The 72,089-nt window shown below is 35.8% G+C and overlaps 2 protein-coding genes across 2 annotated transcripts; one reads left to right on the top strand and one right to left on the bottom strand.

The window, feature by feature from the left end:
• Positions 1 to 19,749: 19,749 nt before the first annotated feature.
• LOC107818438 (CDT1-like protein a, chloroplastic) lies at positions 19,750 to 26,399 on the bottom strand. The gene is made up of 7 exons (XM_016644453.2): positions 26,042 to 26,399; positions 22,811 to 22,930; positions 22,488 to 22,722; positions 20,959 to 21,615; positions 20,502 to 20,703; positions 20,317 to 20,407; positions 19,750 to 20,146 (listed from the first exon to the last, which is right to left on the bottom strand). Exons 1-7 carry the CDS (start codon positions 26,389 to 26,391, stop codon positions 20,044 to 20,046), a joined length of 1,758 nt encoding a protein of 585 aa, XP_016499939.2. The 5' UTR covers positions 26,392 to 26,399; the 3' UTR covers positions 19,750 to 20,043.
• Positions 26,400 to 56,740: 30,341 nt separating this feature from the next.
• LOC142172853 (uncharacterized) lies at positions 56,741 to 61,263 on the top strand. Its single transcript, XM_075236517.1, has 4 exons — positions 56,741 to 57,042; positions 57,536 to 57,633; positions 59,879 to 60,382; positions 60,455 to 61,263. Exons 3-4 carry the CDS (start codon positions 59,881 to 59,883, stop codon positions 61,000 to 61,002), a joined length of 1,050 nt encoding a protein of 349 aa, XP_075092618.1. The 5' UTR covers positions 56,741 to 57,042; positions 57,536 to 57,633; positions 59,879 to 59,880; the 3' UTR covers positions 61,003 to 61,263.
• The last annotated feature ends 10,826 nt before the right edge of the window (positions 61,264 to 72,089 follow it).

Below are 72,089 nucleotides of genomic sequence, written 5' to 3'. Positions count from 1 at the left end.
AAAGCGTTTGAGCAAAAAAAAAACTTTTATTAAAAAAAACTATCTATAGCTTAACTCGAAAATTACCTATATATTTTCAAATTTTACAAATGAAGAACTCGACTCTCAAACGCGGCCTTTCAGCACTTTGGGAACAAAGATTTTAAGGCTGCGGAAGTCAACCGGTCACACATAAAAAAAATTGACCCGGTATTGCAACACGGCCTTTCAACGCCTCGGGGACGAAAACTTAAGGCTTTGAGGGTAGAAAAAAATGAAAACATCACCAAAGGTGGTTATCTATGCAAGGTCAGCCTTCCGGTGTTCCGTTTGGGAACATTTGGCTATTTTTGACAAAACAGCATCACCCAATTTGTTATAACGAAAAATAAAAATTCTGACATTTTTTGGCTATTTTTGCAAAGGAAAGGTTGGACCCGTTGAGGGTTGCCTGCGTATCCCACACCCTGTGAGAATCAAACCGGCGTAGTTCGGGCAAATTAACCGAACTATTTTAAAACATGACTCTTTTCCATTTTTATTTTTGGCATTTCATAAGCGAATAAAAACTATTTTTAGAAACAAGACTCTCTTTTTTCTTTTTCTTTTCAACAAATAAAGCAGCCTATTTTTCCAAACTAAAAAAAATGAAAGACTCTTTTTCTTTTTTTCATTTTCCACAGACAATAAAACAACCTATTTTCCAAACTAAAATAAAAGACTCTTTTTCCCTTTCCTTTTCTACAAATAATGAAATAACTTATGTTTTTCAAACTAAAACAAAAACTTTTCTTATCCTTTTCTTTTCAACAACCAACTTTCCAAAAATAAAAGACTCTTTTTTCTATTCTTTTCTTTGCTTTTTTTTAGTAAAACAAAATAAAACATTTTCTTTTTTTTTCCCCAACATTCGGCAGAGTTTCGCCAGTAATTGGTCATTAACAATCAATTAACTCCCTAACTGATATTTTTTTTTCTTTTTTTCTTTTCTCATTTTTTTTCTTCAATTTTCCAACATTCCCGAGATTCAGAAACCGGTCAACATGCAAGTTCGAAACAAATATATGTACAGAGCAAGTAGGATGCATCAGAATGGTCTTTTCATTTCAGGTTGCTAGTCCTAGACGGACCCAACCTCTGTGTTGAGTCCCCTAAGTCAAATGCAACGTGATGCAAATAAGCGTTCCTACTAGGGATCCGGCATGAAGTCACGTTATTCTATGTTCAAAACTTGAGTCGGTGTTCTAGACTGTGTACCCAAGCGGACAACTCGAGTCAAGGAGGGGGCAACTTACCGGGAACCAAAAGGCCATCCAGCTTCGTAACTTGTCCGGCCTCTTTCTTATTTCAAGGTATGACACTAACAGAATAGGGAGTCTCAACCAGTAAGCACATCCCCGGAGGTGAAAAGAGAAGGGTGTCGGCACAGTTTATATACAGTTCAGATAATATCAAAGCGGTAACATTTAGCACATTCAGCACAAAACATGTAGGAAAATCAGATACAATCAAATACAACAATTTATCTAAGCTCGAATTCTGAACCCTGAACCAGAGATTCTGGGTTCTGTGTCCCCAGCAGAGTCGCCAGAGCTGTCACACCTCCTTTTTTACCTACACCCCGCAAGGGGCGTAAAGGAGTTTTTCCAATTAAAGGACAATCGGAACGGGATTTAGTTATTAATTATTCGGAGTCGCCACTTGGGAGATTAATGGTGTCCCAAGTCACCAGTTGAATCCCGAACTGAGGAAAAATATGACTCTGTTACAGTCTGCGAACCAGAAATCTGAGTAAGGAATTCTGTTAACCCGGGAGAAGGTGTTAGGCATTTCCGGGTTCCGTGGTTCTAGCACGGTCGCTTAACTGTTCTATTTGATTTCATCTGAATTTAATACATGCTAGCTTATGTGCCTTTTATTTGTAAACCGCTTTTTTATCATTATTTATTTTAAAAGAATTACGACGTCGTGAAAACGCATTTCGAACCACGTCACAATCAATGCACCCGTGGTTGTCCACACATTTCGACTTCGTCGAGATTTGGATTTGGGTCGCATCAATGCACACCCGAGTTTAAGAAGATAATTTTATTAAAATCGTGCCTAAAGAGTCTAACGCAATATTATTTTGGGGAAGGTGGTGGAATTTACTAAACAACCTTTCCAAACCTAATCAGTTAAATAATTCTGATGTTATCTACTTAATTTGTCTCTAAGGATCCTGATTGATTAGGGCCAATACTTTGTCAAATCGGAGTTTGAATATCCAGAAAAATGCAGAGAAAATGGGTCTTGAGCCCATAAGGCCCAAATCATGTAATTGCACATGCTGTGGGCTCAAACTCCTATAGCTCCAAGCATTGGGCCTAACGCAGGCCAAAATTTTAACTCAATGACAGGCATTTGTAAAGCCCAGGGATCGAGCCCTTGGGGCACCCTTTGATTTAACTAATTGCTTCATGCTCGTAATGCCCCTAGGCCCAATTCAAAGCACTACTTGACTAAGACAGACCTGGGCTGCCTGTTAATACGTCTAAACTCAAATGAAAGCTGGCCCAGTACGAGCTATTGAACATGCAATTCAGATGAAAACCAAAATTGAAACCGATCACGCGTATTGAACTCAAAGTCAGTTGTAACTTTGCAAATTTAACTTTAACAGACTACCAAACTGAAATGAACTGAAAGCTACAGCTATATGAATATGGAATGCAACAGTCTAAACAGTCTGGAAATGATTTGAATCAACCATCCCTATTACAGTTCAATCCAAATGAATCAGATATATGTAATCATTTATTAGTCAACTGATTACAGCTACATACATCCAACGAGCACAGATTGACCAAGGTGATTGCATTTCATCCAAAATTGTGATTACATCAAGGTGATTTTGAAAGTGTACCTGGAAATTGGAATGTAAATAGAGAAGGGGGAGTTAGCAGCAGTAACAACTCAGCAGCAGCTCAGAAATTAGGATAATAATCCAGTCACAATCAGTGGAGGAGTTACAGTCCACCCAGGTTCAAAAATTCAGAAGAAATGAGTTGAAATGCAGAGCAAACTCAATGAATCAATCCCAAAACACACTCAGGAATACCAACAATTAAAAATCCTCGATGAATGATTCCAAATTTTACTTGTTTGATTTTAGAAACCATTCGAAATTAAACCAGGAAAAGTGTTGTGATTCAGCTAATAGAACTTCAGATCTGGAGACTGCAGAATATGTTTGGTGAAATTTTTAGGCTGAAAATTCTCTCTCTTCCTCAAGGCACTTCACGCCCTTTTATAGATGATCTCAGAGGGTTAATCAGATTTTTGGTTTTCTTTTTAGTCCTTCCCCTATTTTCAGTTTAGTCCCTCATTTCTTGACTTGTTTCCCAAGCTAATATCCTAAGTTGGCTGAAATCTACACTAAAATACCCTTCTAGAAGGCCCTAGGATGCTCTTTTACCCCTAAAACACCTATACTACCCTTACCCCTATTTTGAAATTACTATTCTCAAAGAAACTGCCCTTTTCTATCCCTAAAATGTCCTTCTACTAGTCTGGGATTTACAGCCCAATGCTAACTGATCCCAATCCTTTTAACCCCAGCTAAAATCTAACTAAAGTTAACTAAAACAAAAGATTTGCTCAGCTATAACCAACCAGGTCCAACTCTAAGGCAGAATATCAAAATTGAATCAAAATACAACTTATCCTACTGCATATTCTAACAATCCATTAATCAAACGAGAGTAATCGTCAACATTAAACTAACATCTAAACTCAGAATCATTAAACAACCAGAAAGAGACAAACAGGGTAATCAAAATAGTGTATCAGCATGAACTAACGTTAATACTAGCTAATTAAACTAACAACTATTATTATCTATGAACGACATTAAAATATGATCGATAAACAAACAATCCAGCTAACCAAATAAGGGAGTATGAGACTATTAAAAACGACTCAGAGAGTTAAAGAAAACTTACCCACAGAGCTAAATCTCCGACTAAGCACTGCCTTTCGAATCTCTCCAGATTTTTGACACGCAACATCCCTAACCATGTGTTCTTACAAGAGAACACATGGTTAAGGATATTATGGTTCGAAATCATAAAGATTTTGGTTTAGGGTTTTGGCCAGAAATTTTTAGATCTGAAATTCGAGCCACTTCTCAGAGATTTGAAGGAAGATGGTCATGGATTTGGGTTGAGGGAAGTCTGGGGATTGTGTGGTATGATTTTGGGCTGGTTTGGATAAACTTGCGACCTGGCCGGAAACTTCAATCGGAGATTCGATGAGCTCCGGCAACATTCGAGGGAAACCAATAACAAGAATGGAAGGAGGGATTCATGGGGGATCTATGGTGTAAATTTGGGGGTGATTAGCATTGGCGCCGCCACTGGTGATCTAGGGGTTTCAGGGCGGCGCAGCTAGGGTTTGTGGGAAGTGAGGAAGACGATGGGGAATGGGGTGGGGGATACCTTCAGACACTTTTATTGTACGCCTACCCCGCCTCTGAGCCGTTGATCTTGTTAACCTCGACGGCTTGGATTAATCGATGCCAAACGACGTCGTTTTGATCTTGTCGAATTGGACCGGATGGGAAGAGGGTTCTGGGCCTGGGTCGGAGGCCGATTTGGGCTGGAATTCGTTTGGGCTGGAGGGGGTTAAGAACAGGATTGGCCCAACTTTTGGATCTTTTTAAGACCACCTCCTTTTTAATTGTTTTTCCTTTATTTTTTCTAATTTTCCTCTTTCTTTTTCTTTGTTTTCATTTGTATTTTATTGATTTTATAAAATTGCAAAAATAAAGTCCTAATATATATTTCAAAATTAAAACTAATTAATGCCTAAAATTGTTTAAAAACTATTTCATGACAAATTCATAATAAAATCATTAAAATGTAAAAGTGAACTAATTTTTTGTGATTTTCATGTTTTGTTCTAAACAAATTAACCCTTAATTGATACTAAAATATAAAACTAAAACCTAAATGCAAAATGCATATTTTTGTATTTTATATAAATTAACATGCGCAAATAAAATGCGACAATTATCAAGAAAATAACACCAAAATGCACAAAAATTGTAAAAATAAAGAAAAATTATTTTGTTGGAATTTTTGGGAATTATTCATATATAGGGCAAAAATCACGTGCTCACATCCATGATGATAAAATCTTGAATTCTCTTCCCATTTGAAGCATAGGTTGAGGGGCTTGCGTTGAGCACGATGGAAAGCACATCTTGCGTTTAAAAAGAACGACGATAAGCTAATAGGCAATAAAAATTAATATAGACAATAATCGTAATAATAATAATAATAATAATAATAATAATAATAATAATAATAACAATACTAATAAATGTTAATCTTAGGCGAACAAACAACATAAATAGTTAAATATTCAATCTGAATTCAGATCCCTCGGGTTGATATTCGAAGTTGCCAAATGGTGTAAGATTTAGGCGCGTTGGTGGAGGTAGTGGCTCTTCTGGAGGATTAACAGTTTCTATTGGCTCAACAATGGTACACCTATAAATTGTCCATGTAAATTTATTAAGTGAATTTCCATACATATAGTTTGATTCTTTGACCTGTGCGACTGGCACCAAGTAAGTATGGAAAGGGCGAAACAGATCTTCAAAATGCATTATCTCCGCATTAAATATAATGCATTCCACTTGATTTTTCTGTAACAAAATAAGGCACAATTAGGATAATATTAACCTTATTACTATTGGAAAACTTATGAATCCTCTAAAAATCACCTCTTCATCTTGAAAAATCATCAGTTGATGCTTTTTCGTTTTCTCTCTGTTGTCTCTAGGTCTGCCTTTATCAACTACTCGAACCTTACAAGTCCATTCTTCTATTTCTGGAGTAATCTCATTAATGTTGAACCTTTCTGCCATCTAGATGTAATCTGCAATTATAATACATCACAATATAATAATGAGCAAACGTAAGATTGTCAGAATGATTATAATACAAAATCAAAGAATCCAAAGAGTGAACAAGTTGTACGTCACACTTACTATTAGGAATGATGATCTAAGTTACAGAAAAAGCTTTTTTGATAATTTCATCATAAACTACATTATATGTGGAGCGATCATCATCATCGTCAGCTATAGTCGGTCTAATTAATACTTTGACACAGTTAGAACTTTTAGCTCTTGATAAAGCAACGTATAACTGACCATGAGAAAATACAGGTTCTCGCAAATAAATGCCAACAAAATCTAATGTTTGGCCTTGAGCTTTATTTATAGTCATGGCGAAACATAATCATATTGGAAACTGTGTTCTTTTAAATTGAAGGGATAGTTTTTCGTCTTCTGATGTTAATAGTGGTATTCGCGGGATGAATACATGTGTATTTTTAAAATCACCACTGGATATTGTAGCACTAATAATATGAGATTTGAAGTCATTACATATTAATTGTGTCTCATTGCACAAACCTTCGGAGGGATTCAAATTTCTTAATTATATAATCAGACAATTATTCCTTAGACACAATCTATAAGGAGGTAAACCAGGAGGATTTAAAGCGTGCAAAAAATCTTCATATTCACTTTGATCTTTTGGATCAATTGTTTCATCGGTAGCTAAATAGACTTTTTCATCAGCTGAAAATTGAGCAATTAGCATGTCATTTATTTCATCAACGAAGTCGTTCTTTGTAGTAAGAATTGCGCAATAAGTAATAAAAGAAATATTTGAATGAGTTAAATATAAATTAGGATAAGTAACTTTAAATAGATGATTCAAGGAATCTTTTTCAGTGGTAAAAGATATGATTAGAGGATGGGGAATTTCTATTTTGCTCTTATCATTTTTTCTTTCTTTTCCATTACCAATTCTCATCAAATATTCACAAAAAGCTGGGTCTATTTTCGCACGCATATTTTCCGACAGTTATAATTTTTCAAGTTGATGCCAAATTTCAGACCATAGTAAGCTTTCATGAACAAAATATTCCCTTTGTCCACCAGGGACAACGGGAAGAGTTTGTTTAAAATCGTCACTGAATACAACAACCTTTCCACCAAACAACATAGTTGTTTCCATTAAATCTCTAAGGAGCAAATCTTGTGCTTCAATCATTTCTTTTTTCGCCATTGAAATTTCGTCCCATACTATTAGTTTTGCATCTTGAATCAATAATGCCAGTGAACTTTGTTTACTAATATTGCAACTAAAATTTCCATCAACATCAATAGGTATTTTAAATCGGGAATGAGCAGTTCGGCCTCCAGGAAGAAGTGAAGCAGCAACACCTGAACTTGCAGTCGCTAATGCTATAAATCCTCTATGCTTGCACGATATAAAAAGCTTTTTTCAGTTCCGCCTGGACAATAATGAAGAATGCTCTGGGTTTATTTGAGAATATTGTATCAAGGATTATACTGTAAGCTCTTCATTGTTCAATGTTTAGTTTATATGGCAATAGTAAATCTTGTTCATTAACGATAATATTCCTTTCAAAATGTACATCTTTAGCTTCTTTGGCTATTGTAGATGGTTGAATTTTACTCTGAGTTAGTTCAAATTCATTGATATCACGACCCATTGAATGAAGAATATCATTAATATGATTTAGTACTTTGTGACGAATTTCTCTTGTATGCATGTTTGGGTATTTTTTGAAATCTTCAGACATCGGGCTTTCAAATTTTTCCCACAACTCTCTTGGATTAGCGGGATTGCAATAAACTAATAGTACAACAAATAAGTATCTTAAACTGTGTGGCATTTGGTAACTTACTGCTTCTGACATGCATTCTATTAAATTATTATCGCAAAGTAATAATCCTCTTTTTTCCGCAGCTTCTCTAAACGTGTCACAAGTAATTCCGTTTACAGTTCGCAAATCTTTATACGATTTTAGCCCTCTTACGTTCATTAAGAGCAATCTAAGATAGTATCTTTCTCCTTCGGTTGGATGACATGTCACAACTTTATCAATAGCATATCCTTGTTGGCGACACAACCACATCTTGTATGTTGCGTACCATACAAAATATTCTGGAAATTCCCGGTATAATAAATTCAAAGTCATAGCATTTTCGTTTTCGCTATTCATTCTAAAAAATTCAGTTAACATTATTTTTTTAATCATAGGATTATTTACAACTCTACTAATATTTTTGTATTTTTGAAGGAAATAATTTGTTGTCCATCAAGATGGAGTTGAAGATGGTATACATTTGGAATCATTTCACTGATAGGAAAAACAAATATGCGCCACGCAGCCTCAGCACCACCCACCTAGCAGATTGATATTCTTTTATTTCATCTACTTCTATATTCGTATCATTAGGATGTATATGAAATGCAATTTTATCATGTCCTTTGCAAATATACTTGTAAATGTACTTAACAACTTTAATATCAAAAGCAAATCTCCACATTTATATGACAATTAAATTTACTAAGTAAGTATGGATTGTAAGAAATAACCCATGAATTATCAAAAAGTTGTCATCTAATTTTCACAGATTTTCCTGTATTTCGTCTTCTATAAATAGGGTATGAATTTTTTCCTTTAGTTGTCTGTTCAACAAATTCTTTTGGAAACCTAAATTTACAATGACCATTTTTTCTTCATACAGGGGCTAGTTAGATTTAATTGACCACATATAGCATATGTTGTGTAACAAGCTTAAATAAATCAAAGTTTCTTTTAGGATCCGATAAATCAGCACAAACAAATTTATCATATGCCTTAGGAGTCAGTAGTTTGTATTTTTCATCGAGTATAACAAGAAAATGAGCATGCGAAAGTCCCCGTTTTTGGAATTCTACAGTGTACATAAATGCTGCAACTTTACCAAATATTTATCTTTTTAGTATTTCCTTTTTAAGCTATTCTAGTTTTGCTCGAAATATTCGGCTAACTGAGTCGGGTCTATTCTGGGCCTCATCTATCGACAACAAGTTTTTTTGACTTTCAGGCCAAGAAGGGTTGCATGTCATAGTTAGAAATATATCGGGTATTCCAAAATGCTGCACTAATGCAATAACATCCATATACCGGTGACTCATATCTCTTAGTCCTCCTGTGAAGCTAAGTGGAAGTATTCTATTCTTACCTACTTGTGAGCCTTCTCTCTCACTGCGACGTAAAAGATCTAAAAATCCCGCTAACACGTCCATCCCGAATAAATCTTGATTGAAAAAAGCGAAATCTAATCTTTGAGTTTCAACTTTTATCCATTCGTCTACAGCATATTGTTGAAATAATCGTCCTGAATGTAAGTTTATATTTTCATCATCTCTAATTTGGAGTTAGTAACAATAGTATTCACGACAAGAAACTGTTTCTCTTTTTCGTTTGCCTTTTTGCATCACTTCAGCTTCCATCAATTGAAGTCATATTGGTTACACATGGCAATTGTTCGTATTCACAACACGGATGTGTTCTAGAAGGGGTAGCTGAAGGTTTAAGTTTTTTAATACCACAATGCCAACCATTTTGACCGTAAGGAAACAATAATGGATATTGTAATGGGTCATAACATCCGTAATAATGGTTTACCAGCTAGCTTCTATCACTTTTTGTATATATTCGGATTGTGGTGTAGGGATACAACCATTGGTATCTTGTTCTACCCATATTCCTACCACTTCTGACGTAGTTGGTAGGTTGTATATACGTTGATCTAGACCAGCATCACACTTAAGCGCAATGTAGAAATCTGATAATTGTGAGACATTTATTAAGGATTTTAAAAACGTAGAATAAAGATTGGTTTTTAATATTTTCATTAAATTTTTCACAGCATCCTCGTTCAATTTATTGGAACATGCCATTCGATTGCTCACTTCATTTTCATTATCATAGAAATATAATTGTAGATTTTTTTCCTTTTTCATTACTTGGTATCAAGTCATTTATGAAATGATACACTTGTCCCTGAACTCGAAATGTATAAATACCTTTATTCCTTTGTGCCAGCTATTTGTCATAGCCTACTTCCAGGGATGTGAACGCAAATATATTACTGTATGTTCTTATGTAGGTTCGAGACAAGAGGGGTTGCTCTGATGGTAAGCAACCTCCACTTCCAACCAAAAGGTTGTGAGTTCGAGTCTCCCCAAGAGCAAGGTGGAAAGTTCTTGGAGGGAAGGATGTCGGGGATCTATTTGGAAACAGACTCTCTACCCCAGGGTAGGGGTAAGGTCTGCGTACACACTACCCTCCCCAGACCCCACTAAATGGGATTATACTGGGTTGTTGTTGTTGTTGTTGTTCTTATGTAGATTCGAAAATGCTTTGATTCTTCAGTATTTCCTAGATACAGATTTCTTAATTCTTGTGGTATTTGATGTGAAATCAACTTAACAGTGCCTTTGCGACAACAGAATGCGAGTGGTTCGTATTCAAATTTTTTGGCTCCGCAAAATTTGCATTTGGGAACAGTCTTTAACATAACATAATCAGTTGATGGTTGAATTGTTATTGACTCTTCAGTATATTGTTCATGATTTGTGTTAGATGTAGATCCTGGGATACAACAATAACAAGTGTACGCATATTATTTTGATAGTTATAAATGCATATACGTATTTATAATTGCGTATACCATCAAGAAATGACAGTCTAACTCTCTAACCGAGGTAGAAAACAACCGCAACGGATCGCAAGAACTGCAATAATAAAGAAGATAAATTGAAAATCTGCATGCCTCCACAAAATAGAATTAAGAATATGAGTATGATTATCTCCATACGAAACTTGATACGAAATAGACAATCAATTGACGGGTTACTTTCTAGGACTCAAAACAATGTTCACATAATAATCGTTATCTTGCAATCACCTAGAATTCTCGTTTAAACTTAGTACTATGTAATCACTTCAACAACCAACATAATCAAACTATATGAGTAGGTCATTTGCATAATGATAGTCTTCAATCACAAGTTTCACCAGGTTTCAATGGATCCTTCTTAGCCATCCCTTTCAAAGCAGTAAGTTACCAAGAATAAAAAATATGCTAGAAATAGAATTTAGCCCCAACATAAATGAATTCATGTGACAATCAAAAGCTAACCAAGCAAGCATGTTATTTTCACATAACCATTAAGCCTGTAAAAGGAATCAAACTGAAGTAATGCAATAAAAATATCATCTCTGTATAAAATAAATGGAGTTTTCTCACTGGCATGTACATATCTGAGTTGTTAGTTTTGCTACTCTCAATTCAATTAGGTGCTCCAGGAAAAAACAGACAATCTAGAGCTTTCAGATAAACAGATAATGGTACAGTAAAATTAGAGATTGTTTACTATTTATATCCAAACACGCACCCAATGGAGAATGAATACCGAAACGCTCAAGTTTTTCTTTCTCAAATGATAGGAAGTCCAAGAGCTATGTAGCACAAAACATTCTTTTGCCCTCAGTTACAGCAATCATACTTGCTATTTGGTATACATGTATATATGGAGATAAAATTGGTATTAAGATAAGAAGTCTCTCATTATCAATGGCCAAAGGAAAATTCTTATTTTTGGTTCGCCCACATAAAAAAAAATCAAGGAAGTTATCATGTACAAATTTCTAACCTAAGGATGGTATGTCACTCAGGTCTGCTAATAAATCCTTTAGGTATGATTGTTGCATAGAAGAATGGAACTTACTCTGTTGAAGATTTAGTCTTCTGTTTCTAGGTAATTGGAGTTATGTGCATTTATGTCAACAGAAGAATCAAGAGTTAGCTGAAAGTAGTATGCAACTGCTATCCATGGACATATAAAGTCGTAGTTCTCTGTAGATTGCTGTTATTGTATTTACGAGCTCTGCAGGGGATGGTCTATTATATAATGCAGATGTGGGAGGGGATTATATAAAAGGCAAAAGATGGAGGATTGGATATTATAGAAACCTATGTGTTTTGGAATCTTCATGAACCTTCACCTGGCAATGTATTTTGCTCTTCACTCCCTTTTTTTAATGCATTGAAAATGGCCTCTTTGTTTGAGAACTAAAGGTTTCAGAAGGCAATTTCACAAACACATAGCAGGCTAACTTAATCTAGCCAACAATTGGTGATTCATTACACTTATTAAACCTAGAAGCAACACATGAACATAGCAGAATGGGGAAGAGTAAGAAAAAACATTTCAAGGACTGGCATGTTTATGTTATCAATCTGTATTGCAGTAAATATATTAAGTAATAATCTTTCTGAAAACAAGAAACAGAAAGTTAGTAGAAATTAAATTCCGAAAACAGAAAACTTCTTCAAAATAAATTCTGGAAAAACGTTGTAGGAACAAATCGAGCCCACTGAATACACAGTGTGTCCTTAAGAAAATTATTCCCCTCAAGTACCCGAGGTTTTGGAATATATCCTCCCAGGATAGAACGATTTAACTCACCAGTGTATCGGTACCTAAAACTCTGGTGATCGGCGAACCACTCAATGGTCGTAAAACACACTGGAATATTTTGTGCAGAAGAAGAAGAAGACTCAGAAAATTTCGTAAGTTAATATTCTGGGATTTGAAGGTCTATTTATAGCCAACTTGGTGATGTTTCTGAAGAGGTTTGCAACCTTTCAGAACAGTCATGACTGTTGGAACAAGTGTGACACTCTGAAGAGGTTTGCAACCTTTCAGAACAGTCATGACTGTTGGAAATTTTTTGCGAGAAATTTAAAACGAATTTAAATTAATCCAGGAAAGAAAAGCGGGCCGGACCGGACTGGGTCGCGGGTCATTGGTTATTTCGGATTGAATTTTCTTTAATTAATTTAATTAAATATTTGAAAAGAATTTTGTCCAAAAAGATTAATCAATCAATCGATCTTTGACAAATCCAAAGCCGAAGCCGAAGCCGAAGCCGAAGCCGAAGCCGAAGCCGAGCGAGCGACGACGACGACGGCGCGAGGCTTGCCTTCTTACTAGCTCTTTAAGAGCTAAAAGATGAGCTTCTCTATATAAACACCAAGACTTTCTTTCTTTCTACCAATGAGGGACAAAGTGCATTAGTGAACTCATTCAAAATTTCACTTCCCTCCATTTTCCGTTCACCCTTCTTTTGTTATTAAACAAAATCCAACAATCCCCCGCATGAATGGGGAATGGCTATAAACTTAAAGGAATGCACGGACGTGTGTGTGTTTTACAAGCAAGAAAGAATTGATTGCCTCTAGATAAGTAGGTTTCCCTTTGAACTTTCCGTAGTGAACTTATATCGGATATACTCGGTCAATCGGTAGATTTGATATCCTTGAACTGTCGAGCTTTGTTGTATACCTAGACAACATAAGTCACACAATCAATCCTTAACCATCTATGGTTCTCACGGTTGTGTTCGTTTCAGCCATGAACACCGCCTGGTTTCATGAGTGCTTAGAGAATGGGCCTTTACTTTCATTCTCCTTGAAGCGGCTTACACTTCACACTCACATAGGTGATTCCTAAACGTGTAATCCTAAAGACACACTATCTGGTCATATCCTGCCAGACTTAGCAAATCATTAAAAGCTTTAAGCTTTATTGACTCATCAAAAAGCCTTAATGCTTTACCTCGTTTTTGAACATTGTCTTCATCACGAGAATGGGTCAATCTTTTCCAAATCTGAATCCGAATCCGAAGCCGAAGCCGAACCTAGCTCTTGGGATCTCCAGTCTGCTAGGTAGAGTTACCGCCATGATGACTTGTCCTGGGCCTTTAACCCCATTCCCTTTGATGATCTTTCAATTGCCTCTCTAGATAGGCCTTTTGTAAGTGGATCCGACACGTTATCTCTTGACTTTACGTAGTCAATTGTGATAACACCACTAGAGAGTAGTTGTCTAACGGTATTGTGTCTCCGTCGAATATGACGAGACTTTTCGTTATACATAACGGTCCCTGCCCTACCTATTGCCGCTTGACTGTCACAATGTATACAAATAGGTGCCAAAGGTTTGGGCCAAAATGGAATATCTTCCAAAAAATTTCGGAGCCATTCAAATTCTTCACCGGCTTTATCTAAAGCTATGAATTCAGATTCCATTGTAGAACGGGCGATGCACGTTTGTTTGGATGATTTCCAAGACACTGCTCCACCCCCAATTGTGAAAACATATCCACTCGTGGATTTAACTTCAGATGATCCGGTGATCCAATTTGCATCACTATATCCCTCGATCACGGAAGGATATTTGTTATAATGCAAAGCATAATTTTGGGTATGTTTCAGATATCCCAAAACTCGTTTAATTGCCATCCAATGTATTTGATTGGGATTACTTGTAAACCGACTCAGTTTGCTAATAGCACATGCTATATCTGGTCGCGTACAATTCATGATATACATCAAACTTCTCAATACTCTTGCATAGTCCAGTTGTGAGTCACTTTCACCTTCATTCTTTTGAAGTGCATAACTCATGTCAATTGGAGTCTTGGCAATTTTGAAATCTAAATACTTGAACTTGTCAAGTACCTTTTCAATGTAGTGAGACTGTGATAATGCTAGACCTTGTGGAGTCTTGCGAATTCTGATTCCTAAGATCACATCAGCAACTCCTAGGTCTTTCATGTCGAATTTGCTAGACAACATGCGTTTTGTAGCATTTATATCTGTCATATTTTTGCTCATTATCAACATGTCATCAACATATAAACAAACAATGACTTCATGACTTGGAGTGTTTTTAATGTAAACACATTTGTCACACTCGTTGATTTTAAATCCATTTGCCAACATTGTTTGGTCAAATTTTGCATGCCATTGTTTGGGTGCTTGTTTAAGTCCATAAAGCGACTTAACAAGTTTGCAAACTTTCTTTTTTTTACCAGGAACCACAAAACCCTCAGGTTGTTCCATGTAAATCTCTTCCTCCAATTCTCCATTTAAGAAAGCTGTTTTAACATCCATTTGATGGATTTCAAGACCATACACGACCGCTAGTGCCACTAACACCCTAATAGATTTTATCCTTGTTACTGGCGAGTAAGTGTCAAAGTAATCAAGGCCTTCCTTTTGTCTATAACCTTTGACAACAAGTCTTGCTTTATATTTGTCAATAGTGCCATCAGCTTTAATTTTTCGTTTAAAGATCCATTTCGAACCTAAAGGCTTATTTCCAGGAGGAAGATCAACCAATTCCCATGTATGGTTATCCAAAATTGATTGAATCTCACTATTGACTGCCTCTTTCCAAAATGCTGAATCAGAAGACGACATAGCTGCTTTAAAAGTTTGAGGCTCATTTTCAAGCAAGAATGTCACAAAATCTGGTCCAAAGGAAGTAGATGTTCTTTGACGTTTGCTACCCCTTGGATCTTCTATACTTGGAGTATTTTCCTTTGGTTCTTCCCGAGGTCGTTTAGGTCTTTCACTTAACGACTCGCTTTCAGTTTTATACGGATAGATGCTTTCACAGAATTCAGCATTATCTGATTCCATTACCGTATTAACATGAATCTCGGGATTATCAGATTTATGAACCAAAAACCGACATGCTTTACTGTTTGTAGCATATCCAATAAAAACGCAATTTACTGTTTTTGGTCCAATTTTAACCCTTTTAGGTAAAGGAACATGTACCTTTGCTAGACATCCCCACACTTTGAAATATTTTAAGTTGGGTTTTCTTCCTTTCCATTTTTCATATGGAATAGATTGCGTTTTGCTGTGGGGTACTCTGTTGAGTATCCGGTTAGCTGTAAGGATAGCTTCCCCCCACAAACTCTGCGGTAATCCGGAACTTATTAATAAAGAATTCATCATTTCTTTTAAAGTCCGATTTTTCCTTTCCGCAATTCCATTGGATTGAGGTGTGTAAGGTGCAGTAGTTTGATGGATAATTCCATATTCCGAACATATTTTCTGCAAACGGAGATTCATATTCTCCACCTCTATCACTTCTAATCATTTTGATATTTTTATTCAATTGATTTTCTACCTCATTCTTGTATTGCTTGAATGCTTCAATTGCTTCATCCTTACTATTAAGCAAATAAACATAACAATATCTAGTGCAATCGTCAATAAAAGTAATAAAATACTTTTTTCCACCTCGAGATGGTGTCGATTTCATATCGCAAATGTCAGTATGAATTAAGTCTAAAGGATTTGAATTCCTTTCAACAGACTTATATGGATGTTTTACAAACTTAGATTCAACACATATTTGACATTTCGATTTATTACACTCGAATTTAGGCAATACTTCTAAATTAATTAACTTCCGCAAGGTTTTGTAATTGACATGTCCTAAACGAATATGCCATAAATCATTTGACTCCAATAAATAAGAAGAAGCTGTAATTTTATTCATACTGTCAACAACCATTACATTGAGTTTGAAAAGGCCCTCCGTGAGGTAGCCTTTTCCAACATACATTTCGTTCTTGCTTACAACAACTTTATCAGAAACAAATACACATTTGAATCCATTCTTTACAAGTAAAGAAGTAGAAACTAAATTCTTCCTAATAGTAGGAACATGAAGAACGTTGTTGAGCGTTAACACCTTGCCGGAAGTCATCTTCAGGAATATCTTCCCATAACCTTCAATCTTGGCTGTTGCATTATTTCCCATGGAAATTTCTTCTTCGGGACCAGCAGTAGAGTAAGTCGCAAATGCTTCTTTGATAGCACAAACATGTCGAGTGGCTCCAGAGTCAATCCACCACTCCTTCGAATTTCCAACAAGGTTGCATTCCGAAAGCATTGCACAAAGATCATCAATGTCATCATTCTTCTCCACTATGTTGGCTTGTCCCTTCTTATTATCCTTTTTCGGGAGACGACAATCAGGGCTTTTGTGACCAACTTTTTCACAATTGTAGCAGTTGCCCTTGAACTTTTTTTTGTTCTGCTCCTTAGTTTTTCTAGAAGGTCTCTTCCTCTTCTTACTTTTTGGAGCAGTCTCCTCAACGATATTAACTCCCATAATCGTTGAATTTCCACGAGACTTCTTCTCGGCTGTTTTGTTGTCTTCCTCGATCTTTAGACGTTTCACAAGATCTTCCAACTTCATTTCTTTGCGTTTGTGCTTCAGATAGTTCTTGAAATCCCTCCACGAAGGAGGCAATTTTTCAATCATAGCAGCTACTTGAAATGCTTCATTCACGACCATACCTTCAGTAATAAGGTCGTGAAAAATAAGTTGAAACTCCTGAACTTGGGTTCCCACAGTTTTGCTATCTATCATTTTATAGTCTAGAAACTTGGTAACCACGAAATTCTTCAAGCATGCATCTTCTGTCTTGTACTTCTTCTCAAGTGCGTCCCATAATTCTTTCGAAGTATTTATTGCACTATACACATTGTACAAGTCATCCTCTAAAACACTTAAGATGTAACCTTTGCAAAGAAAATCTGTCTGCTTCCATGCCTCAACAATCATGAACTTTTCATTATTCGGCATGTCCGCAGCAGGAACTGGAGGCTCTTCACTAGTGAATTTCTGCATACCAAGAGTGGTAAGCCAGAAGAACACCCTTTGCTGCCATCCTTTGAAGTTGGTTCCAGAAAATTTCCCTGGTTTCTCGGCCGGAGGAACAACAGTGCGGCTTGACGAGGCTATCGTCGTTGCACCAACAGTCGCGGAAAGAATTCCATTCTCATTTGTCATTTCTTACAGTGTACAACAGAAGAGATCAATTAATGGCAAAACCAAAACAGTAAATAATACTGTAATTAATAAACAGTACGTAATAAAAACAACTGAAGTTTTCATATACTGTTTTTCCGAAAAAACGATGAAGTTTTTATATTCTTCAAATCGTTTTCTGAATTTTAATACTCTGATGAAGTTTTTATATCTTCAAATCAGAATAATAAAATTCCGACAAAATACAGAATATAATTAGTAATTTCCTTAAGATTGTTATCAATCTGTATTGCAGTAAATATATTAAGTAATAATCTTTCTGAAAACAGAAACAGAAAGTTAGTAGAAATTAAATTCCGAAAATAGTAAACTTCTTCAAAATAAATTCTGAAAAAAACGTTGTAGGAACAAATCGAGCCCACTGAATACACAGTGTGTCCTTAAGGAAATATTCCCCTCAAGTACCCGAGGTTTTGGAATATATCCTCCCAGGATAGAACGATTTAACTCACCAGTGTATCGGTACCTAAAACTCTGGTGATCGGTGAACCACTCAATGGTCGTAAAACACACTAGAATATTTTGTGCAGAAAAAGAAGAAGATTCAGAAAATTTCGTAAGTTAATATTCTGGGATTTAAAGGTCTATTTATAGCCAACTTGGTGATGTTTCTGAAGAGGTTTGCAACCTTTCAGAACAATCATAGCTGTTGGAACAGGTGTGACACTCTGAAGAGATTTGCAACCTTTCAGAACAGTCATGACTGTTGAAAATTTTTTACGGGAAATTTAAAACGAATTTAAATTAATCCAGGAAAGAAAAGCGGGCCGGACCAGACTGGGTCGCCGGCCATTGGTTATTTCGAATTGAATTTTCTTTAATTAATTTAATTAAATATTTAAAAAAAAATTTGTCCAAAAAGATTAATCAATCAATCTTTGACGAAGCCGAAGCCGAGCAACGGCGCGAGGCTTGTCTTCTTACTAGCTCTTCAAGAGCTAAAAGATGAATTTCTCTATATAAACACCAAGACTTTCTTTCTTTCTACCAATGAGGGACAAAGTGCATTAGTGAACTCATTCAGAATTTCACTTCCCTCCATTTCTTTCCCACAATTTTCCATTCACCCTTCTTTTGTTATTAAACAAAATCCAACAGTTTATAAGGTAAATTATCACATCCTCAATCATCACTTACACCCATAGCTCTTAAATCAATAAGATCAGCAAATATGCTCAAAGGGGCTAAAAGGATCTCTGTCGAAATTGAATTCAATCTTAACTGGAACGGGGAACAACTCCAAACATACACTGATTTGGGTGAAAATCCCAAATTTTGTCATAGACTAATTGAATTTTCTCTATTTTTCCTTAAGTATTTCTTTTCTAAAAGATGTGACTGAACAGATTCATACGGTTACAACTTCATCATGCCTTTTGGAAAAGACTCCTCACATAATTACAAACCGTTTCAGAATACAATCACTTGAGAAAACTTGGAGGGGTTCTTCAAATATTTTGATACACCCTTTTTCCTTCCCCACAATTAACAAGTCATTAAGTGTGAATTCAAAGACAACTCAAGATTAGAGAACTGTATTTCTATCTTCACTCAACGGAAGGGCTCGCCATGAAGCTTTTGCAGTTTCAAGGTTTCTACTTTCTTTTCATAAATTCAATTAAAAGATGCTTTAGAAAGTTAAATTTGTAAATTGAGCACTTACTAGAGAGAGGAAGCACTTCAGACTTAGAAGGTCTAACAGAGAGAAAAGGAGAACAGTGATGGATGAGAGAAGAAAGGTCTGGGATTATCCAGACAGGGCTGTTGTCAGCATTGATATGAGAAAAGCGACACGTAGTGTCTGAACAGCGCATAAAAGGGCACGTATAGAGGTCATGTGAAATGACCTAAATGCCCTCAAGCTTTGTTGAAAAGAATTGAAGCACACGTATCGAAAGTGTTGCTCTTCTAAAGTATAGAAAAATGTCATTTCTTTTTCATTTGAACTTTGAGAGTCTGTACCATCTATATTTTTCGATACTGATGCTTATGATATTATGCTTATTTTGTTTGAACAATTTTAAAGGAGAAGATCCGTAACTTCACAAAAATTGAAAATCTTAAGAAATAAACCTTAAAAACAAAGAATTAAATAACCTAGAATGATCATAATAGTTGATCTTATTCTATTATTAACCAGAGGTTTCAAATTCGAGCCCTGGATATGGAATCGCCTTTGTTAGAAAGCGATTTATTACCAATGTGAAATTTTCCGATGCGAATTCGAATTTAGTAGGACCAAATATAGATACCGCACATCGGATGAAAAACCAAAAAATAAAAGTTGGTCTCATATAAAGTCGACTTGCGGACTTTATACGAGACAAAGTCAGAACTCCACTATCCGTTGTGCTGCAGAAGTGGTACTGTAAATATATCTACCTAATTAAACAAAACAGTACACTATTATTTACAAACTTCAACTAAATCGTCAAAGTTGGTAAAATATCGTACCATCACCATTTTCTTGCTTCTCTAACTTGGCTTCGGCCAGTCTTGATCGAATTGTGTCAGGATTTGATATCTTGTTAACACTGCATAATAAGAATAACGGCAATAAAACTTCAAACATTTTTTTTAAAGAATTTTGACTGCAAAAATATAACAAACATCAAAAGTTGAGTGAAGGAAAATGATCAAGAAAACGTGAAGGATGAATCGTTGTAATAGAAAAGGCAAACAGATATCAAGAATGGAAGCTTACCATAAGAGGAGAACTCCACTAGATGTTGGTTTCTCATAAATCCATTCAGGAGCTAGTTTTTGCAGTAATATAAGTTGCTCTTCAACTTCTCCTGCATTAATGAAACATCAAGATTAAAAAGAAGCTTGCATAAATCGAAAAGGACTAAAAGGTTATTAAGCACACAAGTTATCAACTAGGCTTACTTTTATCAGCAAGCTCCGTCTGTTTGGAAATTAGTCTGTGCATGAGCTCTTCTTTCGTCATGACAGAACGCTTAATAGATTGAAATAGGAAATAAATCATGTCAAAGAGGCGAGGCAAACACGCAATCATCTGTTTGCGCCTTTTTGCCTGAGATATGGCTGGGTCTTGCTGCTCTAGTGCCTTGCTCTCTTTTTCTCCCATCTGTGGAGTCATACAAGTCAACTTCTCGTTGGTGGAATCAGAAGTTGGGAAAAATCACCCAATAATCTCATCATTCATGAATGACAAACATAAGCTACAGGATACGCTCATGTTAGTATAAAAGTCTAAAGATGCAGAGGGACAAATTTTTGTAGCTTAACTACTACGAGAGATGAGAATTTCAATGATTCGTATGGAGCTAGTCTAAACAAATTCTATCAAGGAAGATTGACATGCAAGTTCATCTTGTCTTACCGAGTTCAGAAGATTCTCGGGAAGAATGTCTAAAATATCATCGGTTGAAAACCTTTCACTCTCACGGACTTGATCAGCAGCATTTGCATTCCGCACAGGAGTGTCGAAGAACAATGACCTTCTAGTCGATGAGTGTCTAGCTAGTTTTATTGGTGATTCACCTGGATCATCGTCTGGACTCATGTAACATCTATTAGGAGGTTCAAGCAAAGGGGTAGCTGGAGCTGACATAGAACCATTCTCTCCCTTTTTGGCTTCGATCATCGGAGTTGCAGGTGGATGACATGATGGTGAACTAGCCGAAACAATCCCTCCTGATGAATATTTCATATTAGTTTGTTTTGAACATAACTTAGGAGCATCAGCACATGCTACTGTTTTCTTCTTAGTGGAACTTTCGACTTTGAGGGGTATTGAAACTGGCACAAGCCCAGCTCTATCTTCTTCCTTGGCATTTCCTCCAGTAATACATGCCTGTTTTGAAAAGCATCTTCTAAAAGAGCCAGACAGGTGTGATGCAGCTACTGACTGCAGCAAAAATGCACCATCAGGTGTCTCATTGGCTAAGGACGAGACAGAAGGTCTAGACGAGTTGGTCACTGGTTGCTTAGACTGTGAGAATGGCCCAGGCAGCGTTTCCTCAGGAATGTCATCACCCTGAAAATGCAGAAATAGTAGTTATTGCCAACAATGATAGAGAAATTGCTGTCATGGAAATAACATCATCCATCATCTTCCTTTCATTTTTCTTTAGAGGGATACAGGGGGCAATATGATTCAGGTATAACATTCAAATCTACTTTAACGAGATCTTAGCTGACAACATATATGTAAAAGTGTTTGTGCTGGTTATTTCAATGCTGAGATGAGTAAAATACAGGTCGCTGAACAGTTGTGATCTAAACTGCAGAAAATATGGTATAAACTCAAAACTGCTTCCCTTATATTAAGCTTTTCCTTTTATACATAAAAGCAGCAACCTAACTACTTTGAATCTTCATGAAACTCTAGAATACTAATCTTTATGCGCTTCATCTCTGGCTTCATTCCTAGACAAGTTTAATATGATACGGTATAAAGCACCTATAATGTTCCAGAGGCACTATACAATATGATTAAACTTAAGATCTTCTCCACAATGTAAATGTTAGAAACATATGTATCATTTGTCAGAGAACGTGTCATACAGCAAAAGACCCAGAAACTCAAAATCTCGACTTCTCCATATGAAACTTCTGCTTCTGCTATACTGTTAACGGGTCTATATTTCTCTCAATAAGTCAAGACCAGTTGTTTGCAAATGAAGCATCAGAGCAGACGAAAAAGAGTTGGAGGGTGTCTTACGGAAAATGCAGAGCTTCGCATAACAACAAAGATAAATATCAACTAAGAACTAAGTAGAACAGGCACACCTGAGACCATGCTAGTCTTTCCAAGTAAATTTAACCAATAAAAATCAATAGTGCATCGAGTTATACTTGGGTAGAATCATTCTTTAAATAAATGAAAACGTTAGAAGAATTGCTTACCCCAGGGTGGGACTTGAAGAAATCCAAGAGCCGAGAGCGGAAAACTTTCCTTAACAGAACACTGCTAGTGTTAGATTTCCACTTCTCACTACCCTCAATTGCATTGGCATTTAAAGTTACATAAAGATCTGGCTTCATACAGCAAGTGAGCTCATCATGCTTGAGAATCTTCTGTATCTCAATTGCTTCAGGTAAAATAAACTTCAGCTGAGCTAAATGGCTGTAAGAAAACCTCCTAGAAGTCAAAAGATAAAGAATTAGTCTTCCTTTAGATATAGAGAACAACGTGATTATTAATGATTGAATATTTGTGATTTTCATACTTATCAGTCAAATTCTGAACTTTGGCACTAATATTAGTGAAAGTTGTTGCAGAACCCTTCAAATGCAGCAGCCGAATTGAACTATACATGCTGTTGAAGAACTTTTCCAACATTTCGTACCTACACTAACACAAACATATATGTTAAGAACCACAGAAGAAAAGCCGACCAAGTGATACTTTTTACCACTACGAGCTAATAAATGATACTCCACTTGTTATTGTCGTTATCAAAACCTTCAATTTAACTCTAACATGGATCATTCCTTGTGTGCTCCATTTAATCTAGATATTCATACATATGCTACACCATTCAATAGCCAAGATTGAAGAGACCATAGTTCCAGAAGCACAAGTGTTTTTAATAAAATTCCTAGCCAACCTTTTTAAAACTATTGTTATAACGGTGGTATCTAGGCCACACCCAGGTCATAGCCAACTTTTCTGTTTACTTTCAGCTTATTTGTTCAAACTCTTAAGCTACATGCAACTTTCAGAAGCTAATGATTTTGAAGGGGAAAAAGAAAGCTTTATTCAGAAGCTAATATTTTGCAATAGCTATAGACAACAATCTTGAATTGGAGAAGCTAACTGTAGTACTCACTTTGTCCCCTGATTTTCTGTTACTTTTGGCTTTTCAAAAGCCATATGTTCTATAATTTGACCAAAATTTACTCCTTTGTTAAAAAATAGTGAAACTATTACCATTTGAAAAATCAAACAATCTAACTTTTACTAGTATATTTTCTCAAACATTAATGAAATTATATTTAACTTTAAACTTCTAATTTATAGTGCTTATGTTAGGGATATATTAGATATGCCCTAGATCCAATATCATATTTAATGATCTGAACATATTTTTTTGTGAACGTTATTTCATATAAAATATATATATATGGCATTTGATATTCTTTTATCATTGTTATTAATTGCTTGATTAATTTGATAAGGTCCTTGATTAAATTTTGAGACTTGACATTGTGATGGAGATCATGATAATGAGAGTGAAGTCTCTTATAATTTAATCTAAATTTTGTTCTTGATCATAGGATTATTAATTTGGACATTAATAATCCGGTTAGATCAATATCTATGTGATCATCTTTATAGGATAAAGATTAGTTGATCTCATTAACTAAATCACATAGATAGATGATGCATATAGAGATATGATCATTGAACCGACTCATTGGATAATTCCTAATGGTTAGAATTACCATAAACTGTCAATGGGATATTCTCTGGAAGAATGTGATCTAAGAACTTCCTTTGACCTGATATCATCATAGTAATTGACAAGCTATTTATTGTACTTTGATACTAGACACCTATGGCCCTAGGGCGATAGTTGAAAGGATATTGGGCATGATTAAATACTTGTAGAATTAGTGATTGATCAAGATGGAATCTGTCAACTCTTGGTAATGAGTTTAAGCTCCATGTTGTCATGAATTATAACTGACCAAATTAAGACCTTGGCCAGGGCGATTGAATGAAAGATGAAAAGAGTTTCTTAGGTCATTCAATGGTTGATTATATTTTGACATGAACACATAGTTGGTCGCTTATTAGGATTTGGCAGTTGAACCATATCCTAGGGTGACCCAGAGCTATAATGACAGAAGGAATTAATACATTAGTCTTCTACAGGTTCTTGAGAGTAAATTGTATACTTCATGTTATCCGGTCGTTAAGGAGTGTTGCTAGACGCCACCCTTGATCAGTATATTGATGTGATCAATTTACTACCGGCTTAGTATTGAACCTATGGGGTCGCACACTAACGAGTGTTCTGATCTTTGCTAAAGGATTAATTGCTTTATTATTTGATAATTAAATTAAAGAATTTAATTAGTCAAATAAATTTAGTTATTAATCCAAATGAAATATTATTATATTCTTTGCTAGCACAGAGGATATAATTAATATTGTGAACAAATTGAAATATTCTATTTAGAATAGAAAAACAAAATTATATCTCTTGGTTAAAATATATATATGTGATATATATAATTAGCACTTATTTTATATAAAAGATGTTATATAAAATATTAATAAAGTCTTGTTAGTAAATCCAATTTTGAATTGGATTAATTAACATGGAAAGTCCTTATGGTATTGTCTACAATTTTCAAACCATTTGATATGGGAGATAATTTTTTAATAGGAAAATATTAATAAAAGAATTCAATTTAGAATTGAATTCTATAAATGTGTTGCATGTTTTTATTTTCAAATATTGACTAAGTTATAGAATTCAATTTAGAATTGAATTCCATGAATGAGTTACATGTTTTTATTTTAAAATTGTGACTAAGTTGTAGAACTCAATTTAGAATTGAATTCCATAAATGAGTTACGTGTTTTTATTTTAAAATGTTGACTAAGTTGTAGAATTCAATTTAGAATTGAATTCCATAAATAAGTTACATTTTTTTTTTAAAATATTTACCATAAGACATGTGATTTGTACTTTCCAATGGAAATTATGTGTATATATATGTGTGTGAGTCCTAATTAAGAATTAGTGAGACATATAGATCTTATACATATTGTAAAGAAACCAAGACAGTTATTCTTAAAAAGAAAATTACTTTGAGAAAGTAATAGTGCAATATAAAACCAAGATAGAAAATACTAGTACAAGAAAATTGTTTCTTGTCTTCTACCTTTGAGTTGGGATTTTTGAGAAATATTTCAACACAATATTTTCATTCAATTTGTTCACGGGGTTTCATTGATCAAAGAGTTAATAGCAAGGACCAATCTCGGTGTGGATACGCTAGGGTCTTCGCACTATCGAAGAAATTTTGAAACAAGATTCTTTCAACCAGGTATGTCTTAGATCCGATCTTTTATATGTAAATAAATTTTAAACACGAAAAGTTCTACCGAGGATTGTTCTTATCTTCCGTTGCGTGTTATGAACACCTATATTCAATCCCAGATTGGTGTCAGATTTTTTAATTACAAATTTTTTATTTGAAAGTACATTAATAACTCCATATCTGAACACACACATAAATTAGATGCGTTGATCACAATTTTTCCAGATCGATGAAGTATTATTAACTTTGAGACTAATAAAAATTATGCAAATCAATATCTTATTATTTGTTCAAATTATAGATTTCTTCAAATTAAATTTTACTATAAAAGTTAATCAAAATCAAGCGAAAATAACTTGTGACAAGCACTATTGGAAACGAAGAATCCAAAAAGCACTCACTTTACCGGCAGCATTACTGAATTTACACGCTTCTTTTGTTCAGCCACTGGCGATTCAGATACCGACGAACATTTCTGCTCATCGGAGCTAAATAACGGGTCATAAATCAGCTCGCGTCGGGTTGGGGCTGGTGTTCGTAGCTTCTGAGCTGCTTCTCTGACGTCTTTCAACGAGACTAGGGAGCAGGCGCTGCGATTTTGGACATTGAAAGGAGGATTTATCGGTTTCTCTGGTGTTTTTGTGCTCCATTGGTCCAGCACCGGAGCTAGTACACCGGCGGATTTTTTACGGGAAACTGAATTCGCCGGAGATGATTTGCGATGCGGCGGTGAAGATTCCGTGAACTCCATTACTGATGAGAGGCGAAAAGTGAAACAGAGAAGGATGAAAGAAATTTATAGGTAGATGATTTTGGCGGGAATGGTGAGGTGGATGATGACGTGTCTCGTATGCCAGTCAGATTTCGCGCCAAGTTATTCTTGGGCTGGGCATAGCGATAAGTGTTAGCAGAAGGCCCATGGACCAAGCTGGTATGTTTGGAATATGAGGCCCAATAGTTACATGGTCAATGAATAACATAGAGATGACACTAGATAGCCACTTTAAAGGGCTGTTATTTAGGAATTAAATAACGTGTCCTGAATCGTTCAATTTTTCAGGAGAAAAAATGTTTTGTTATAAAATAATAAAAGAAGAAGAGTATTGCAGAGCAAAGTAGAGAAAGGGAGAATTCTTATTGATATGGGATCAATTACAATGGAATAGAACCTTCTATTTATAGGGAGAGGGTGAATTAGCTACTAAGTAATGAACCCTAGAATCTCTCTAAATATAGACATTCACCATAAATAAAATTCTATTTATAACACTCCCCTTGAATGTTTATTCAACATATAATGTGCATCGTTAAAACCTTAACTAAAATAAAACCCAGTGGGAATAAATTCTAGTAAAGGAAAAAGAGTACACATATCTAACAATACGCCTTTTGGTTGCCTCATTAAAAACCTTGCAAGGAAAATCCAGTGGGACAAAACCTTATAAGGGAAAAAGAGTGCAACGCACATTAACTCTCCCTAATGAGAGCATCAATCACATCCTTGAGCCTTCGCATTCCAATCTTGTGCACCATCTTCAAGAGATTGTTGGTAGAGATTTGAAAAATAAATCAGCCATATTAACTTGAAGGAATATTTTGCACCTTGAAATCATCATTCATGATAGATATATAATGTCTTCATAAATATCGTGGAATGGCTCTTCAATATCTCCATAGAGGTATTCTCGCTATCACATTATCATGCTTATAGTTATAGCAAGATACATTTATGCATAAATTGCATTGAGGATGTGGTACTTAAAGATCAAGAATTTTATGCTTTAAGCAATTTGAATCCTTCAGGGATTATCATATAAGTATAATCAAATAAGCCATATAAATAGACTTTAGATGCATATCAAGTTTTTATGTCATGCATAGACATATAAGATAGATAAAAGTGATTGCACACACCATTGACTTTATATTTTCAAGTTGTTGAACTACATGTCCAAAACTACATGTATTTCATATGAAACCAATTCTATTCGAATTGTTTCTTCAGACTTAAGATCCTCATATATATTTAGTGCTATCCTAGATGTTCGTCGACGAACATTTTATATCGGTTCCAACCTGCTTATTTTTCGTAAAGATATAACATAGAGATCTCTTCATTCATATTTTTAGGTACTTGAACTTCTCATGAGATTTTATGAAGTTTTATGTCATGTGATCTTCTAGATCACTTGCTTCCTTTATTATGATCATTTGCTCATCTTCATTATGAAGAAGTTTATTTGAAACCGATTTATCTATACGCTTTAAGCGTATTATAGGCTTTGTCCTTTTAGGACTTAATATGAGCATTTCCAATAAGTATATAGTTACTTTCTTTGAGTCAGCAAATACATCTAGCATGCTTTGCAATATATTGCAAATGAATTATCTTTTTATGAACTTCAAGTTCATATTATCTTATTCGAGGATCTAAATGTACAAATGATAATTCATTCCACGTAACTTTTCCTCAACTGTTTAACGTCTCTCCTCCTCATGTTGGAAAAACTAACTTGTTTTCCTCAATTTTGAAAATCCATCTTTGTGCGTTATGGTGTTAATCAAAATATACACTGCACATTAATAATAACACGATGAAATTATTTGATTCCTGACCGTGAAGCACTTGTGAGGGGAGAATGTAATATACTTTCGTATATAACCTATATCAAACTAATATAGATAACTTTATTCTCATAAGCAATAGTTTAGCTATTAAGTGGGGGCACTCAATAAATTATTTTGCTAAACCAACTATGATGTAAACCAACTTATCAAGATGAACTTCTTGAATAGAAAATCTGGAAATTTGCTCGAAATTAAATTACTAAGCAAGTTATCTCGTAAAACACCATGTTGCAAGTTAATAATAACTGTACATGTAACCATCTCATAGATGCATCTTATGTGATATACATGGCAGGTGAATGAGTCCATATTCACCTTTGATATTTCCAGCATTCATGAGATTTAATCCCCAATTTTAGTTGGTTTATTAATTAATGAGAACAACATAAGAGAATTCGTACAGAATTTTCTAGTTCTTTAATATTTACCCATGTGAATTCTCTTTTATTTTTCACATCATACTTAAATTAATATAGCTAAACCAATTATGCCAACTGAATAAATTATCAATATTGATAAATTTTAGATTTACACCATAACGTGTGCAATTATCAATAAACTTCAAGTTTATTATGATATGGGTTTTTATATCAATAAATATCCACTTTAGTGTGGCATTCTTTTGTTTGTATTGTACAAACTGGAGAATAAAGCGGGTAATTTTTTACATACATATTACCCCGCTACAAGTTGTAGTAATAGAATATATTAAATCTTTCTTTTATTTATAGTATCAATATAATCAACCGCTTTCGCGTATACTTTGGAAACTGAATAAGCTTCTTTGAGACTTACTACAACACAATACCTTATTGGTAATCAATTGTGTTTCTCCAAAATAGTATAATTGGCTCTTGCAGAGTTCTCAATTAATTTTGTAGTACCACATATTCATCAACATCCATATGGTAAATATCTCTTTTAAAGAAAAAGTTATACCATTATGGTAATTGTCAAAATTATATGCAAGATTTGTTTATTGCATCACTGTTGTTCTTTAATAATCACATTGCAAAAATATTTTGGTGTACAACAGGTACGTGACCAGTGATCATTCATGCCATAATAATGATATTATTTTCTTATTTTATCTCAAACCTCCCTCCAGAGGTGAGTGTGGTATATTCACTATTACTAGCACGTTCATATTCTTCCAAGAATGAATATGTCTTCATAAATCAGATGTTGTCACATTCACATCATGAATGGACCATAATCATCTATATGTGCTTTACAAAATCTCATGCCAAATCGATGACAAATATTACTTTCACAGAGTGAAGGATTATTTTGAGAATCCTTATTATTCTTATTATCACAATGAGACAATTATAATTTCGTCTATTGTCACGTCCACATCCATTGATACCTTTATGGTAATAATTTTGTCTTCTTTCAGACGTATCATATATTGCTATCACATTCTCTTAAGGGAGTGAGAATGAAGCAAATTCAATGGGACGCGTTTTCACTTCTTTGCCCACAATCATACATGAATTTGATCATGGCAAGATAGAGAAATTTTACCACTTTGAGTGGTTATAATTTCTTACAAACTCTATTCGAGTTATAATCAAAGTTTATTGTCTTTGCTTGTATTTAAAATCAAATTATAGAATTCAAGAATTTAAAAGAGAGAAATAAAGTAAAATACTTACCTTAAATCCAAAATTTAACCATGAAGGAAGTTCATTGAACAATTGACAATCATTATGCTCAATCCCAAAGCTTCTACTCAATAGGTTAGAGTCTCGTACTGATAACGTGTTATAAAATAATAAAAGAAGAAGAGTATTACAGAGCAAAGTAGAGATAGAGAGAAAAAAAAATCTTATTGATATGGGATCAATTACAATGGAATAGAACCCTCTATTTACAGGGAGATGGTGACTTAGCCACCAAGTAATGAACCCTAGAATCTCTCTAAATATAGACATTCACTATAAATAAAATTCTATTTATAACATGTTCTGAATTGTGCTGAAATTAAGATTTTTAGTTTTAATTTTAGAATAAAATAAGTACTGACTAATCTCTAAATAATATTCCTGAGAATGGCTATCTGTGCACTTGCCCCATGAATAATGTATAAATTGTTTTTTGGGGTGGTCTTTTAACTTTTGGCTCTACTTATTTTATGGGCAAAATTTTAAGGTTAAAAGTGCTGCTCATGAGACAAGTGAGGAACAATACTTGTTAAATTTAAAGTTCTGCTCATAAAGTAAATAGATATAATATTTTAATACTATTCACTTTAAGAGCTATATGTGTACTTTATCCCTTTTCGAATATATGTTCAAAAAATAGCCAAGATCCCGGAGTTTCAACCTTTACAAGTAAAACTCCATAACAATAGCATGAAGTTTCACTTATATAAGTTAAAACTCTAGAAAAATTTATCAAAGTGTTATAAAATAATGACTTTAAAGTAAAGAAATCAAAGACAAGTAGAGATTTATTATTCAACTTCAAATTCATGTATATAATGAACTGAAATCTCCTCTATTTATAGAATAAAGGAAGCTGCTATGTAAGCTGCTACTGCAAGCTGCTGTGTAAGTTGCTTGTAAGCTGCTACTGCAAGCTGCTGTGTAAGCTTCTTGTAAGTTGCTATTGTACCAGATATAGATAATCTTATGCCGGGGGTAATATTCATCCATAACGGAGTACCGAAATGATAAGCTTCTTCAGTAAGCTTATTTCCAATAGAGTACTAAATAGATAACCATATTTACGGCGGAGTCCCATATGGATAAGCTTCTTCAGGAAGCTTATTTACAACGGAGTACTAAATGAACATCCATAATATAATATATATTTATAACGTAATAGCTTATTTATAACAGAGTACTAAATAAATATCCATAATATAATATATTTATAACACTCCCCCTTGGATGTTCATTAAAAGATAATGTGCCTCATTAAAACCTTACTAGGAAAAACCACTTGGGAAAAAATCCCAGTGAAGAAAAAAGAGTACACATATTTAGTAATACGCATTGCTAGGTGCCTCATTAAAAACCTTATAAGGAAACCCCTGTGGGAAAAAACCTTAGTAAGGACAAAAAAGAGTGCATCGCGTATTTTACTCCCCCCTGATGTAAACCTTGTTTCAAATATTTGAGTCTCCGCATTCCAATCATGTATACCATCTTCTAAAAAGTTTAATTTGTAGAGAATATTATCCACCACTATTTCAGATCGATTTAAACTAATCTCATCAAATCAAGTAGCTGCTACAAGTCATTTCATTGAGTTGCTTGCAACCTGCCTGCATCAGCTGTTTGTAGAAAACTTCAATAAAGTATTAAATGGATAATCTTCTTTAGGAAGACTATCTACAGTGGAGTAATAAATGAACATTCATAATAATATTTTCGTAACACTCCCTCTTGGATGTTCATTATTATGTGCCTCGTTAAAACCTTACTAGGAAAAACCCCATGGGGAAAAAAAATCCTAGTCAAGGAAAAAGAGTACACTAATAATATACATTGCAAGCTGCCTCATTAAAAGACCTTACCAGGAAAAATCCAACGGGAAAAAAATCCGAGCAAGGGAAAAAGAGTACAATGCAGAGACTTGGGTATATATGGACCAAGGAGTTCATCATTCTCTTCTGGAGGTAAAAACGGATCCTTAATCCGTGTAGGAGAGGAACTATATCTTGCTAGTAAATTAACAGAAAATGTTATGTCAGGCCTTGTAGCATTAGCAAGATACATTAGTACACCAATTGCATTGAGATAGGGTACTTCGGGACCAAGGAGTTCCTCATCCTCTTCTGGAGGTCGGAGCAAATCCGTACCCACTTCAAGTGATCGAACAACCATTGGTGTGCTCAATGGGTGCGCTTTGTCCATGTAAAAGCGTTATAAGACCCTTGCTGTATAGGCAGATTGATGGATAAAGATCTCGTCTGCTAAATGTTCAATTTGCAGACCAAGACAAAATTTTATCTTCCCAAGATCTTTCATCTCAAATTCTTTCTTAAGATATTCAATTGCCTTTTGGAGTTCCAACAAGATTTATGTCATCAATATAAACAGTAAATATAACAAATTCTGAAGAGGGGTATTTGTAGGCATATAAATTTTATTAAAATTAAATTCATAAAATAATTTGGACTATATTTTAAATTCAAGATATATTGGTCCAAATAAAGATATGGGCTAATATAATTGAATTAATTATATAAGTCCAATATATATGGATTAAATAAATAAGTCTTAATCTATTGGGCTAGCCCATTTAATTGGGCTAAAGTGATGAGCCCACTTCATTAAGCCCAAGATGACATCTTCCTAGAAGCCCAGTTTGGTGCCACGTGTCAAATAACGTGGCGCGCCAAGTCAAACGGGAGAGCCAATAGGACCATGCCACGTGTCAAAATGACAAGGCATGCCAAGTCACACTAAAAAGCCAATGAAATCATGCCACATATACAAGTGACATGTTCTGGCCAATCAAATGCGGTCATGTCACACTTCAATTTGATTGATCGGAAAGAGTTTGTTCTTATCACAACTCTTCCCTCCACAACTATAAATAAGAGTCTTCATAACTCATAAAAGACACCAAAAGATATAACAAGAAGCAAGAAAGAGCTCATGGATCAAACGCTGCAAATTCCTCCACAAGTTTCAGGCTTCAAGTTCAAGTTCAAGAAATCAAGTGCAAGTTCAAGAACGAAGAACAAATCAAGGTTAAGGTCAAGTTCAAGCAATCAAGCTCAAGCTCAAGAGCAAGATCATCGTTCGAGGCAACAAATACATATTCAAGAGCAAGTATAAAGTCCCTTGAATTTATTTACCATTGAAAGGAAGAATCAAAGGATTCATATAGATTGTAACACTCAAATATTCGAAATAAAATACTACGATTGTTGTGATATTTTGTGGTCTTGATTTTATTTTCTCGAACCAAATTTATTGTCTACAAATTCTGGCACGCCCAGTGGGACAATCTCTACCTCTCATCTCAACCTTTCAATCACCAAAGTTCAAGAACATTGAAATGGATTCAAAGAAAATCAACTCCGGTTCAACTTCCACTAAGGCTGCTAACTCCTGGTTCTATGATGATGTGGAAAGCATCCTCGATGTTACCTTTAGAAGCTTTGGACCAGTTACGAGGACCAAAGCAAGCTCTTTAGGACAACAAACACCCCAAGAGCCGTCCACATCAACCCTTGTTTTCGGATCTTCATCCTCAAAAGGAGCAATATCTTCCACAAACGCATCTGAAGGAGGAAGCGTTGTTGCTGAAAAGATCAAGAAAACTCTTGCTCTGCTTGACCTCTCCGGCTCCAAGCACTCTGCTGTGAAGGAAGATGATGATGCTTCAAGCGATGAATCCTCCCCACTTACACCACATAACGTGAGCCAATCAAGGATCAATCTGTGTAAAAATCCATGATACTCTTTGTCATCCACGACAATCATGCAAGCCATGGTGACAAACACTTCATCTATGGAGGAACAGTTGGCAAACTTGACGGAAACAATCGCTGTCTTGACCAAATGCATGTAAAATCAAGAGGCTAAAATTGACAAACTAACAGACAGGGTGGGAATCTTGATGGAAGAAGAATCTACCCATGCACCCGGCAAGCTCCCAGAAGTTCTAGAGAGTGACTCTCCCCCAAGACAAGCAGCATCCACTAAGGCTATCCCTGTCTCGTCTGAAGGGATGATTCCAATCGATCAACTGAAGGAGTTCATCGAAGGAACCATTAAGAACAAATATGAAGTTGCTGCCAAATCCTCCCTTACATATGCAAAGCCGTACACTGCAAGGGCCGATATGTTGAAAATGCCTGCTGGCTATTAACCTCCGAAGTTTCAACAGTTTGATGGTAAAGGTAACCTAAAGCAACATGTTGCGCACTTCATTGAGACGTGCAACAATGTTGGGACTTATGGAGATTACCTCATCAAGCAATTTGTTCGCTCGCTAAAAGGAAATGCTTTTGACTGGTACACGGACCTCGAGGCTGGATCTATCGACAGCTGGGATCAACTAGAGCAAGAGTTCCTCAATCGCTTTTATAGCACAAGACGCACGGTGAGTATGATAGAGCTTACAAATACTCGTCAACGAAAGGGGAAACCAGTTATCGACTTTATCAATCGCTGGAGGAATGCAAGCCTCAACTATAAAGACAGGCTTAGTGAAGCTTCAGGCATAGAGATGTGCATCCAAGACATGCATTGGGGATTACACTACATCTTGCAAGGTATCAAGCCTAGCACATTTGAAGAACTTGCAACTCGTGCCCATGATATGGAATTGAGCATGGCCTACGCTGAGAATGAAAGGCTACCCATCTATGAACCTCGCAAAGCGAATGACAAGCAAGAAGTCAGGAAGTGGGGAAAGTTTGTACCCAAGTCTGAAAGCAAAGAAGCTATGAACGTCAATACGTTACCTATGAAGTTTACGACGAAGGTGAGCAAGAAGCAGAGTATGAAATCCACTTCTTTTCAAGACAAGCCAAGTGGAAAGTTGACTCTAAAAGAAATGCAGGAAAAAGAGTACCCATTCCTGGATTCTGATGTGCCAGCCATTTTCGAAGAACTCCTCGAGTTAAATCTCATTGAGCTTCCGGAGATGTAGCGACCAAATGAAGTTGGGAAAACAAATGACCCAAACTACTGCAAATATCACCGACTTGTAAGCCACCCTTTGGAGAAGTGCTTTGTCTTCAAGGATAAAGTCATGGATTTGGCTCGCGAAAAGAAGATCGTGCTTGAAGATGAGAAAGCAAGCGCAAACCAAGTCTCTATCACCTTTGGCTCATTCAGTCTGGATGGCTTGTGTGGTTTTAAAGAAAGTAAAGATGAAGAATTACTGGAGAGTGACAAAGCTGAAGTCAATCAACCTGATGATGATAAAGGTTGGACATTGGTGACTCGTCGTAGGCACCCCAAAAGGAGCCCATGAAAAGAATCAATAGAATAACCAACAAGGAAGATGATGGTAAAAGGACCAACGAAAAATATTCCAGTTAGGCATTTGAAGAAAGAAAAAGTGGAGATGCACCATTCTCAAAAGCCACGAAATCTAGTGACCTTGGAGGAGTTTTTACCAAGTTGGTTCCGTACGAAGATTTCCCATGAGGGTATTGATGCCTCTTATTGCCATGCTGACAAAGGGGAAGAAAAGAGTGATGACCTACCGTTGGCACCATCTTCGAAAAAGCCCATCGAGTCCACTCCTCAAGAAGTTAATGCTTGTGAGGAAAAGGTCACGTTCACAAATGACGATCTTTTGCTAGGTGATACTCCTCATAACTGCCCATTGTACCTGGTTAGCTATATGCGCGATGAAAAGGTAAATCGGATTTTGGTTGATGGAGGATCCTCAGTGAACATTTTGCCAATCCACACTGTGAAAGAACTTGGTATTCCCATGAACGAACTCTCAGAAAGTTGTGTGATGATCCAAGGATTCAAACAAGGGGGCAAAGAGCCATAGGCGCGATCAGGATGGGAATCACTATTGAAGATATGCAATCAAGTGCATGGCTGCATGTGATCGACGCGAAGACTTCATACAATGTTTTGCTTGGGAGGCCTTGGATACATGAGAATAAAGTAGTTCCATCTACCTACCATCAATGTTTAAAATACTACGAGGGTGAAGTCGAGAAGACGGTAGTTGCTAATGATGAGCCATTCACCGAGGCTGAGTCACACTTCGCCGATGCAAAGTTCTACTTGAAGAACTGCATTGTGAAGGAGCTGAAAGCTAATGATGGCATGAAAAGCAAGAATAAAGAGCCCTCAACTAAAATAGAAGAGGTGACTACTGGTGAAGCCAAAGCTTCTAGTAAGGAGGTACAAACCAACGCGAATAAGTCTTATAGAGGGAATGTTACGTCATATGGCAAGAAAGTAAGTCCGGCACTCCAATATATCCCTAAAAGGAAGAAAGATGAAAGTGAATCATCTAATCGCCAAGACAACATGCTAAAGGAGTTAACTCTTCCGGTCAAACGAATTGAGACAGTAAAGTCATCCTCAATGCCACTTGCATGGTTTGTAGCCCAAAATCGTTTGCAGAATGTGGCACTCCCTACAAAGCGAAGAGATGAAGGTTTTGACCCCAACGATTACAAGCTATTTGCAAAAGCTGGATACGATCCCAATGAGCCGTCAAAGTTAAGGAAGCTCCCATGGAAGCTGCAACGAGGCAACCATGTGAAGGTTTGGGATACAAGCAACTGTCACCAGTGCGCATCTCAATAAGAAGGGAAAGCAACAATTATATCACTGTAGAAGATGAATCAGCCGCTTCTAACAAGCCTTCTGTCTTTGATCGACTTGGAAAATCACCTGTGAGGACCTCCGTGTTTGAAAGATTGGGTCCACTAAAGAAGGGGAACAAGTTTCGGAGAAATTTTCCAAGCATAAGAACACCCACTTCACCCAAAATCCAGGAAATCTCTAAGGATTTCCAAAGTTTGGTTCCTTTTAGAATGAGGCGACAAACAAAACTTTTGGTTTCATGTAAAGAAGTACTGAAGGTAAAGCCATATACTGTGGTCTATACTAAGGAACATGATGAAGACGAAGAAAGTGTAGGTTCTCCGTATCATGTTACTCGACAAATCAAGAATGGCATTCCATTTTCGATGGAAGATAATGCGGAATTGGAGGATGTTTCGTCGTGTTATCACATATCCTTCAATGATGGGACCCTCAAGAAGATGAATATACGAAAGATGTTCCACCAGAACTTCAAGAAGGAGTGAAGACGATAGTTGAAGCCTTAAGAGAAGTTAACCTTGGCACTGATGAAGAACCAAGACCCACCTACCTAAGTGCTTTACTTAAAGCTGATGAAGAGAGCACTTATATTGAATTACTCAAAAAGTTCAGGGATGTATTTGCTTGGAGTTACAAAGAGATGCCTGGCTTGGACCCGAAAGTAGCAGTCCATCACCTTGCAGTGAAAAATGGTGCTCGTCCTGTTAAACAAGCTCAAAGGCGTTTTAGGCCAGACTTGGTTCCCTTGGTTGAAACCGAAGCTAACAAACTCATCGAAGCTGGCTTTATTCGCGAAGTTAGATACCCAACATGGTTTTCAAGTATAGTCCCTGTAAGGAAGAAGAATGGCCAGATTCGAGTATGCGTTGACTTTAGAGATCTCAACAATGCATGTCCGAAAGATGAATTTCTACTTCCTATTCCAGAGCTGATGATCGATGCTACTACTGGTTACGAGGCAATGTCTTTCATGGACGGTTCGTCGGGCTATAACCAAATACGCATGGCACCAAAAGACAAAGATCTCACTGCATTCCGTACCCCAAAGAGTATTTATTGCTACAAGGTAATGTCTTTTGGCTTGAAGAACGCTGGTGCTACTTACCAATGGGCTATGCAGAATATTTTCGACGATCTTCTCCACAAGAATGTTGAATGCTATGTTGACGACTTGGTGGTGAAATCAAGAGAGAAGGGCGACCACATGAAAGACTTGAGGATGGTATTTGAATTGCTCCGGAGATACCAACTTAGGATGAACCCATTGAAATGTGCCTTTGGAGTTACTTCTGGAAAGTTCCTTGGTTTTATTGTCCGACATCGAGGGATCGAAATTGATCAAGCCAAAGTGGATGCCATTTTGAAAATGCATGAGCCTCGAGACATCCATGAATTGAAAAGTCTGCAAGGAAAGCTAGCATACCTTAGAAAATTCATATCAAACCTGACTGGGAGGTGCCAACCATTTAGTCGCCTCATGAAGAAAGGCATTCCTTTCAAGTGGGACCAAGCTTGTAGCAATGCCTTCGAAAGTATCAAAACCTACTTGATGAAGCCTCCAGTTTTAGCAGCTCCTATACCTGGAAAGCCATTGATACTATACATTGCGGCACAGGAAAGGTCTGTTGGAGCACTGTTGGCCCAAGAAAATAGTGAGGGGAAAGAAAACTCTCTTTACTACTTGAGCAGGATGATGACACCTAACGAGTTGAATTATTCGCCAATTGAAAAGTTGTGTTTGGCGCTAGTCTTCTCAATTTTAAAGTTGAAGCACTACTTTCAAGCTCATGTTGTCCGTCTTGTTTCTAAAGCAAACCCCATCAAGTTCGTGATGTCAAAACTTGTTCTTAGTGATCGACTAGCGAGATGGTACCTCCAATCTCAACAATTCGAGATTTTGTACATCCCTCAAAAGGCTGTAAAAGGACAAGCATTGGCAGACTTCTTGGCAGATCATCCGATACCTGATGATTGGGAGCTAACTGATGAACTACTTGATGAGGACGCAATGGTCGTTGAAGTTCAACCTCCATGGAAGATGTACTTTGATGGTGATGTGCATCGTGGGGGAGCCGGGGCTGGCGTAGTATTTGTCACTCCCCAAGGTGAAGTCTTTCCATACTCCTTCACCTTGACACAACTCTGTTCCAACAATGTTGCTGAATATCAAACATTAATACTTGGGCTTGAAATGGTTGTTGATATGAAGCAATTGCAATTGCAAGTCTTTGGTGACTCCTAGTTAGTGGTCAATCACCTTTTGGGTAGTTACGAGGTCAAGAAGCCTGAGCTACGCCCATATCATGATTACGCTAAAAAGTTGATGGGGTGGCTCGGTGATGTGACTATTCAGCATATGCCAAGGAAAGAAAATAAGAAGGTTGATGCTTTAGTTGCTCTAGCTTCATCATTAGCCCTGCCTGACCAAACGCAAGTTACCTTCTGCCAAAAATAGGTAGTATCACCGCCAAATGAGGCTGAAGCTGAAGAAAACGAACTCAAGCATCTTGTTGCTATTTCTGAAGTTGAGAAAGAAGAATGGCGACACCCCATTATCGACTACTTATGATATGGGATACTTACAGAAAATCCGAGGAGAAGGACTGAAATTTGTCGTCGTGCACCTCGCTTCCTTTACTACAAGGATACTCTATACAGAAGGTCGTTCGAGGGAGTACTCTTGCGATGCCTAGGAGAAGAAGAAGCTCTCCAAGCTTTGCAAGAGGCACATTCTGGGGTATGTGGGTCACACTAGTCTGGACCAAAGCTTCACTTCCATATAAAAAGGATGGGATATTATTGGCCAATGATGGTAAAAGATTGCTTGGACTACGCTCGAAGATGCAAGGCTTGTCAATTCCATGCGAATTTTATTCATCAACCTCCTGAAGTGTTGCACCCGACTGTTGCATCCTAGCCATTTGACGCTTGGGGATTGGATGTTGTTGGACCACTGCCAAAGTCCTCCGGTGGGCACCTATACATCTTAGTTGCAACTGACTACTTCTCAAAATGGGCTGAAGTTGTTGCTCTTAAGGAAATAAAGAAGGAAAATGTTGCAATTTTCATCCGAGTAAACATTATTTATCGCTTTGGCATTCCTCGTTACATAATAACGGATAATGGAAAGCCATTCGATAATAGGTTGATGAACAAGATTTGTGATCTCTTTGGCTTCAAGCAACATAACTCTTCGATGTACAATGTTGCCACCAATGGTTTAGCTAAGGCATTCAACAAGACTCTATGCAACTTGTTAAACAAAGTCGTCTCCAAATCCAAATGAGATTGGAATGACCATATGGAAGAAGCTCTATGAGCATATAGGATGACTCACCGCACGCCAACACAGTCGACTCCTTATTCAGTCATTTATGGAGTCGAAGTCGTCTTGCCACTTGAGCGTTAAATACCTTCGTTATGACTGGCTATTGAAGAAGGGATCACTGATGAAGAAAATGCTCAACTTCGGTTAGCAGAGTTGGAAGCTCTTGATGAAAAGAGATTGGAAGCTCAACAGAGTCTTGAATGTTATCAAGCTCGATTATCTTGCACCTTCAATAAAAGAGTTCGCCCGAGATCCTTTTAAGTAGGAGATCAAGTCCTTGCCGTACGAAGACCCATAATTACTTCCCATAAACCTGTAGGGAAGTTCACTTCAAAATGGGATGGGCCATATGTCGTACAAGAAGCTTACTCAAATGGGGCTTACAAGCTGGTTGATGCAGATGGTATGAGGATCGGCCCTGTCAATGGCAAGTTTTTGAAGAAGTATTATCCTTGAAGTTGCAACGCTCCTTGACGCATGAGCCTAAACTGCATGTTGCTACACTCCTGGCCCGCAAGAGTATAAACTGTGTATGGCCCAAAAAAAAGGAAAAAGTCCACTAGGTTGAAAATCTCGAAAGAGGCAGCCTAGGCAAAAGTTAGGACGTAAAAAAAATCTTCCAATTCTGAACTACAGTATGACTTGATCCTCTTCACCGAGGTACGTAGGCAGTTTAGAGTTTCATTCTAAGTTCAGTCGCATAAGTTCATAAGATACATATTTCCCCAATTATTGTTCAAATGAAGTATGAAGGAATGTAAGATCAAGCTGAAATGCCATCCTCCTGTTGAACTTTGATCTCATTTGATTTAAAGGGGGCAACCCTCCATGGTAAATTGAAATCTTCAAAGAGCCGATTTTAGGAGGATGTCAAGTATTTGCATTGAAGTACATGGATTCTCTATGTCTTCAAATTCGCCAAACCTTCATGTTTGTTGGTCTCCAAGTCCGCCCTCTGCCATAAAAAAAGGAAAAGAAGAGAGGCGTCAAAGGGAAACACAAGTATAAGGAAACGATTGCTTGGCAAAACGTTTAAAATTTAGTGAGACTTGAACCCAAGATATTTGAGAGAATATAACTCTTAAATTTCGATTGATGGAAAGTAAGACATATTCCGATATCGAGGCTTCCATACCAAGATACAAAAGTTTTGGTGAAGTCGCACAATTTGAAATCGTCAGCGCGTCAAAATTTTATGTCGACTTTGGAATATTATCTGAAACTATCCTTAAGGTATTAAATTTTTCAATTTAGATATATTCTATATCTTGAAGTCTAGTTTTCAAGAAATTAAACTGTTTGTAATTTCAACATTTCTACACCAAGATATGATTTTTTTAGCGAGACTACTCAAATCTGGAATTGATAGCATGGTACAATATAAAGTTAATTTTAAAATATTATGTGGGACTATTCTGAAATTGTTTGATTAAGAATTTTAGATATGTTCTAGATCTTGAAGTCTAGTTTTCAAGAAATCAAACGGTTCATAATTTCAACGTTCCTACACCAAGATATGAATTTTTTAGTGAGACTGCGCAAATCTGGAATTGATAGCATGGTGCAATATAAAGTTAATTTCAAAATATTATCTGGGACGATTATGAAGTTGTTTGATCGAATATTTTGGATATGTCCTAGATCATGAAATCTAGTTTTCAATAAATCAAACGGTTTGTAATTTCGACGTTCTTACACCAAGTTATGATTTTTTTTGTGAGACTGCGCAAATCTAAAATTTTTAACGTGGTGGAATCTAAAGTTGGTTTCAAAATTTTATCTGGGGCGATTCTGAAGGTGTTTGATTCTGAGTTTTAGATATATTTTAGATATTGAAGTCTAATTTTCGAAAAATCAAATGGTTCATTATTTGGACTCTCCCACGACAAGATATGAATCTTTCGTTACAAGTGCGTAAAGCAGAAAATTATGCAACTAAGCTAAATGTCGGGTAATGTAAAGCAAACGAGAAGCAATCTTATTTAATATGAAATATCCACTAGGTCAACCTAAGATAAAGATAAAAGGGGAGATAATGCAAACGAGAAGCAATCTTATTTAAGATGAAATATCCACTAGGTCAACCTAATATAAAGATAAAAGGGGAGATAATGCTAACAACCTAATCTAAACAAAATTTGTAGTTGATCAATTCTTGACAGCTAGTCTCCAGGTTCTTCTTCTCCTCCAAATTGGCCGAATCATCAACAGTCAACAAATTTACGTTGTCATATGAAGAGACCTCAGTCTCGGCAGTTGAAATTTTTTCCTGAATCTCTTCAACCTCCTTTTGAGTCGTTCTATAACACCTTCAAGGTTCTTCCTCTCTTGTTGTAATGTCTGCAATTTCTTCACGACTCTCTTCAATTTCTTTTCACTAGAGGAAACTTTCTTGACTTTCTCACTTGCTTCAAGTTTGAACGATTCGAGACGCTCTTTAGCTTTGGAAATCAACTCTAGCTTCTCATCTTCACTCGTCTTATCAGCCATATTGGATCGCTCTTGGTCATATGATGCGGCAAGTTCAAAAGGAGAATTTAGTAAACCTTCTAATGGAGAAAGATCCAAAATATTCGTCTTCTTCATATCCTCGAAAATCTCAATTATTTGCTCCCTATAAGATGAGAGCAATTCCGGACGAGTTTTGGAGAGCCTATTGCAAATATCCTCCCAAAGTCCCAAGATGAATTCCTTTTTGCGATTGAAAACAATGATTTTCCTTCAAATATAGATACCGTCGTATTTGTCATTGGTGAAATGCGAGTTATCTTATTTGGAGTTTGTCTTTTTAGGGATTCGTCATGAGGAAGAGATGATGCCTTTGAAGATTACTTCACTTTACACATAGGCCCTCCAATAGATTCATCACTCACTTGCGGCTTGTCGCATGGGGATACCATCGGATGCCCCATGGTGTTTAACTGCATAAAGAAAAGGCAAAGAAAGTAAGTAATTTATAGTGAAGCTACTCATAAAAAAAAGGGAAAGGGCGAGGTGATTGTATTTTACCTCTTTGTTACCAGTTGTATGCGTTCTTGAGGGACTATCAACACTTTGAACCTCTACGATCTCTACTGGGTTAGGTCGTTTACTTTTCCAATTTTGATCTTCATTGGTACTCTGGCTTGTATCTTGAGGAACACGCATGTTAAATGGAAGAACTGGAGGGTGTTTCTCTATAGTTGTTGAAGTGCACACCACTTCTTTCAAAGCTGCCTTTGAGCATTTAAGCTTCTTTTTTTATGTTGCATAACTACTTTTGGGATTGGAGTTGATGTTATTTTTAACTTTTGGGAGCGTCTTTCCAACACCTTGATCTTCACCTCCTAAAGGAGTTGTAGATTTTATCCCAACATTGTCTATCAAAGCTTGTAATGTTATTCTTAAGAAACTTCCCATGCGCTTTCTCTCACCGAGACATATAATTAGTGGAGAAAGGCTTCTCCGTAGGATCTCCCGTTGGGGGAAAATCGCACGTGACATAGATCGATACAGTGTGCAAATCCTCCAAAATATGATTCCTTTATCTAGAGAGGTGTTACGGATATCGTTCTCCAAGAAGCCGGGGACGTTTTGGTAAAATCCAAATTGACGACCAAACCGACTCGGGCTATATGGATCGATGATGAATGAGTTACCATACCTCAAAGGGAGGTAATTAAAACGTAAGTTCATGAAGTAATTTGATTCCAACTCTTGAGGGGCATCGTTATCCACATAATAATAAGGACGGGAATTGGTTAACATTGTTGGTGTCCAAACTATATCCTCCCCATTGTGGATGCGTTTTCTTCCATCCTTCTCGTCAAAGTACCTTGCATCCCCCTCTCCTGAGTATGCCATCATCAAAGGGACAAACAGACCCTTAGCAAGTGGATAATGGGTTTTGAAGTAATGTGCAAGCCAGCCGTAAATATAATGAATGGGAAAAGAACTTTGACCTGATCAAGTTGGGAAGAACACGAAATCTTATTCAAACCATGATAAATACTCGCCAAAACTGGGACTGTAAGGCTAATCTTTCGCCCACCTGCTATCATGCTTGCCACCTTAAATGTCTCAGGATGAATGGAATTTTCTACCTTGGGAAAGACAAAGGCACATAGCCAAATTGATAAGAATGCCGCTACATATGTTTCATCTTTCTTGTTAGACCTCAACCTAAGCTCGGAGAATATAGTTTCTTGATCACTCGACCACCTCGTCGTCTCGGGAATAATTCTATTAGGATTATGTGTTGACTTTAGGCGTGCGGATTTCTTTTCCTTTCGCAGTGGGGCAAGTCTATATATTAAAGTTTTTTTATACCAAAAACTTGTCCACTTGCTGAAGGAGACCTTTTGGGTAGCACCTGTACCTTCTTTAAGATGATGAAATGCAGCAAATAAATACTCGCAAGATCGAGGAATAAATCTAATTTGTTTTTCATCCAAACCGATGAGTTCTTTTGTCTCAGGTACCGCTTCTTCGTACAGAGAACCTGCAATGGGCAAACCCCTAAGGATATGTAAGTCCCAAAGAGATATAGATAGCTCCACAGCTGATGTAAGAAGTGTGTTCGTCTTGGGGCACCAAGCCTCACAAAATGCTTGCAAAATGTTCGAGTTTCGATCATAAGTGAAAAGTGAGGCATAGACAACATCGTAAATCTTTGTTGTACTCAGAGTTTGTTGGCTTCCACCAAGTACGTCTTCAGCCCATTCCCAATATCCTGGGATATGATGATACTCATCCTCAATTGTTGTTGTGTTTCCCCAATGGACTTCGCCTTAAATTATGCGACTCCCTAAGTTTGGAAGGGTGATAGAAATATTTACATGGCGATGGATTGGCGGTTGGAGAGACCACATCTTGGATAATGGATTAGAAATCGATTTGTGCTCCAAGGTCTAGTTTTCTACATAAAGGGAGTTCCTTAGAGGAGGCCATGAGACTGCATATCGGCCAGCTTGTGAGGTGTGAACCAAAAGCTTGGTTTGTTCTATGTCATCTTCAGTATCGATGATGAGATATCTAAGTTTGGAGGAAGGTGAGGTATAGTCCCTGAAATTTGCCATCTCTTCGTGCTAAAAAAAGAAAGAAAAGAGGGGTCATCAAAGTCCAAATCAAGAATATTAGAATGGGTACAAAGGTCTAAATGGATGAAATTCTCTCCGGTAGTCGGGCCACATTGAGAGTAATCTCTCCAGTAGTCGGGCCAATTTGAGAGTAATCTCTCCGATAGTCGGTCCACATTGAGAGTAATCTCTTCGGTAGTCGGGCCATTTTGAGAGTAATCTCTCCGGTAGTCGGGCCACATTGAGAGTAATCTCTCCGGTAGTCGGGCCATTTTGAGAGTAATCTCTCCGGTAGTCGGGCCACATTGAGAGTAATCTCTCCGGTAGTCAGGCCAATTTGAGAGTAATCTCTCCGATAGTCGGGCCACATTGAGAGTAATCTCTTCGGTAGTCGGGCCACATTGAGAGTAATCTCTTCGGTAGTTGGGCCATTTTGAGAGTAATCTCTCCAGTAGTCGGGTCACATTGAGAGTAATCTCTCCAGTAGTCGGGCCATTTTGAGAGTAATCTCTCCGGTAGTCGGGCCACATTGAGAGTAATTTCTCCGGTAGTCGGGCCATTTGGAGAGTAATCTCTTCAGTAGTCGGGCCACATTGAGAGTAATCTATCCGGTAGTTGGGCCATAAAAGTAATCCCTCCGATATTTGGGCAGGGGTGAATACCCATCCCCTCATACCCTAAACCGCCTCCTTCATGCGTGGATCATCTTGTTAAACAAAAACACATCCTTCTCGCTTGAACTACAAAAAAAAAGACAACAAAATAAGAAAAGCACAAGAAAAGAAGAAGAAATTACTTTTACGTTAATGCTTCCAAGTCTACAAAACTAGACTCAAGTGGCTTGCAAATACTGCGAATTGATGCTAAACAAATACGACGCTAGGGTTTATATAGATCTCAAAAGGCAGCTGCGAGAGGACAAATACCGATGTGGGATATTGCAATTATTTTTCATGTCGGATTCGGATACTGCATTGTTACTTCGTAATAGGATTGTCTTCGCAGGAATCCAAAAGCAATTGAAAATGCTATTTGGAATTGAGATCAATTGCGGCTAGAACTTGTATTCAAATCGTGGGATAACTGATATAATTTGTCTTCTAAAAGGACTCTGTTATTAAGGCGGTTAGCATTATCCTACTCAAAGTTGAATTGAAGTTGGATAATATGGCAAGTCATTATTATAGAAAAAAAGAGTTGTTGTTTGTTTCCTTATTTGAAACAACAAAAAGTGCAGGTTCTCACAAATATTGCTAAACCCACGTGCCACTAGCAAAGGTAAGTACTTTGGAATCTATCTATCACCATTCTTCTTTGAAGTTTAACGTTAAAAGCTACAAGACAAACAACAACTTAGCAAAATACATAATCTTTCTAAAGGAAGTAAAAGATTATTGAATGAAAGTCTACAAGCTTTATATTTGAGATGCGATCTGGAGCCAAGAGCTCAAGCTATTCCACGTGTTACTTCAAGCCTTGTCATTAAAACTCAACAAAGTTATGCTTTAACAAGCCTTGAAGTATGGGGCATTTGTAGGCATATAAATTTTATTGAAATTAAATTCATAAAATAATTTGGACTATATTTTAAATTCAAGATATATTGGTCCAAATAAAGATATGGGCTAATATAATTGAATTAACTATATTAGTCCAATATATATGGATTAAATAAATAAGTCTTAATCTATTGGGCTAAAGTGATGCACCCACTTCATTAAGCCCAAGATGACATCTTCCTAGAGGCCCAGTTTGGTGCCACGTGTCAAATGACATGGCGCACCAAGTCAAGCGGAAGAGCCAATAGGACAATGCCACGTGTCAAAATGACAAGGCATGCCAAGTCACACTAAAAAGCCAATGAAATCGCGCCACGTGTACAAGTGACATGTTCTGGCCAATCAAATGCGGTCATGTCACACTTCAATTTAATTGGTCGGAAAGAGTTTGTTCTTATCACAACTCTTCCCTCCCACAACTATAAATAGGGGTCTTTATAACTCAGAAAAGACACCAGAAGTTATAACAAAAATCAAGAAAGAGCTCGTGGATCAAACGCTGCAAATTCCTCCACAAGTTTCAGGCTTCAAGTTCAAGTTCAAGAAATCAAGTGCAAGTTCAAGAATGAAGAACAAATCAAAGTCAAGTTCAAGCAATCAAGCTCAAGCTCAAGAGCAAAATCATCGTTCGAGGCAACAAATACATATTCAAGATCAAGCTCAAAGGCACTTGAATTTATTAACCATTGAAAGGAAGAATCAGAGGATTCATAGAGATTGTAACACTCAAATATTCGAAATAAAATACTACGATTGTTGCGATATTTTGTGGTCTTGATTTTATTTTCTCGAACCAAATTTATTGTCTACAACTTTATAAAAATACATGGACATAACATCATTTATGTAACCCTTTTTCAGCAAATATTCACTGAGGCGATTATAACACATGTGCCCAGATTGCTTTAAATTGTACAAAGATCTTTGTAATCTAATTGAGTACATTTTCTGAGACTTTGAATTATATGCTTCAAGCATTTTAAATCCTTGAGGGATCTTTATAGAGATTTAATCAAATGAGTCATATAGGTTATGACTTGCATTTAAATGGCATGGCATCTTCAGGCGTCAGGACTATAAGTCTGATCCTCACAATCTTTTACAATATTGTGCACTATATTGTATCAAATATATCGTCGACGATCATTTTGTATCGTTTCCTAATCGACATAACTTGTTGAGATCTCATCACTTTCTTTATTTTCAGGTACCTGAACTTCTTCTGAAATTTCATGAAATGTTATGTCATGGGCTCTTCTGGAGCTCATTTCCTCCCTATTATGATCATTTTGATCATTAGATCCTATCATTTTTCAAGAATTATTACCTTTGGATCCGATTGGTCTACCACGCTTCATGCGTACAGTAAACTCTATCATTCGGGGACTTTAATTTTAATAGGAGCATTTACAGCTGAAATATGATATTTAATTTTGGATCAGCAAATGCTTATAGCATTTGACTTGAATTATCTTCTAAGTGAGGATCATATTAATGATAATTCGATTCATATAGCATATTTTTCAGCTGTTTATTTCATTCCCCAAATGTTAGAAAAAGTAACATATATTCTCAACCTTCTTTAGGAAATATATCTTTGTGCATTGTGGTAGAGAAATTAATCATATACCACACATCAAAAGATAGTAAAAATATTTGGTTTCTGATCCTAAACCAATTGTGAGGGGAGGACTTATCATATATTGTCGGTCTGATGCATACAAGTGTTGCTATATGCAATTTTAGAAAATCTTAGACCAACACATGAAACTTTGTTCTCATAGGTAATGGTTTAACCATTAATAGGAGGTATTCAATTTTAAACTAGCTTGGATATAAACCAGCATCATCAAGATGAACTATCTTGATTTAATAATCTGAAAATTATTCTCATAACTGAGAAAAGCAATTTCACATGCCAAACTGCAGGTTGACAATAATCGCACATGTAAACGTCTCATATATGCATCTATAAGTGGTTCACATGATAGGTGAATGGGCACATATTCACTTTTTGTATATTTCAGAATTAGGGATTTTAATCCCAACTTTAGCTGGTATAATCAATTTATTATGAGAACAAGCAACACAAGAGAATTCTTGAAGAATCTTCTAGTTATTCAGTATATGATTATCTGAATTATCAAATAGCTCAAAAAAATGGCAAATGAAAATTTCAAGTTTATCATAGCATGTGCTATCTCTTAGTAAACTTCTAGTTTACTATGGCATAAACTTTTGCATTAGTAAACTTCTGGTTTACTATGATACATGATGTAGTACAAATTGAAGATATAAGGCGGGTAACTTCTCATATACATATTATTTTACCCCCTATGATTGTGGAAACGTGAAGATTTTCAATCTTTCAATCATTTTTAGTCTCAATATGATAGCCAGTTGTATTAGTAAACTTCGGGTTTACTACAACATAGGTTTTGACCACAATCATATAATAAGAATGACAAATTTACATATAAGCTCTTCGGGAGCCTTCAATTTATTTTTCACAATCAAATATTTATCAGACACTACTAGTGTCATGTGTCTTCTAGACAAACAGTTAGCTCTTCAGGAGTTGTTGATATATTTTGTACTATCAAATATTGCTCAGAAACTTCTAGTATCATGAGAGAAAATCATAATCAAATGAATATTATAAAGACAACTCTAAATTTATAAATATAAGAAATTAAGAATTTCAGTATTTTTACCACCAACTTTGTGACAAATATCTCTTTCAAGGAGAAACGCCATTAACGTTTGAATATTTTATATCAAATCGGCAACCACCTAGTCATTACATCTTTCTGGAAAAGATACATGAGTTGTTATTTTCTTCGGGGAACACGATAACTAACCATAACATATTAATATGGTTGTAGTAGAAAGCATTCTATAAGAATACTTTTGCCTTTGATTGATATTTAATAAAATTATCCAAGATATTTCACGTACAACGGGTACGTGTGACAATGATCTTTATGCCACAAAAACAAGATTTATATCCTTTGTTATTCTACCTCTTCAGGAGGTGAGTTGTGGTATTTCTTCATTCACTCCAGGGAATGAAAATTTGCTTCAAAAATAACTTTGAATAGCTTATTATTTTATTTAAGCACAAGAAAGACATAGTTTCATAATATTTTCCTGCTTCAAGAGAAAATTTCATTGTGTTACTTCTTCAGGAGCAAATTTAAAATACGAAAAATTGAGTATATATCTCTCAATCATATTACCTCTTCTGGAGGTGAACTGTAATACATTTACATTAAAAGCGTATTCATATTTACGAGCTTTATTAATATAGTCACATTCACTTCAATTATGAATTAATATTTATCAAAAGTTCTCATCCTTCCGGGAATGGAACATAATTATTTGAGCGTGCATTAATCACACCAAATTGTGTGACGGCTTAGAACCTCTTTTAAGATATTGCTACTTCAGGAGTAAATCGAGGCATGCAAGTAATATAGAGAAATGTTTTCTCTAGCTTATCTTCAATTGTAACCATAGAAAGTCTAAATTATCACTTCTGGTGGCCATAGGCATATATCACTTCTGGTGGTTAACAAAAATTTAGTTACAATGAGATATACGAAACATAACCACTTCTGGTGGTTGTATATTTCTTGCAAACTCTGCTGGAGTATAAGTGGATCTAACAATGTTATCCACTTCATAATCCTTTATTATGATAGTTAGGATGAAGGAAATATACAATACCAAAATAGGTATTGTATACATAGCATAGAACCAGGAAAGCGATGATAAAGATATTAAACCAAATATAAGCAAAAGGCTCAAATTACTTCACACAAATTTGGTCACTCCAGACGTAAGTGATATCCACATCTCTACCGCCAAGAAGAAAAGCTCACCACCTCAAGGATATAATCTGCCTTATGATGCTCGGAATGAACAAGATCTACCACGGATGTAAGAGCGTCGTCATACATCAGAGATGAACACTAAAATAGAAATTAAATTTGAAGTAAGTGCTCAAAATGGCAGAGTCTCGTGCTGATAACGTGTTATAAAATAAAGACTTTAAAGTAAAGAAATCAAAGACAAGTAGAGAGAGAGAGAAAGATTTATTATTCAACTTCAAATTCATGTACATAATGAACTGAAATCTCCTCTATTTATAGAAGAAAGGAAGTTGTTGTGTAAGCTGCTACTGCAAGCTGCTGTATAAGCTTCTTGTAAGTTGCTTGTAAGCTTCTACTGTACCAGATATAGATAATATTCTGTCGGGGGTAATATTCATCCATAATGGAGTACCGAAATGATAAGCTTTTTCAGTAAGCTTATTTCCAATAGAGTACTAAATAGATAACTATATTTACGGTGGAGTCTCATATGAATAAGCTTCTTCAGGAAGCTTATTTACAACGGAGTACTAAATGAATATTCATAATATAATATATTTATAACACTCCCCCAACTATTTCTAGCTCTAGATAGTATATAAAAGTCGTACAAGTTTCAGTTCTCCGTAAACTACCACATATCTACAAATGTCAAAAGAAAAATAGACACCTAGCAATGATGGCCAGGAGTTCCATTCATTTGCACCGCTTTCCAAACCCTATTGAATAAAAATAAAAAATCCCGATTTTTCTCTATATATTTGACAATTGTTATGATAAATATCACATTATGGTGGACGTCTACTCTTCTTTCATGATCTTGATCTCAAATGCTTAATGACATATTCAATGACATATTTTGTATGTTCAATGACATATTCCATGACATATTTTCTTCACTTTTTATGTCTATATAAAGACCTTGTAATAGATAGGAAAATGCACACAATTGAAGAAGAAAATCTCTTCCTTCTCTCTATCTCTATTTTTTTTTCATGTTTTACTAAATTGCTTTTATTTCTTGTTCATGTTTTACTAAATTGCTTTTATTTCATAACACGTTATCAGCACGAGTCTCTAACCAATTGTATATATATCTACAAAATATTTCCTACATCCGGAAAGATTGCAATTAGAAGTCATACATATCATCTCATGGTTAGATGTAAAAAGAAACTACATATAGTAAGTAATGGAACGCAAGAAGGTATAATTATGTTATACTTGTCATCCTTTAATATCTCATATGCACACAACATCGTACCATACATGTATTGTATAAAGCACATATTAATGTTACATCATTCATATCACATGAATGGAATAAAATTTTCGAAGTTCTATATGTGAAAATCATAGTAGCAGTTAATTGTTGATATGAGGCATGTCATGGTAACCAAGGATATGTTATATAAGTTGTCTTATACATATTTGTGTGTTAACTATCTTAAATTTGTCCTACCGCTTTTAACATTTTCTTTTACTTGGATGAATATTTTTTCCTTTTGGATTTTTGCACTTGCATATAGTAAAAAAAAAAAAGGGAGAATAAAAAAAATTGTCATAGAAGAATAAATCATCTTGAAGAAAATAAGAAATACTTCACATCTTTATCTAGGTTGATTAATTACTTCTTTGAAATTTGGAAAACAAATCAGCTACTGAGAAAGTATACTTCATAATTTATGGCCGTATCATTTGAAAGTAAACAGTGATTAGTATGACTACTAGAAGAGGTATTTTCGAGTATCCATGACCTACTTGATGCTTGCTACTGACTTACCATTTTTAAGTATTTTATATGAATGATGCACAAGCTACAACTGGTAAGTTGTTAACTATACTGTCACTTTTCAGGTAATATAAATGCTGAATTTATGTATTAGTACTATATATGTGGTGTTACCTATATGATATACTTTTGATAAATTTATTCACTAATTGCTTGGTTGAATTGAGTGAAGGAAAGTCATGACGTTAAATCAAATCCAATAGGTAGGGTATACCCCGAAAACAACAATATTTTTGAGAGAGAGTCAATAAATATTATGACAATAATTTTATAATCCATTTAAACTCTAATAGAATTTAGAAGAAATATTCTGACTACAAAAGGTTGTATTTTATATAGGTGCTACAAATAATTAATAAAACTTTACGTTGATTTGAGATTTATATACTTATTTAAGAAAGCAAATTTGATTTGCTAAGTTGCAAATTAGTTGTGTATAACTTTCTTGGCATGTGTTTGAAATTAAGGCTTGAGAATGAATCTCAATATTGTTTAGCCTATTATGCCACTGATTGAGGGTAAGACATCGGGATGCTCCATAATGATAAGAGTTGGGTTCTAGTCCCAATTTATTATGGTCTAACATGTCTTTATATTGGTAAGACATTGGGTTTGAGTCCCACTATACCATATTGATGATATAATGATGACTAAAGAAAAATAATATATTTTTCATTAAAGGCATGAAGATTGTCCCACTTGATTTGCTCCATTCTTGAAGTGAATGTGGTAGCAGTGAATAATAAGTTTAAATGAAGACAAGTGGTTGAACAACGAACGTGGGCATTCCAAAGATCAAAATAATAATAATCATCACTATGATTATAAAAGGAGAACAATAAGGGTTCTCAAAATAGTCCTTCAAAAATGTGAAGGCAATGTTTACCATCAAATTGGTATGAAAATAATAAAGCACGTTCTTGATTATGATCCATTCCTTGAAAAGAATGTGACTTGTGATAAGCATTGAGAATGCAAACCCATTCCTAAAGTTGAATGTGACAATATGTGATAAAAGCAATGAATAAAGACATGCAATTCATGATTATATGAATACCGCACAACTCACCTCTAAGGGAGGTTTGAGTGAAATAAAGAGAATAAATATTATTGTGTGGTTACATGAATATGTCATTGGTCGCATACATGTGATACGCCAAATATTATTTTGCCATGCCTTATAAAAGTTATTAAAGGCAAAGTTAAAGCAAGAAATAATTTTGCTTATGATGATTTTGACCATGACAATTTATTATGATATAATTTTATCCGTGAAGGAGACATTTACCATATGAATGGTATGATAAAAGAACTTGTAGTATAAAAGTTGTTAAAAGCTCCGGAAAAACTAATTTGTTACTATCCGGATGAATAAAATTATTCATGATATTGATATTGTAAAGTCTCAAAAGAAACTTTTTGAATTTCAAATATATAAGTCAAAGTGATTGGCATATTGAGACTATAAATGAAAGGAAGATTGAATATCTTCATATTTCTATAATCATACCGGGTAAATATGAAAGGTTACTCGATCTTCTTTCAATTTGTACTACACAAATATAAGTATGATGCTGGAATCATATGCCACAAGTAAACTAGAGGTTTACTAGAACAAATATTAATTGGCACGACCGATTGACCATCTCGGTTCAATTATGATGCGAAAAACTAATTAAGAATTATATTGACATATATTGAAGAATAGAAGATTCTTCAAGAATTCTCTTGTGCTGCTTATTTTCATGATATACCAGTTAAAGGTTGGGATTGAATCTCTTGATTTCTGAGAAGGAATAAATATATATGGGCCCAGTCACCTGCCATGTGGACCGTTTACTATTATATGATTTTAATAGATGCATCTATTTTATGGTCACATGTGCATTTGTTATCAACTTGCAGTTTGGTTTTTGCAAGATTGTTTGCTCAAATTATTAGAGCACAATTCCAGAATATAAATTATGATGATTTATCTTGATAATACTAGTTTAAATTCAAGTTGGTTTTGTGGAAATTGTATGCCTCCAATTATAGCTAAATCATTGGTTAAGAGAACAAAACTCCCAAAATGAAATTTGGTATGAGATGTATTATTTAATATACACCAGCACTTGTACTCATCTAGCCAAGTTATTAAAATTTCTCCCTATCACAATCGGTTCAGGGTCAGGAACCAAATAATTTCTATATAGAAATATGGATGTGCTATATGATTTAATTATGCCACCATAATGCAAAGAGATGGGTTCCCAAAGAAGGTTGGGAAATGTGTTGGTGATCCCAACATTAGGGGGAGAAAATGGGCAGCTGAGAAAGTGATACGTGAAATGAATTATTATGAATACATATAAATCCTCGTACAAGAAAATATGAACTTGAAGTTCAAGTGATAATTCATTTACAAATTATTGTCAGACGCATTTGCTGACCCAAAGCTAAATGTCATATTTCAACTGCTAATGCTCCAAATAGAATAAAGTCCATGAGGGACAGAGTCTATGGCACGCATGAAGCGTAACAGACCAATCGGTTCCAAAGATAAAACTCCTTGAAGAAGGAGAGGGGCAAATGTTCAAAATGGTCATAATAAGGAGGCAAGTGCTCTAGAAGAGCACCACGACATAACACTTCGTAAGACCTCATGTGAGAGGCTCAGGTACCTAAAAATAATGAGATAAAGAGATCTCACTAAGTTATGTCTTTATTAGGTAATAATGGAACCGACGTAGAGTGATCATCGATGATATTGTTAACATAATGTAGCGCTCAATATTATTAATATTGACGAGGATCTTGAGCTCAAATCTGTCATGCAATTTGGACTGATAAATGATTGGCCAAATGAAAAATACGCAATGAAATTGACTTCACTTGAAAAAATGTGAAGTTGGGCGGATAGTCCCAACACCTGAAAGTATAAAGCCAATGGAGATATAAATGTGTTCTTGTGCAAAAAGTTCAAGTCGATAGACATAAAGACGACTTGTGACACAAGAAAATTAGTAAATATCCTCACATTGATTATATGGAGACATGTGTCTCTTATGGTGGATATAATCATTTCAGGTTTAAACTGGCAATACATGAAAACTTGATATGCATATAATGGAAATCATTGAACGATTAAAATTGTTCTGAAGTATATTAATGTTTCCAAGAAATTTATTAAATAAAGCTTCAAAAATCCTTATACGGATTGAAACAATCATGGCGCATGTGGTATAAACGCCTGTGTGAGTACCTATTGAAAGAAGGGTACAAGAATGATTCAATTTGTCCTTGTATCTTTATAAAAAGATCTGGATTTAAATTTGTTATAATCTCTGTGTATGTTGATGATTCAAATATCATTACAACTTCCAGACAGCTTCCTAAAGCAGTAGACTATTTAAAGAAAGAATTTGAAATAAAAGATCTTGGAAAGACTTTTTATCTTGGTCTACAAATTGAGTATATGAAAGATAAATTTTTTATTAATCAATCAGCATACACTAAAAAAAATTTAAAGAGCTTCTATGTGGATAAAGAACATCCATTAAGTACCCCGATGGTTATAAGATTACTCGATATAATAAAGATCTACTCCGACCTCGTGAAAATAATGAAGAACTTCTTGGTCCTAAAGTACCATATCTTAGTGCAATTGGTGCGCTAATATATCTTGCTAACACTACAAGGCCTGACATAGCTTTTTCAGTTAATGTCTTAGCAAGATATAGCTCCGCTCAAGGAAATATTAAAATGAAATCAAGCACATATTGCATTATCTAATGGGGATTACCGATGTAGGATTATTTTATGGCAATGATTGCAATACTGATCTTGTTGGTTATGCCGATGTGGGGTATTTATCTGACACACACACAAGGCTTGATCTCAAACATGCTATGTGTTTACATGTGGAGGCACTGTTATATCTTGGCGATCGACTAAGCAATCATTCATGGCTACTTCTTCTAATCATGCTGAGATAATTGTTATTCATGAATCAAGTCGAGAATGTATTTGGTTGAGGTCTATAACATTTCACCAAAGTTATTTTTCACACATGATCTTCAAAAGAATGGTGATATCAATGTGCAACAGATTCGTTCAAGTGATAATATGGTTGATTTGTTCACCAAATCTGTACCTACGTCAACCTTCAAGAAACTAGTATACAAGATTGGGATGTGAATGACCATGGATGTGAATTGATGCCCACATCAGGGGGAGTTAATACACGTTGTACTCTTTTCCCTTACAGGGTTTTGTCCCACTGGGTTTTTCCCCTCAAGGTTTTTAACGAGGCAACCAAAAGGCTATTTCTAAACATGTGTACTCTTTTCCTTCACTAGGATTTTTTCCCATAGAGTTTTTTCCTAGTAAGGTTTTAACGAGACACATTATCTATGGACATCCAAGAGGGAGTGTTATGATAAATATCACATTATGGTGGATGTCTACTCTTCTTCCATGATCTTGATCTCAAATGCTTAATGACATATTCAATGACATATTTTGTATGTTCAATGACATATTCCATGACATATTTTCTTCACTTTTTATGCCTATATAAAAGCCTTGTAATAGATAGGAAAATACACACAATTGAAGAAGAAAATCTCTTCCTTCTCTCTATCTCTATTTATTGTTCATATTTTACTAAATTGCTTTTATTTCGTAACAACAATATTATTTTTTAGCTCTTTTTGCAATCATTTGGTTTATTTTTCATTCAGTTGTCAAGATGACTACCAATACCAAGATTCACAAAGGGAATCCTCCAAAATCAGCATCAACAGATAAAGAAGGTCAGCTGAAGTTGTACTCGCCAGACTATGCTGTTAAAGTCAATAGTAATTACCAAAAAAAAAATCAGATGATCAAAACAAGAACAATCTGGTAAGCTTACTCAAATTTAGGAAAAGTATAAATTTGAAGTCTAGATTTCTACTTATATTCTTTTTATTATACTACGTGTGTACGTAGTTTACATAAAAAAGAGACTTTTTAGTAGAAATAGCTTTTAAGCCAAAAAGTATTAAGTTGGGGTTGCCCAGCTTATTGCTTTTGACTTATTTTAATCAGTTTTAAATTTACTTTAAGCATTTTTTAACTTTACCAAATACAGAAAAAAAAACTTTAAGAAAAAAACTTTAAAACTGATCATTTGGCCAGCTTAAAAGCCAATCCAAACACCCTCTTATTAACAATACAATATAACATAATCTACTTACTAAATAGGTAAACACTATTTTCAAGTGGGATATTTTAAAATAATGTATTCTACTTTCTTTTCTTTTATCCTTTAGTACTCATCAAAAAGAGATAGAGAACTCTTTATTATTCAAATGTTCTATTTTCCTAATTTTTTGAATTTGTAACACTAAGCTAGATGACTAGCGAAATGCACAAAAAATAGCAGCAACAAACAAGGAAGGTCAGTTAGAGCTTTACTCACCGGAATATGCAGTAAAAGTAAATAGTCCAGAGGTAAAGGGTACGACAAAGTGAATTTAATTTATTTTCTATTTGTAATTATCATGTTTGACAATTTCTTCTTTTATTCGCATTAATTATTTTCTATTTAATTTTGATAAGAAGTAGGATAAATTTTGGAAATATACTACAACCTTGCAATTGTAAATCTTCCAAGAAAATTTTGATGTAAACTGCTTCCAATAGGGAATACTTTGTGGAGATTATTTTACCGTAGTAAATTATATTTTTAAACCTTTTTTAGTGTTTGGTTAGTGAAATTTGGTAGAAGGGCAAGCCTGGAGTTATAATACTTTTTTTTTTTTTGTAAAATAAAGACATTTATTTAGAACATAAAAACTTAGTAGTCATTACTAGGCCACGCAGTGCCTATCTCATCTCTATCAAAAACTGAATAGCAAATACAGGCGGATAATAATACAACATTAAGTTAGCAAAAGAGTCCAAGCTGCATCCATTCTTGGCTAAGGTGTCCGCTACTCCATTAGCTTCTCTGAATGCATGCTTCAAGGGTGGCGTGCTCGCCTCAGATAATAGGAACCTGCAATCATCAATAATATTTTGATAAAGACAATTATCATTGTTTATCAGGTTGATAAGTTCCTGGTAGTCCGTTTCAATGACTAAAGGGGTTAGTCTCTTTTGGATGACTAGTTTTAAGCCTTGTAATAGGGACATGGCTTCCATTTGGATATTCGTAGCGTAGGCAAATCCCATATTGAATCCTAGTATCCAGTTTCCATTGTTATCTCTGAAAATCTCTCCTATACCCCCTACTTGGGTTACTTAGGCATGATCCATCTATGTTTAGTTTGAAGGTTTCTATGTCAGGTGGTTGCCATTTAATGAGGATGGTTCTTTTTGGTATCCGGATAGGACTTCAATTGCTTAGAAAAAGGAATTCTGGGTACTATTGATTATTTTGCTAATTTTAGGATTTGGGCTACTTTTGTAAAATATCTTTTCATTTCTAGTGGTCCATAAGTACCATAGGAGGAAAGGTAAGAAGACAGGCCAAGTGATTATAATACTACGATGGAATAATAATGAGTTAACTTATATTCTTATATATGCTCCAAGTATAGAACGTAATGGAATAATTAAGAATTTTAACTTGAGTTTTAAGTTAAATACACATTCAGTTTTATATTCTTATATATGCTCCAAGTATAGAACGTAATGGAATAATTAAGAATTTTAACTTGAGTTTTAAGTTATATACACATTCAGTTTTTAGCTAGTTACTTATATATCTTAATTAATTTTCAAGTCACTGCTCGTTACTTGGAGTAGTTATCTTTCAGTGTTAATATTCTGTAAGTCACTACCGACAAGGGTGGACTGTTGGGTTTTTTATGTATTTAATTAATATATTAAATATTTTAAAGAGGGTAAATGGGAAATGAAATTTTTGAGTGAAATTTTAAGTTTTTTCCCTTGGTAAATGGACATTGTCTCATATTGGAAGAGGAAAAGGTTTTTTATGGGTATATATAAGCAATTGCTCTTCTTCTAGCTCTTAAAGAGTTGAGAAGAAGGCAAGTCTCGCGCCGCCATCGTTGTCGCTCGGCTCGGCTTCGGATTCGGATTTGGTCAAATGATTGATTGATTAACTTTTTGGACGAAATTTATTTGTTAATAGTCAATTTTCCCTCTTTATAGTTGAGTAAATAGCCATTTATGTAATGGCATTTATGTTGTGGCCGTTTTGCAGAAACAACCATTCTGAAGAGTTGCACCTCTTCAGATTTCAGCCCAACTTTGGCTATAAATACAACACTATTCTGCTTAGAATTTCACTACGATTTTCTGAGTTTCTCCTTCTTCTTCTGCATACTTTTAGCATCAGACAAAGCAATAGTAAGTGTGATTTGCTACTGAACTTTGTGTTCGCTGAAACACTGGAGCAGTGTATAATTCGTTCTATCCTGAGAGGAAATAATCCATAACCTTGGGTACTAGAAGGGGATTAAATTCCTTAAGGAGACACTATGAATTTAGTGGACTCGAATTGGTTTTCTGTTATTTCGTTGTTCACTTCTGTTTATGTTCATTTTTGTTTATGTTCATTTATATTTCCAGAATTATTTTAAAAATACAATTTACTAACAAGCTTAAGGAATTTAACTATTTTCTGTATTTGTACTCACTGTTTCTGGAGAGTAAAACCTTTGTGGTTTTGTACTCTATTGGATATTAAAATCTACATGATTTTAACGTTTGTGTCATTCTTTTACAGAAATGACTAATGATAACATAAACCAAGTTGTTTCGATGGTGACTGTCAATGCCTCATCAAGCCGAACAACACCGGCAGCATTGGCACCGACGGAGAAACCCGGAAAAATTTTCGGGATTGATTTCAAGCGCTGGCAGCAAAAGATGTTCTTCTATTTGACTACTCTAAGCCTCCAAAAGTTCATCAAGGAAGATGTTCCTGTGCTGTCCAATGAAACTCCAGAAACTGAACGCTTTCTCGTGATTGAGGCGTGGAAGCATTCAGATTTTTTGTGCAAGAATTATATTCTAAGCGGGATGGAGGATGCTTTGTATAATGTCTATAGTGGCGTGGAAACATCAAAAGAACTGTGGATTGCGCTTGAAAAGAAATACAAAACCGAAGATGGCGGGTTGAAAAAGTTTGTTGCTGCAAAATTTTTGGACTACAAAATGGTAGATAGCAAGTCTGTTATTACCCAAGTCCAGGAATTGCAAGTGATTATTCATGATCTCCTTGCTGAAGGTATAAATCAAATTAATATTGATGTTGAAAGTAGTAATCTTAGTATTTTTACTAACAAAAATTTCATTGAAGGTCTTGTCATCAATGAAGCAGCGATGATTGAGAAGTTGCCTCTTTTGTGGAAGGACTTCAAAAACTACTTGACACACAAACGCAAGGAAATGTCCCTTGAAGATCTCATTGTTCGGTTGATAATCAAAGAGGACAACAAAGCTACTGAAAAGAGAGGTCGTGGAAACTCAATAATAATGGGAGCAAATATTGTTGAAGAGAACAAAAAGAGGAAGAAGTCTTCTGGACCGAAATACAACCCAAGCAAGAAACGGTTCAGTGGAAACTGCTACAACTATGGAAAAATCGGGTACAAATCTACGAAGTGTCGTGCTCCGAAGAAAGACAAGAAGAAGGGTCAAGCAAACATGGTTGAAAAGCATGATGATGTTAATGACTTATGTGCCATGCTTTCTGAATGCAACTTGGTGGGCAATCCTAAAGAGTGGTGGATTGATTCTGGAGCCACTCGTCATGTTTGTGCTGTTAAAGAAGCTTTTGCTACTTATACTCCTGTTGGACCCGATGAGACGATTTCTATGGGAAATGCTGCAAAAGGCCAAGATTGAAGGATGTGGGAAGATATTTCTCAAAATGACTTCCGGCAAAGTGGTGACTTTGAACAACGTCCTTCATGTTCTCGAGATTAGGAAGAACTTAGTCTCTACTGGACTTCTGGTTAAGAATGGTTTTAGATGTGTTTTTGTTTCTGATAAGGTTGTAATAAGTAAGAATGAAATGTTTGTAGGAAAAGGTTACCTCACTGAGGGACTTTTCAAACTGAATGTAATGGTTGTTGAAAATAATAATAAAATTTCAGCTTCGTCTTACTTACTTGAGTCAAATGAATTATGGCATATACGTTTGGGTCACGTTAATTATAAAACCTTGCGGAAAATGATTAATTTGGAAGTATTGCCTAAGTTTGAATGTGACAAATCAAAATGTCAAGTATGTGTGGAATCTAAGTATGTTAAGCATCCTTATAAGTCAGTTGAAAGGAATTCAAATCCTTTAGATTTAATTCACACTGATATTTGTGACATGAAGTCAATACCATCTCGTGGTGGAAAGAAGTATTTCATAACTTTTATTGACGATAGTACTCGATATTGCTATGTTTACTTACTTAATAGTAAAAATGAAGCAATAAACGCATTCAAGCAATATAAAAATGAAGTTGAAACACAACTTAACAAGAAAATCAAAATGATAAGAAGTGATAGAGTGGTAAATATGAATCTCCTTTTGAACAAATATGTTTAGAATATGGAATTATTCATCAAACAACGGCCCCTTACACGCCTCAATCCAATAAGATTGCAGAAAGAAAGAATCGTTCATTAAAGGAGATGATAAATGCATTATTGATAAGTTCTGGTTTGCCACAGAACTTGTGAGGGGAAGCTGTTCTTACGGCTAGCCGAATACTAAATCGAGTACCCCATAGCAAAACACAATCCATTCCATATGAAAAATGGAAATGAAGGAAGCCCAACTTGAACTATTTTAAAGTGTGGGGGTGTTCGGAAAAAGTGCAAGTTCCTAAACCCAAAAGGGTAAAAATAGGACCAAAAACCATTGATTGTGTTTTCATAGGATATGCGACTAATAGTAAAGCATATCGATTTCTGGTTCATAAATCAAAAAATCCTGAAATTCATAATAATACGGTTATAGAATGAGATAATGTTGAGTTCTTTGAAAATATATATCCATATAAAAAGGAATGTGAGTCGATTGGTGAAGGATCTAAACGACCTCGGGAAGAAACAAAAGAAAGTACACTTAATCAGGAGGATCCAAGACGTAGTAAACGTCAAGGAACGTTTACTTCATTTGGACCAGATTTTGTGACTTTCTTATTGGAAAATGAGCCTCAAACATTTAAAGAAGCTATGTCTTCTTCGGAATCATTGTTATAGAAAGAGGCAATCAATAGTGAAATAGAATCCATATTGAACAACCATACATGAGAATTGGTTGATCTTCCTCCTGGAAATAAATCGTTGGGTTCTAAATGGATCTTTAAGAGGAAAGTGAAAGATGAGGGCACTATTGACAAATATAAGGCAAGACTTGTGGTCAAAGGTTATAGACAATGAGAAGGTCGTGACTATTTTGATACATACTCTTCAGTTACAAGAATTACATCCATACGAACGTTAATAGCGTTAGCTGCAGTTTATGGTCTTGAAATTCATCAAATGGATGTAAAGACGACCTTCTTAAATGGAGAGTTGGAGGAAGAAATCTACATGGAACAACCTGAAGGGTTTGTGGTTCCAAGTAAAGAAAAGAAGGTCTGTAGACTTGTTAAGTCCCTTTACAGATTAAAACAAGCACCCAAACAATGTCATGCGAAATTTGACCAAACAATGTTGTCAAATGGATTTAAGATAAATGAATGTGATAAATGTGTGTATATTAAAAATGTTCCAAATCACATAGTCATTGTTTGCTTATATGTGGATGATATGCTCATGATGAGTAATGATATTGTCAGCATAAATGCTACTAAGCGTATGCTAACTAGCAAGTTTGATATGAAAGACTTAGGAGTTGCTGATTTAATTCTGGGAATTAAGATCCATAAGACTTCTCAAGGTCTGGCATTGTCACAATCTCATTATATTAAGACAGTACTTGAAAAATTCAAGCACTTGGGCTTTAAAGTATCAAAGACTCCAATTGACGTGAATCATGCATTAGCAAAGAACAAAAGCCAAAGCATATCACAATTGGATTATGCTCGTGTGTTGGGTTGCTTAATGTACATCATGAATTGTACACGACCAGATATAGCTTATACTATAAGTAAATTGAGTCGATATACGAGCAATCCAGGCCAATCTCATCGGATGACAATGAAACGAGTTTTGGGATATTTAGAACATACCCAGGGCTTTGCTTTGCACTACAGTAAATATCCTGCAGTGATAGAGGGATACTGTGATGCAAATTGGATCACCAGTTCAACTGATTCTAAGTCCACAAGTGGATATGTATTCACTATTGGTGGAGGAGCGGTATCTTGGAAGTCATCCAAACAAACTTGTATTGCCCGCTCTACAATGGAGACTGAGTTTATAGCCTTGGATAAAGCCGGTGAAGAAGCTGAATGGCTCCAGAATTTCTTGGAAGATATTCCATTTTGGCCCAAACCGTTGGCACCAATATGCATACATTGCGATAGTCAAGAGGCAAATGGAAGGGCTGGGAGTGTTATGTATAACGGTAAATCTCGTCATATACGACGAAGACATAAAACCGTTAGATAATTACTCTCTAGAGGAATTATCACGATTGACTATATAAAGTCAAGTGATAATGTGTCGGAACCACTTACAAAAGGCCTAACTAGAGAGGTAGTTGAGAAGTCATCAAGGGGAATGGGACTATGGCCGAGAACAAGTCATAATGGCGGTAACTCTACCTGGAAGACTGGAGATCCCAAGATCTAGGTTCAAAGAGATCAAACAAAGTCATTAATGACAGTTCAACATTGTCAACTAAACTTTTGGTCCATTCTCGTGATGAGACAATGTTCAGTACCAATGATAAAGCATTAAGGCTTTTTAATGATTTATAATTTTGATACGGGGTATATCAAATAGTGTATTTACGGGATGACACGTTTAGAAATCACCTATGTAAGTGTGAAGTGTTAGCCGCTTCAAGGAGAACTTTGTAAGGTCAGTTCTCTACGCACTTATGAAACCAGGCGGTGTTCATGGCTGAAACGAACACAACAATGAGAACCAAAGACGGTTAAGAGTTGGTTGTGTGACTTGTGGTTGTCTAGGTATACACCAAAGTTCAACGGTTCAAAGATATCAAATTTACCGATTGATCGAGTATATCTGACATAAGTTCACTACGGAAAGTTCAAAGGGAAACCTACTTATCCAGATGCAATTAATCCTTACTTGCGAATCACACAGTTTTTCATGCATACTTCCGTGATATAGTCATTCCCCATTCATGTGAAGGATTGTTGGATTTTTTATGTATTTAATTAATATATTAAATACTTAAAAGATGGTGAATGGGAAATGGAGGGAAATGAAATTTTTGAGTGAAATTTTAAGTTTTCCCTCTTGGTAAATGGACATTGTCCCATATTGGAAGAGGAAGAGGTTTTTTATGGGTATATAAGCAATTGCTCTTCTTCTAGCTCTTAAAGAGTTGAGAAGAAGGCAAGCCTCGCGTCGTCGTCGCTCGCTCGGCTCGGATTTGGATTTGGATTTGGTCAAATAATCGATTGATTGGTTAACTTTTTGGACCAAATTTATTTGTTAATAGTAAAATATTAACATAAATGTTATTAAATATTTGTTTTAATAACAGAATATTAATTTTAAATATTAATATTAAATCCAATGCGTTTTTCTGTTTTGGTAACAGAAAATTAACTACCCTCTTCAATTTTTCCTCTTTATTTTTCCTCTTTATTGTTGAGTAAATAGCCATTTATGTAATGGCATTTATGCTGTGGCCGTTTTGCAGAAACAACCATTCTGAAGAGTTGTACCTCTTCAGATTTCAGCCCAATTAGGCTATAAATACAAGACTATTCTGCTCAGAACTTCACTATGATTTTCTGAGTTTCTCCTCCTTCTTCTGCATACTTTTAGCATCATACAAAGCAATAGTAAGTGTGATTTGCTACCGAACTTTGTGTTCGCTGAAACACTAGGGTTTGAAGTACCACTACACCAGTGTGTAATTCGTTCTATCCTGGGAGGAAATAATCCATAACTTTGGGTACTAGGAGGGGATTAAATTCCTTAAGGAAACACTGTGAATTCAGTGGGCTCGAATTGGTTTTCTGTTATTTCGTTGTTCACTTCTGTTTATGTTCATTTCTGTCTATGTCCATTTATATTTCCAGAATTATTTTACAAATATAGTTTACTAACATGGACTTAGTGTACTAGTCAGTGACGAAGCCACATGGATACAAGGGTGGTCAACTAACCACCCTTCGTCTATAAATTACACTATGTACACATGTAAAATATTACGTTTTAGAGGTATATAACACATATTGAACACCCTTTATCGAATTTTTTTTTGCTTTTTTTAAAATTTGAACACCCTCGGAAAAATTCCTAGCTTCGCCACTGGTACTATTTATAAGTTCATAGCCTTGGCCAGACCAGACCTTGTGTATATGTCAAATGAATTTACTAAATAAGTAGAAATAATAGATTTGGAACAAGGTTGTCGACCGAATGGATTGCAATAGAATTTCTTCACATTTGAACCTATATAGTTTAAATCATATATTCACCTTTGACCACAGGCAGGAAATTACCCCTAAAATGTCTTTCGAAATATATTAAACATGTATAAATATTAAATTTAGAACATAATTATAAATCCTTACAGTCATCTTTAGAAATTCGTGTCTTTCAATACACTGTCCTTGTGGTTGTAAGCTGACTAATTAAAGGTTTCTTTAAGTTTTTATTATTCCTTTGTTCTTAAGCAGGTTAAGGAAAAAGATGAAACACAAAAAAGAAGAGGAAGCAGCTGCTGAGGGTGGTCCGCTGGTGACACCTACACCAGTCAGACTTACCTGTAGGCTTTAGCATTTATGTTTCTTGAATTTTCTCATCTTGTTTCATGGTTTGTATTTAAGAAGGATGAAGGGAAATAAAAGAGAGAGGAAAGGTATTTCTACCTTTTACTTTTGTTTGTTGGTGTGTTTTTGTGCGCGCGCGTGTGTGACGTTTTACTTGCAACTTAAAGGATCTAAAAAGGAAATGGATTAGACGATAATTTATTCACTCAACTGAAACTTTTAACAAAATTTAGCAGGACAGATCACGAGGATTATTACGCTAGCTTTTACTAAAATCAAGCGACGCTTGACGTATGATGTCTTTGTCAAATTTTGTGGGATGTGATGAAAGGATAAGATCCTTCACAAGCATGACGTTGTGACAACTTTGTTATACACTCCCCGTTCACTAAGCAGTGGTGAAGCCAGAATTTTTATTAAGGAGAGTCAAAATATAAAGAAAGTCACGCCCCTTAAGCAGTGGCGGAGCCAGAATTTTTATTAAGGACAATCAAAATATAAAGAAATAAATTCACCAAGAAGTCAAGGCGTGTCATTATATAGTGTATATACACATTTAATTTTAAGAAAAAAATTATCAAGCTAAATAGTATAATTTTCCGATGAAGAGGTGTCGGTTGACACCCTTTGGGTGCATGTGGCTCCGCCACTGCCTTAAGAAATAATAAATAAAGTGTGTAATTGACCATGATATTCATATTAATTGGTGTATAGTCTTAATGAATTTGAAAAATAATTTGGAATGAGTAATTAATGGTAAGGGCAAAACAGAAAAAAATAAATTATTTTTTCTCTTGATATGCAAAAGTAGACAAGTAAAAGTAAAAATATATTTTTAGAATAGCGGACAAGTAAAAGTGAACAGAGAGAGTAACAGCTAATATCAGATAAATTTCTCCGGGAATAAAAACTTTTTTTTATAGCCATGGTATTCAGGTCAGCTTGCGCACACTTCGGCTAATTTCATAACTTATCTATTATTTCGATAACTGTGGTATTCGTATCAGCTTGCGCATTCCTCGACTAGTTCCACAAAATATTTGTTATCTCCCACCCGTAAGATACTACTATAGTATATCAGCAACGACCAAATTTTCAGCTACATCCCATTTCGGCTAATTTAAGAAATGCCCTGTTTGAAAATCTTAAAATGCTGTCTATTTCACATTTGTATTAGCTGGGAATACAATGGACAACAAAGATCAATAACTGCAAATACAAGTACCAGTAGACTGAGAGATCTTAAGTGCAGGACCTTTAATCTTGACATATATTTTAATGCCACATTTCTACTTTGGAAATGATAAATACTACTCCCTCCGTTCATTTTTACTTGTCCACTATACTAAATAAAGAGAAAGATCTGGATCGGGTTGAAAAACGAATATGCCAATAAATAATTAATTGAAGTAATCCACATATGTCTCTCTCCCATCAATGGCGCAGTGAAGATTATTTGCAAGTCGTCGAGAAAGCATGGTCTGATGTTTCTTTTCACTGCCCCTTATATTCCCTACACCAGAAAATAAAGAGTGTGTAAATCTCTTAGCTCCTGGTCAAGGGTGGCTTTTGGGGACATCTATGAAGAAGCTAGAAATCCTTATTAGGAACCTTGAAGACGATGCTATTGCCTACAACAATCATGAGAATAGATTGAACCTCTCTAAAGCTAGAGCTGAGTATACTAGATTTCTAAAGCTTCAAGACAATATTTTGAGGCAAAAGGCTAGAGTGAAATGGCTTGAAGAAGGCGATACCAACACTGCCTTTTTCCATGGGGTTATTAAAGATAGGAGAAAAAGGCTCTCCATACTATGAGAATGGGAATTGGGTTGAAGGAACTACTGAGATTGCAGATAGTGCGGTGAAATACTTTGAACACTATTGAAGACAGCTAAATTCTGAATTTGATAAACAGAGTAATCACTGATGAGGAGAATGCCTTCCTGAATGCCATCCCTACTCTCTAGGAGATTAAAGATAGTGTATTTTCTATAGATCCTGATAGTGTATTTTCTATAGATCCTGATAGTGTATTTTCTACCAAACTGCATGGACTATCATTGCTGAGGATATTCATAAAGTTGTAGTGGCCTTTTTCCAAGGTGCTATATTGCTTAAGTTCTTCACACACATTTGTGTTGTTATGCTTCCTAAAGTAGATTCTCCTCATTTGACATTAGACCTGTAAGCTTGTGTAATATATTGCAAAAGTTATTAATGCTAGATTAATAAAGGTCCTACCAAGAATCATTAGCCAAAATCAAAGTGGTTTTGTAAAGGGAAGGGCTATTACTGAGAATATTCTACTTACCCAAGAGATTGTTCATGACATTGGCAAACCTATGTGGGATGGTAATGTGGTCATCAAATTGAACATGACTAAAGCTTATGACAGAGTATCTTAGGCTTTTTTGTATTTTGTGTTGAGGAAATTAGGTTTTGCAGAAAGTTGAATTGATCTCATCCATAGATAGAATAATCGGTACACTCTTATTGTGAATGGTAGCAGACATGGTTTCTTCAAGTCTGGAACGGGCTTAAGGCAAGGAGACACCCTCTTTCCCCTCTCTTTTGTCCTTAGTGCTGAATTATTGTCTAAAATGCTTAATGTTATACAAGAAAATAGAAATTACAAGAATTTCTCAATGAACAGACATGGTCCTATCATTAATCACTTTGAATTTGCTGATGACACAATCATTTTTAGTATGGGGAATCTACATCTGATCATTAACACTCTTGCAACATATGAAAGAGTCTCTGGTCAATTGATTAACATGGAGCAAAAGTAGCTACACTATGGCCCCCAATGTTACTCAAAGATCTATCACAAGGGTATGTAGAATATTGGGGATGAGATTTTAAAGGTTACCTATGAAATACCTTGGTTGCACGATCTACTCAGGAAGAAAGAAGCTTCGTTTTTTCTCTACAATGGTGAGTAAGGTTATCAATAAAGTCAAATGGTGGCATTTTGTCACGACCCGGATTCCCCACCCTCAGGAGTCGTGATGGCGTCTACTAATGTGAGCTAGGCAAGCCAATTATTGAACCATCTACCTTTTTACCAATTTTATTCTCTTTAACAATTACGAAGAAATAACGTTTAAACAACGAAATTTAACATAAGCGGAAGAAAAACAATAACCTATCTGAACATTACTATCTGGTACAACTGTTTGAGTCTCGACTACCCAGAACTGGTGTTACAGTTTCATAGACGGTCTAAGAATACTACAATTAAAGGTCTGAAAGAATTAAATATAACACTGTCTCTGGAAATACATGTAAGAAATAGGAAAAGGGATAGAAGGAGATACCAAGGCCTACGGACGCCTGCAGGACTACCTCGTGTCGCCTGATCAACAAGAATCAGCAATCTCACTGCGGTCTGAAGTCTACAACACTGGGGTCTGCACAAAAGAGTGTAGAGTGTAGTATCAACACAACCAACCCCATGTGCTGGTAAGTGTCCAGCCTAACCTCGGCGAAGTAGTGACGAGGCTAGGGCCAGACTACCAAATAAACCTGTGCAGTTAAAATATATAATATACAGCGGAAAGTAAAGCAGGGATATGCAAGTAAAAGAAAATACAGAAATGAACAAATAAAGATAGGAGGGGGAAACATGCTTCGGGGAATAACAGGTAAACATAGAATTTCAAGAGAATTATAAAGGAATCAAAATCAACTGCTACAAGAATAAGGAAAAACAAAGGCAGATTTCACTTTCTTTTCACATCTTGTGGTAGGCGTACCACCCGCTCCAATTTTATTATATCTTGTGGTAGGCGTACCACCCGCTCCCATTTCATTATATCCTGTGGTAGGCGTATCACCTTCTCCCATTTCATTATATCTGTGTTACGGCGTGCAACTCGATCCACATATAATATTGTTGTGGCGTGCAACCCGATCCACATATAATATTGTTGCGGCGTGCAACCCGATCCATATATAATATTGTTGCGGTATGCAACCTGATCCATATATAATATTATTGCGGCGTGCAACCTGATCCATATATAATATTATTGCGGCGTGCAACCTGATCCATATATAATATTTACAATTATAATGAGAGTCCCGACAAGGGATCGATAAGGTCTATACTATCCCGGCAAGGGATTCGAGAGCATAAGTAAATACATCCCGGCAAGGGAGAAACAGCTATAACCAAACTGATTACAACATCCAACTACCTTAGTTATAATCAAACTCGTTACCACACCTAACTACCTCTGCTACAACCAAACTTCTTACAACACCTAACTGCCTCAGCTATAACCAAACTTGTTACAACACCTAACTATCTCAGCTATAACCAAACTTGTTCCGACACCTAACTACCTTAGCTATAACTATAATCCCTACCCAACACAAAGAATCATCAACCTAAGCATCTGTAATATCCATTAAGAACACAATGCAAGGGAACCACAACTCAACAATAGCCCGGCAAGGGGGCAACATAATGATCTCTTCTCTTTCTCACTTTTACTTCACAATTCACTTCACAACTTGAGCCAATGCTCTAGAGTTTCAATTATCACTTATACTTTCACAATTCGTTATACAAATGGAGCCAACGCTCTTCAATGTTCATAGGTCACAATTCTTTCCACAACTTTACACAACAACTAGAAATCTTCACCAAGGCATGAATAACACAACAAAATTATGAAAATCACAATATAAGACTCACGGTCATGCTTGACACCAATGTATAGATACTCGTCACCATGCCTATACGTCGTACTCAACAAAAAACTAATAGCAAATAGGACACAACTCTTAATCCCTCAAGCTAAGGTTAGACCAAACACTTACCTCGATGCCACGAACACAATTCACGATTCAATTATAGCTTTACCCCTTGATTCCACTGCCAATTCGCTCGTATCTAGTCACAAATTACTTAATTACATCAATAAACGGTAAATGAATCAACACCAATGCATGAAAATAAATTTTCTAAAGTTTTACCCAAAAAGTCAAAAATTGCCCTCGGGCCCACTTAGTCAAAACCCGAGGTTCGAAACAAAACCCGATTACCCATTCCCCCACGAACTCAAATATATAATTTGTTTTGAAATCGGACCTCAAATCGAGGTCCAAACCCCTAATTTTTGAAAAACCTAAGTTCTACCCAAAACACCCAATTTCCCCCATGAAAATCATTGATTTTGAGTTGAAATCATGTGAAAAGATGTTAATGATTGAAGAAAAACGCGTTAGAAATCACTTACCAATATTTTGGAGAAGGAAGGTTATTTGAAAAATCGCCTCTTATATTTTTGGGGTTTTGAAAAATGAAAAATAACTGAAAATAACATTTTAATATACCCCTCTCAGACCCCCTGTGCGGATCGCACAAAATGGAGTGAGGCCGCACAGCTCTTCCTGTGGACTACAGTGACATGCTTTAGTATTTTGGTCATAACATTCTCTACAGATGTCCAAATTGTGATTTCTTTACTTTTCTGGAAACTAAACACGAAGGGCTACAACTTTCGTTTTTGAATCATCTCAAAATTCCTTGTAAATCAAAAGATATAGGCTTCCGAAGTCGGACTAGTGAAATATTCCTCACCGCAGACCGCACAGAATCTAGTGCGGCCGCAAAGCCCTCACCGCGGTCCGCACAAAATCCAGTGCGGCCGCACAAGCCCCTCCGCGGCAGCATTCCTCTTTGTGCGGACCGCACTGGTCTGTTCAGAGGCCTTCCACTTCTCTGAACCTGCAACAACTATGTTTTTAAGCCTAAGACATCCCGGAACCTACCCGAAACTCACCGGAGCCCTCGGAACTCCAAACTAAGTGTGCATACTAACTCAAAAACATCATATAGACATATCCGTGCAATCACATCATCAAAATAACATGTAAAATCATTAATTAAACCTCAAAACTCAACATTTTCATCAATATCTCTCAAAGTTTATAACTCTTCAACCGGAAGTTCAACTCACGTCAAATAAACTCCGTTTTTCACCAAATTTCACAGTTATCTTCTAAATACTATAACAAGTTTGTACCGGGATCTGAAACTAAAATACGGGC

The sequence above is a fragment of the Nicotiana tabacum genome, chromosome 18 (assembly GCF_000715075.1).
Source record: "Nicotiana tabacum cultivar K326 chromosome 18, ASM71507v2, whole genome shotgun sequence".
In the NCBI taxonomy this organism is placed as follows: Eukaryota; Viridiplantae; Streptophyta; class Magnoliopsida; order Solanales; family Solanaceae; genus Nicotiana; species Nicotiana tabacum.
This window is presented reverse-complemented; position numbering and strand designations above follow the sequence as displayed.

What these genes read in the sequence shown, in the direction of transcription:
- LOC107818438 (XM_016644453.2), bottom strand. Translation starts at nt 26,391, where the DNA reads ATGGAGTTCACGGAATCTTCACCGCCGCATCGCAAATCATCTCCGGCG. An exon ending in CCGAGAATCTTCTGAACTCG is followed by an intron (nt 20,704 to 20,958) that starts GTAAGACAAGAT and finishes ATGACTCCACAG; the next exon opens with ATGGGAGAAAAAGAGAGCAA. An exon ending in GACGGAGCTTGCTGATAAAA is followed by an intron (nt 20,408 to 20,501) that starts GTAAGCCTAGTT and finishes TCATTAATGCAG; the next exon opens with GAGAAGTTGAAGAGCAACTT.
- LOC142172853 (XM_075236517.1), top strand. Translation starts at nt 59,881, where the DNA reads ATGACTAATGATAACATAAACCAAGTTGTTTCGATGGTGACTGTCAAT. An exon ending in TCATGATCTCCTTGCTGAAG is followed by an intron (nt 60,383 to 60,454) that starts GTATAAATCAAA and finishes ATTTCATTGAAG; the next exon opens with GTCTTGTCATCAATGAAGCA.